General features: G+C 36.1%; 4 protein-coding genes and 1 non-coding gene across 5 annotated transcripts; 2 read left to right on the top strand and 3 right to left on the bottom strand.

Annotated features, from left to right (window-relative positions):
- The first annotated feature begins 41,283 nt into the window (after positions 1-41,283).
- LOC113325648 lies at positions 41,284-41,435 on the top strand. The gene has a single exon (XR_003348101.1). It is a non-coding gene; the product is annotated as a small nucleolar RNA snoR145 (small nucleolar RNA).
- A 1,282-nt stretch (positions 41,436-42,717) lies between these two features.
- Positions 42,718-49,144, bottom strand: LOC113323722. Its single transcript, XM_026572068.1, has 16 exons — positions 48,454-49,144; positions 47,090-47,211; positions 46,908-46,996; positions 46,795-46,830; positions 46,447-46,540; positions 46,282-46,324; positions 46,100-46,194; positions 45,874-45,938; positions 45,262-45,758; positions 45,093-45,180; positions 44,883-45,002; positions 44,078-44,646; positions 43,837-43,975; positions 43,683-43,751; positions 43,468-43,596; positions 42,718-43,242 (listed from the first exon to the last, which is right to left on the bottom strand). Exons 1-16 carry the CDS (start codon positions 48,687-48,689, stop codon positions 43,129-43,131), a joined length of 2,505 nt encoding a protein of 834 aa, XP_026427853.1. The 5' UTR covers positions 48,690-49,144; the 3' UTR covers positions 42,718-43,128.
- An 8,217-nt stretch (positions 49,145-57,361) lies between these two features.
- LOC113323582 (U11/U12 small nuclear ribonucleoprotein 59 kDa protein-like) lies at positions 57,362-61,283 on the top strand. The gene is made up of 9 exons (XM_026571901.1): positions 57,362-57,450; positions 57,615-57,666; positions 58,242-58,341; positions 58,965-59,272; positions 59,541-59,732; positions 59,839-60,181; positions 60,294-60,377; positions 60,639-60,704; positions 60,932-61,283. Exons 5-9 carry the CDS (start codon positions 59,572-59,574, stop codon positions 61,142-61,144), a joined length of 867 nt encoding a protein of 288 aa, XP_026427686.1. The 5' UTR covers positions 57,362-57,450; positions 57,615-57,666; positions 58,242-58,341; positions 58,965-59,272; positions 59,541-59,571; the 3' UTR covers positions 61,145-61,283.
- A 676-nt stretch (positions 61,284-61,959) lies between these two features.
- Positions 61,960-62,962, bottom strand: LOC113325297 (calcium-dependent protein kinase 29-like). The gene is made up of 3 exons (XM_026573495.1): positions 62,572-62,962; positions 62,152-62,405; positions 61,960-62,040 (listed from the first exon to the last, which is right to left on the bottom strand). The coding sequence occupies exons 1-3, from the start codon at positions 62,960-62,962 to the stop codon at positions 61,960-61,962; spliced, it is 726 nt and encodes a 241-aa protein (XP_026429280.1).
- Positions 62,963-70,995: 8,033 nt separating this feature from the next.
- Positions 70,996-71,664, bottom strand: LOC113325296 (calcium-dependent protein kinase 29-like). Its single transcript, XM_026573494.1, has one exon. It carries the CDS (start codon positions 71,662-71,664, stop codon positions 70,996-70,998), a length of 669 nt encoding a protein of 222 aa, XP_026429279.1.
- Positions 71,665-72,089: the final 425 nt, after the last annotated feature.

Raw genomic sequence — 72,089 nt, 5'->3', positions numbered from 1 at the left:
AGGATCAAAATGTGAGGGTAAAATACCCGATGGCCACGTGTCAACATCCTAAGGGGTGGATCCAAAATAATATGATGAGATAAAAGCATCGAATCATACTCTGAAAAGGTGAGTTCGTCTGGATCGAGACGCCTTCTACAACATCGCATGAATGACACGTGTAAGGAGTAGTCTAATCTGCTCAGACAGTCAAGTCTAAAAAGGAGGACCGCATTTAATGAAGAATAAGGTCAAGATCTACATCGTGACGGGAGACTCGGACGATCTACACTGCAACCCAGAAGTGATAGAGCACGAGGTTCTCCAAAGAAAGGCTACACTGTTAGAGCATAGATCGGTCAACGTCGCATGCGTTGCTATCTCAAGCATGTTTGTCAATGTTAGTGATCAAAATTATAAGTCTTGATTTCTATCCTACATAGATAAGTCTCGAACTAGGATAAAAAAGTGTAGTTGAGCTCAAGGACTTCATGGCGATTCATCATACAACGACGAAGATCTATACGAGGAACCGTGGAACTTCATCAACAAAAAGGTATGTGGAGACTTGAACTTATATATCACTCAAAAGTCTATATATTCTATCTCCTAATTCTTATGAGACAAAAGTAGTTTGTGTGCTAAGTCCGCGAACTCAGTCTGCGAACTGGCGGAAGTTCTCTTCCCGAGAATTTCTGGTGAGTTTGGAAAACTCAAACGATTAACTTAAGTCCGCGAACTTGTTTGTGAACTTAAGAGGTTATGATCTAAAGATGTTCTATGAACATGAAACATTAAATTACTAAGGAATACTTTATGAAAACCGTGGCTATAATGTTCATGAGACGATTCAATCGAATCGAATCATCTTTGTTTTAATTGTGTCTTGTGTAGTTACATAAGATCTCATAGCAATTGAACAACTCTTTAACTAGTTCATTTGAGTCAATTGAACTAGTTATGGTGAAGAAGAAGAAGAAGGTTAATATGAAATGCTCATATGGTTAACCTTTTGGGTTACTATGTTGAACCAACATACACGTTTGGGCATGGTTTTCACGAACCCAGTAAACGTCTACCCAAGTGTGTGTGACAAGCTAGGTTTTTCGATCTAACGGTTGAGAAATATTAGCTTGAATCTAAATCAGTTTTTCATCTAACAGTGAAAAAAGATTGCTTTGTAACTAAGGCAAAACCCTGATTTCAAGGCTATATAAAGGAGACATATAGCATTGTGCAAAACTAATCTCCACGTGTCTGTGTGCTACTAGTGCGCCCGCTAGAGCCGATCTCCATTAACCTTTGATTTTCTTCTCTAAAATTAGATTAACAACTTAAAGGCTTCATTGGGTGTAGTTGCAAGAAATCCTACACTACACCCCTCGTATGATTTCATTATTACTCAACTCATTTTTAGATTTACACTCTTAATTTTATTGATCAATCTTTGAATGTTCTTACAAGAAAAGATAAAGGAATCAAGAATGTCCTCTGCTCTAGACTTTCTCTCTCCTATTTACTTGTTTCTTACTCAAAAAAGATCTCTCCCTTTCTTTACAACTTGAACGACTATTTATAGGGAAATACATAGTGGATGACAGCTAATCTGTCCTTTATTTTCGGATATGGTCTGCGACATTATCGCAACCTTACAAATGTTAATCTCGCAAGCTCTCTAATTTTCGCAGGACTGTCACATATTTCTCGTGATTCTAGTTGACGTCGTTTATCGTATCATTTCTGAAATTATTCTGTGACGATGTTGTGTTGTGTTGTTGATGATTTCGCTGAGATATTATCGTTGTGAGATTCTGATCCTACATCTTTCCTCTTCTGCAGCTATTCATCTCTTCATTTTCTGCATTTATCACACGTATTCTTTCTTCCATCTGTTTCTTGACACGTCTTTTGTAACCGTTGCTTTTTAACCGCTTATATCTTTCCGTATTAGTCGTGTTTATCTTCTCGAGGAAAAATTCCCTCTATATATATTCTTTGTCACTCTCTTTTTCTTTATTTTTATTTCTCTGCAACTTCATCATTCTTCTGCAAATTCCGTTATTGCAACTTTTCTTCTTTCTTCTTCAATCTTTTTAAGTTCTTCTTCATCTTCATACTATTTCTTCTGCAGATCTTCATCGTTCGTAATTTTCTTCGAAATAACCTTCCTGCTACTGTTTTCCATGGATTCATCAAGGTTAGTTTTATTTTTTCTTCTTTATGGGTTTTGCTGAAATTGATCTTGTTTATTGCGTTATTTGATGTTGTTTATATGATTCCCATACTCTTGTTATTTCAGCAAAAGCGCCTCCAACACTAAATTTACAGTTCAGAACCCTAATATTCAACATAAGGTTGTTGCGCATAAAAGAAAGTCTTCGAATGAGAAGGTAGTAAGAAATATTATCCTTTTCTAATAACAATATTGTTTCATCTGTTTCTTATCTGGATTGTAATTCGCAGGGTGATAAGGATGTCAATAAACCTCTCAAGAAATATCGCCACCTTAAAACTGTTCAAACTTCTGTTCTATTCCACTTACTCATCTCTTCTAAATCTCCTGCGACATCTTCGAAAGATAAACCTTTATCTCCAATTCGCGAAAAAGCTGCCTCAGACTTCATTTCTTCATCTGACCCTTCAATGATTGAAACCCCCCTTGTTGATCCTTCTGTGAATAAAACTTCTTCTTTTCCTATTGATAATGTTTTCTCAACCTTCTATTACTGCCAGTTCTCTACCTGAGTCTCTTCCTCTTTCGAAAGAAACTGTGGAAGGAATAAATATTTCTTTCAAAGTTTTATCTGAAGTCCTGGATGATGGCAAGAAGTCTTCTATTGATCCTATCAAGTCTAATATTTTGCGAAATTCTGAGAAAGCATTTAGGTTCTGACAGAGCTGCTTCGCAGACAGCTTTGGAAAAAGAATGTAATGCTCTTCGTCTCGAAAATCAAAAGCTTCAGAATGTTTTGTTGGATCTTGACAATCTTCGCAAGAAGAATGATGAATTGAGAGGTATGATTTTCTTAACTGTGTCTTCAATTTGCCTTTTTAATGATTTTATCCTTCCCATGTTTAATTATCCTTGAAATCCCTCTTTCGCATGTTCAGCCTTAAACCAGAAACGAATAATGGAGAGATATCAATTTTAATCTGCTGTTGAAGAAGCCCGTGTTGATAAAGAAATTTTGATGGATCAATATAACCAATAAGATAACCTCTATTCATATTCTCTTGATCATCTAAATAATCTTACCAATGAAAATACCCAATTAGTTCAGAGACAAGATTTATTAAGTAATGAAGTATCTCGCCTTTATTATTCTTTAACTAAAGATAATTTAGGTATGGAAACTTTATCAGATGAAAATAAAACCTTATCTCAAGAGAAGCGAACTTGTTTAAACAAGATGGCGATATCTTCGCAACAACTTAGCATTCTTCAGAAAGTATGTGATGACCAAGAGCAATCTCTTCCCTCTTTGAGAAATGAACTTAAACAAGTAACAGAGTCATCTATCGTTGAAAGAGATACACTCATTCAAGGTAGAATAGCTTTAAGTGTAAAGGAAAATCAACTTAAAGAACAATATTCCAAATTAGAAGAATCTTATTCTTCTCTTGCGAAGAAAAATGCCTTTCTTATTTCTAAAGAGAAAAATCTTCAGTCTCGACTTAAAGGTTTAGTTGGAGATAAATTTGATGACGCAATGGATCGTTGGGAGAATAGTTGTCTATCCTTGATTCAACACCTTATTTCGCAAAAGGAAGGTAGTCATAATAGTTTGACTGCCTTAACTATCTTTTCTTTGTCATATCTTTCCGAGTTCTTCATCTTAATGAAATTTTGTATTCTATCTTTCGCAGAGTCTGAGAAGAATCTTCATTCCTCCATTTATGTTTTGGAGGCTAAATATGCCAAAATTCGCAAAGAAAATGCATTGCTCGTCTCTGCCCTTACCGGTTCTCGCGACCGAGCAGAAAAAAGACTTGATTATCTTACTTATTTTAAGGATATTCAAGATAGGAATCATCAGAGAGCACTTCTTCGTCAAGTTCATCTCAAGGGCTGAAGTCCTTGTAAATGATATTTTATTGTCCAAATATCTTCCTCCTACATCAATTGAACCTTTGGAAGTAGATGATGATGAAGTTCCTCGTCCTGCTGATAGTGATTATGATTACGAAAGCGGTGCAGAGGATTATTTCTTGGAAGATGAAGAATAAATCCCTTCTAAGGAAGCATCTGCTGGTGTTAATCAAAATGAGAAAGAAATCTCTCTTGAAGAAGTAATTGCTGGCGATAATCAAGGTGCTAGTCAAGGCGAAGATCAGAACCGAAATGAAGGAGAGGCTTGCGATAATGAGAATATTGGCGAAGAACTTCTGTTATCTCCTGCCACTGAAATTAATACTGAAGCTTGAGATTCTTATCTAGTTTTGTATTTTTGAATTGTCTTATTTTTATCACTTTTGCGAGTTATATTTTTCAACCAACTTTGGAATCAACTTTTCCTTTTAGTATTTTGCTGATGAGAAAGATAATGCTTCTTGTTTATTGATTCCCATACTTGACTCTCATTATCTTTCTTGCATAAAATAATCTGTTACGAATACTTATAAATAATTTGTTTTATCATGTGGTCTTATTTTGCCTTCCTAATTAAACGTCTTATTATGCCACCTCTTGTCATTGCGACAAAATCGCAGGACATCCTTGTACTTTCATGCAAAAACCCATTGATCTTGCCTTAACTTTTTCTTTTATATTATGGCCTCTTCAGGAATGTTGCGACAATATGACATGCCTAAATATTCTTGCGAAAATAAAGCCCCATGACATTGTCGTCTTGCGATGAAATCGCAGGACGTCTTCGCACTTTCATGCGAAAACCCACTGATCTCGTCTTATCTTTTTCTTTTGTATTATTTCCTCTTCAGGATTGTTGCACAAATATGACAAGCCTTAATACTCTTGCGAATAAAAAGCCTCATGAAATTTGCGTCTTAAGACACTTATCCGCTCCCTAATGGAGGGTGCCGCCCTTATCTTCCCCCTGGTTGCCCCTTCAAGGAGGCGTACTTCTACCATACAAGGTTAGCTCCTCCCATCCAGTCTTAACAAAAACTAGTTGTTTTCGCAGCCTCTTATCCCTTTTACCTATAAGGCTTATGGTTACGAGACTGCACCCTAAGTGGGGTTTTCTTCGGGCCGAGTGCAGTATAAGCCAATACTTGTCAAGAATGGAAAGGTATGCTTCAAACGTCCCTGGCACTCTTGACTCAACCGTGTACCTCGGCGTCTTGATCAGATCTGCACTCCTTGGGAGAGTCCTTATTACCTTAGTCGCCCAACCCAAGTCATATGCTTAAGTTGAGAATCCAAGGTGCCTCTCCCGGATGGGCTTTATTGACCCCAAGTCTCCATGACTCAGGTTCCGGTGGCGGTGTAGCCTTTCCCTGATCCATGCAACAGGTACCCCCTAATATGACGTACTTTAGGTCTTACATTTTCCTCTTGCGAAATTTTATTCGCGAACTAGGGTGTACGCCATAAAGGTTCGCCCCTTTCTTTTATGTCATTGTTATGTGATTATCTCTGCGAAAATTTCGCACATCATGATATTGTTTTGATATGAGTATTCTTGCAATTATTCTTTCAGAATCCATAACTTCTCAAAGCTTCTGACGGATAATATCTTTTTGCATCTTCGTGCATGTATGGCCAGTAATAGCCTTGCATTTTTGCTCTATGTGCCAAATATCTTCCCCCGCTATGATTGCCAGCATCCCCACTATGTAACATTTTTAGCACTTTTTATCCTTCCTCTCGTGTCAAAGATCTGAGTGATGGTCCATTAAAGGATTTTTGGTATAGCAACCCATCTCTTAATTCATAATTCGTTGCACGGATTTTTAACTTGTGTGTTTCCAATCTATTTCTTGGTGTTTCTCCTTTCGCCAAATATGCATGAAGTTCCCTTCTCCAGTCTGCAATATTGTTCGTTTGTTCTTCTTCTTCATTGTCTATTATCATCATATCCACCTCTTCTTCTTCTTTATTGAATGATGGTGACAGAAGTGTTTGTATTTTTATGCATCTCGCAGTTGGATCTGTCATCATGCTTGAGATGAAAGCAAAAGCGTCTGCGAGTCTGTTATCCTTTCTTGAAATGTGCCTCCATTAGCTTCTTGTATTTCTTCAAGGATGGTTCATTTGTAGTATACTCTCCCTTTATTTAGCAAATAACTAGCTGCGAATCACTAGTGATCCTGACATTTTCTAGTTTCATTTCTATTGCGAATTTTAAGGCATGTATCACAGCTTCATATTCCGTTTCATTATTAGTGGATGCGAATTCCAATCTGAATGAAAAAGCCATCTTTATTCCTTCTGGCGAAATTAAAACAATTCCAACTCCATTTCCTTCTCCATTTGATGATCCATCTACCAATATCTCCCATCTATTTGGTTCTGTTAATAAATCTTTTAGATCTCCGTGTTCTTCTTCTATATCCATCATTTCTTCTACTGCTTCATCTTCTTCTAAAGGAAATTATACCAAGAAATCTGCAACAACTTGTGATTTTAGTGAAGACAAAATTTCATATTTAATATCAAAGTGGCCTACTTGTGTATTCCATCTCTCCACTCTTCCTGATCTTTTAGAATTCTTCATCACTGATTCAATTGGTACTTTTGTTAATACCTTTATCTTATGCGCTTGAAAATATATGCGGAGCTTGAATGATGCATAAACTAATGCTATTATTAACTTCTCAATCTTTGAGTAATTCTTCTCGGCAGTATTAAAAGTTTTGCTAATGTAATAAATGGGTTTCTCCACTCCTGCGTCTACTCTCAATAACACAGCACTTAATGCATGCGACGTCGTCACAAGATAGATCAATAATTCTTCTCCTGATTATGATTTTTGTAAAATAGTTGTATTCATAAGATTTTAATTGATCCATTGAAAAGATTTTTCACATTCATCAGTCCATTTAAATTTCGCACCCTTCTTGAGTATATCGAAAAAATATTTGCATTTGTCTGATGATCGCGAAATGAATCTCCCCAGCGAAGCTAGAAGCCCATTCAACTTCTGTACATCTTTTATTGTTGCTGGTGTTGGCATGTCACGAACTGCTTAAACTTTTTCTGGATCAACCTGTATTCCTTCCTTTGGTACAATGTAGCTTAAAAATTTCCCGATGCAACTCCAATAGTACACTTCTCAGGATTAAATTAAATGTTATACTGCCGCATTTGTTCAAAAATATCCCTCAGGTCTTGTACATGGTTTTTAGCTTCTTTACTAACATGTCATCCACGTATACTTCTAATGTTTTGTGTATCCATTTTGCGAACACCTTCTCTACCATCTTTGGTATGTCGCTCCCGCATTTCGCAAACCAAATGGCATTTTCGTGTAACAATATAAACCTCTAGGGGAGAAGAAAGCAGTATGTTCTTGATCTTCTTCAGCGAGAGGCATTTGGTTATACCCTTTGTACCCATCTAAAGACGATACTCTATCATTTCCCGCTGCAGATTCCACCATTTGAGGAATATCTGGTAACGGAAACCTATCTTTGGGGCAAGCTTTGTTTAAATCAGTGAAATCTATGCAAATCCTGATTCCTTTTTTTTTCTTTGGGCCAATGACCATATTCGCTATCAATTCTGGGTATTCAGCTTCTCTTACGATTCCCGCATCAAGCATTTTCTGTAGTTCTTCTTCTATTTGGGAATGGTAAGTTGTTGCAATTTTTCTTATTCTCTGTTTAAATGGTATCACATTTTTGTTAATCTCCAACTTGTGGCATGCAATTAATGGATCTATTCCCGATATCTCATCCATGCTTCCTGCGAAAACATCTTTATATTCTTGCAACAAGTTAACAGTTCTTTCTTCTTCTTCCACATCCATTTTGGTTCCAATTCTCAATATTATAGGTTCTTATATAGTCCTAACGTTTATTTCTTTTGTTGTGTCTACGGCAGTGTAACTTGGTTAGGTTCTCCCATTGGTGTTGGTTCTTTTATTGTTTTCACTGGTCCTTCTCCTTCTTCCGAAATTTCGCTGGGTATTCCTTTGCCTTCTTTTGCCCTTATCATATATACTCTAAATTCTTCTTCTTTCTTTGCTTCCTTTGCCAACTTTCTGCGAAATTGTTTCTTTTTTGCTTGTCCTTCATAATGCTTTACTTCAATTTGATGACATAATTTCGCATTGTCAACATCTCTTCTGATTTCACCTATTCCATTTGGTGTGGGGAATTTAATACATTGATGTAACGTTGATACTACAGCTTTTATCGCATGTATCTATGGTCTTCCTAATAACATATTATATGGCGATTCCATATCCACCACGCACATTGTTACATCTGTTTCGATGTCTCCAAGTGGAATTCGTACCACTATTTCTCCTGTAGGTTTTGTTGTGGATTTTCCAAAGCCGGGAACAAAATATGTTGAACTGGACATTTCTTCATCTTTAAATCCCATTCCCCGGAATGCGTGATAAAATATTATATCCACTGAACTTCCTGTATCGATTAAAGTTTTGTTCAATATCCATTCTCCCGTGGATTTTGTTGTTGTCTCCTTCTCTTTTTGCGTAATAGGCACTGTAATAACCACTGGAGATGTGTGGTTCAAATTTTCTTTTGGTATTTCTGCCGCCATGAATGTAATTTTTTGCTTTTCCCAATCTTTCAAGGGTGATGTCTTTTCTATCGCCATAACCTTCCTTCCTTCAAAATTTCGTTTATGTATTCTTCCTTTGATGTTTTCAAGGAATTCATTAACCATCATTTTTGTTATCATATTACACTCCAATCTTTTGTCATCTTCATTAATTCTAATCATCTTTCTTTTAACTGGTTCACTGATTTATTTGATCACTTTCTTGATTTAAACATTCTCAACAACAATCTTCAACTTTCGATCTTCAATCCCCGTTTCTAGCGCCATTATGTAGTTGCAAGAAATCATACACTACACCCCTCATATGATTTCATTATTACGCAACTCATTTTTAGATTTACACTCTTAATTTTATTTATCAATCTTTGAATGTTCTTACAAGAAAAGATAAAGGAATCAAGAATGTCCTCTTCTCTAGACTTTCTCTCTCCTATTTACTTGTTTCTTACTCAAAAAAGATCTATCCCTTTCTTTACAACTTGAACGACTATTTATAGGAAAATACATAGTGGATGACAGCTAATCTGTCCTTTATTTTCAGATATGGTCTGCGACATTCTCGCAACCTTACAAATGTTAATCTCGCAAGCTCTATAATTTTCGCAGGACTATCATATCTTTCTCGTGATTCTAGCTGACGTCGTTTATCGTATCATTTCTGAAATTATTATGCGACGATGTTGTGTTGTGTTGTTGATAATTTCGCTGAGATATTATCTTTGCGAGATTCTGATCCTACATTGGGATTATGAAGCCAGACCGATACTACTTTATCGTAGTTGTGTGATATGATCTTGCATTTTCTAACGTACGAGTACAATCGATTGATTGGATTGAGATCGTGAGAGTTCTCCGATAGGCAAGATAAGAAAGTCACAAACATCTTCGTCTCACTGTTTGTGATTCCTCGACAATCCGCTTGTGTAGTCAGGAAGGATTGTAGAGAGGTGATTGATTAATCTAGGTTGTTCTTCGGGAATATAAGACCGGATTATCAATTGGTTCCTGTGACCTTGATTTTATATCTAAAGACGGAACAAAACCTAGGGTTTATCTGTGGGAGAAGGATTTATCCTCTTATAGACTTTTCTGTGTGAGACAGATCTGTTTATTATCAAGTCTGTGATTTTGGGTTACTGCAACTCTTGGTTGTGGATGAGATCAGATAAGGGAATCAAGTACGCAGTATCCTGCTAGGATCAGAGGCATAGGAGTATAACATTACCTTGGATCTATAGGAGGATGATTGGGGTTCAACTATAGTCCAGTCTGAAGTTAGTTTGCAGTAGGCTAGTGTCTGTAGCGGCTTAATACAGTGTGTATTCAATCTGGACTAGGTCCCGAGGTTTTTCTGCATTTTCGGTTTCCTCGTTAACAAAATTTCTGGTGTCTGTGTTATTTCTTTTCCGCATTATATTTTATATAATTTAAATAATAGAGGTTGTGCGTTCGTGATCATCAATTGGAAATCCAACCTTTGGTTGTTGATTGATATTGATTGATCCTTGGACATTGGTCTTTGGTACCGTCCAAGTATTCCTTGTATTTCACAAAGACTCGCTATTGTTTTTACCTTGAGTAAAAATCAAATCAAGAGAGAGATATTAACTCCTTGAGATACTTTTATCTAGATTGAGTCTGACTGTCTAGTTGATTCTCTGGTAAAGTATTTCGGAGTTAGTCCATACAGATTGCTAATCGAATTATTGGGCGGTGTTGTTAGACCCCCGCTTTTTTAATTGGTATCAGAGCAGGAAAACACGTTTAAGACCTAGCAAGTCCGTGTTTGTAGCTATCTGACTCTATGGACAGAGGTGTTATCTCTATTAACGTACCACCAGTCTTCTATGGATCCAATTACTTATGATGGAAAATTGCTATGCGAGCTTTTCTTCAATCGCGTGATTTTCAATCATGGGTATATGTGGTGAATGGTTATAATGAGCCCGTTGTTGCAGATGGAAACGAAACTGTTCCCAAGAATATTGGTGAATATAATGTTGTCGAGATTTTTGCTGCAAAGCAGAATTCTGAAGGGTTAAATGCTATCATACATGTCATTTCCCCAAGTCTTCAACACCATGTGTCTAATTGCACTAGGTCTAAAGATGCTTGGGATATCTTAGAAACCGTATTTGAAGGAAACTCCAGTGAAAAGGAAGCTAGGCTTCAAAACCTTAATTCCTATTGGGAGCACCTTCGTATGGCAGATGAAAAAATCATTTGATGAGTTTAATCACAAAGTGTCTGAAATTGTTAATGCATCTTTTGCATTGGGTAAGACTATTCCTGGAAAGGACATTGTGATGAAAATTCTCAGATCGCTGCCATCTAGATACGAGTCTAAGAAGCATGCCATCGTTGAGGGGAATAACCTCAATAATATTTCCAGAAACACCTTGGTTGGGAAGCTAAATATCTTTGACCATGAGCATACATCCAAAGTCGGTAAGGATGTTGCCTTTAAAGCACAGAAGAGCACTAAATTACTTGCCAAAAGTAAAAGTGTTCATGTCTCTGAGGATGAACAGTCTGAGAATGATTTTTCAGATGAAGACCTTGACAAGTCGGTCTCCTTGATCACAAGACAGTTTAGGGATCTTCTGTTGAAGAGAAGTAAACGGTTTTCAAAAGAAAAACCTAAGTCATCGGACAAACCTCACGGTCGCGTACCTCCTAAAAACAGGGATGCTGACGAGGCTGATAACGAAGACATGCCTCAGTGCTTTAAGTGTAAGGGGTTTTTCCATTTCGCTAACGAATACCCAAATCGTAGAAAATACACTGGGAACAAAGGTCTAGCTGTAACACTTGATGAAATGTCTGATACATATGATTCCGATGAACATAGGAAATCAAGTGTAGGTCTCCTTGGTGAAAACATCGATTTTGATACTTGTAGCAATACATATATCAACCTCAATGGGTTCGGAGAACAAGGAAACCCAGTCAAGCTGGAAGATTCTCTAACTAGAAACCCTGTCAATAATGTTTCAGGATCTACTGTATGTCTAGCTGCTTGCACATCTCAGATGCCTGAATACTATTCAAGTTTGACGTGCTCGTTTTGTTCGATGAAGGGACACAAACTATCAAGGTGTTACAAGTACAAGCACCAAATAAGGCACGCCAGCAAACTTCAACGAAGAGCAGATCGATTAGCAAGGAAGCTGAAACTTTCTCAGAAGACCGCCGAGGTATGTAGGATCTTATCTTCGTCTAAGAAGTTGGTTTCCAGGGATAGAGTAAGACCATTTGAAAAGAAAGTATGGTCGAATCCTTTTGATAGACAGAAGTCTGAAGATTCCTCCCTTGAGGAAAAAGATGGACAAATCGTTGTTCATCGCAACACAACTTGATTGTGTTGTTGGAAAAATCTTGTCTCATGTGCCTGACGAAAAGAGACAAGATTGAGTGCTGATTCAGGCTTCAGTAAAGTTTTTCCTTCTTTTCTTAGATTTGTTATTTTTTTTCTATCAAATAAAATAAAGGGTTATTATCGACAATTCTACTCTTTATAGGGTTTTAGAGTTGGGCGTATACGAACCTGTCAATAGGTTTTGAACCCTACATTCCTTTTTCCTTTTTGACATCCTATATAAGATTGCTTGTTGAGTTAAGTGATTCAATCGCACAAATCCAGTTGTTTATAACTGTTCTCAAAGCACCATGCCAGATGGAAAGGATGTCAACATGATTTTTAAATCTTCAATCAAGGAAAAAGAAAAATCTCATGTTTCTAAGTCCCTGAAAAGAAAAAGAAGGAATATAAGAAATTCCAGGGTTGTACCTTCTAACTCTCAGAAGTTTTCCGATGTTCTTGATGAGTTGAAGGAAGTAAGAAAGGAGATTCGTGAAATAAAGGCTTTTGTGTCAAAGTCCTTAGAAATTCAGAGAGCCTTGGTACGACATAATCAGCCAAGACAGTTCGTTGATATAAACTCCTATCTTCGTGAACCTTATGTTCCAATGGCTGTTGACAACAAGGAGTTTGGGAATGATGCTGAATTTCTCAAAGGCATTGTCTCCTAGGTTGTCTTATTTTTGGATTAGTTGGAAGAATAACTAGTGCTTTGAATAGCGATGATTGTGACTACACATAGCTATTTTTGTTTTCATCTTCTTATGTTATTTTTTCGGTTTATTGGTATTAAATTCTAAAAATATTTGGAGGATGATGTTTATTGCAGTATTTTAATGGTTTGTGATATTGCAATATTTTTATGGGATATGTATTGTTTACGTCTGTGAACTTGAAGGTCCCATATTGCAGTCAAAAGTAAAGTCGTTCATAAATCGGTATTCGTATTGATGAAAGGACGAATGGACTTTTGACATATACAAAATAAGCCTATTTAATCATTAATTTGATGGAAAATAGGATAAAAATTTTCGTTCATCAAGGATAAAGTCTATTATGTCGTTATGATGGAAAATAGAATAGATCCTTGTATGTTATCCACGGTATTGATCTTCATTGATCCATTTTATTATGTTTTACCATGAAGGCTCCATTGTGTGTCTTATGTTGAGCACCTTACAACTAAGTCGATTTACCTTGGCTTTGTTGGTTGTTCCATAAGATGCTATATGTCGAGCATTAAGAACTAAATTAATCAACCTGTTTGGTTTTTTAGTTTGTACTCCATAAGCTTTCTTTCTTATGTCGAGCACATGTACGACTAAGGTTGTCATATTCTATGATGAAGTTAGTCGGGGTTCCATAAGTTTTTTTATGTTGAGCCCAAAATAATTAAATTGATTACTTCTGTGATTAGTTTGGTTATTTGTATTCCAATTAGATTAATTATAGGTTTTCTTGTAATTAATCTAGTTGAGTTTTCATATATTCCACAAGTTCTTGTGTTGAGTATATGAAAGGCTACACTATCATGCTCTTTGGTTAATGTAGTCATATATTCCGTAAGGTTTTCCTTATGTCGAGTATTTGAACGGTTAAGTTAGTCATCTCCGTGTGATTGACTTAGTCGTAGCTCCGTGAGTTTACTTATGTTGATCACTTTCAATTAAATTGATCACTTTTGTGGTTTGATTTAGTTGCATATTCCAATTGAATTAATCATGGGTTTTCTTGTGATTAATTTGGTTGAGCTTTGGATATAGAAAATCATTCCTATGGTTTTTGGTGTCCAATAAAAAATCCTTCTTTTCTCTCGAAATTAAGGTCACTCTTGTTGTTCTTTCGGGAATGACATCAAATGGGGGAGAGTTCTTTTGAACTTGTGCTTAATGTTAATATCTTGCGGGGAGTGCGGCTGTGGAATTTTATAGGGGTTATCTTGTATCTTAAAACTCCTTGATGAATGTTGTTAGCTTCGGCTATTAGATTGCATCTAAATTAAGTTGGTATGTATTTTTTCTTTTGGTCATAAAATATTTCTTGTGGAAAATTTCATTATGATCTCATTCTTGTACCTTTGCCAACTTTATTGACAAAAAGGGGGAGAAATATTGTAGTTCACACTACAAATACATATGGTTTTCGGATCATTGTGTAAGGGGGAGTGGTTTCCATGATCGAGATGGAGTATTGACTAAGGGGGAATGATACATATCACCGTAGTATTATTGTTAAAGTCGTGATACAATTGGACTTTGATGTTATATAATAATACTATGACACTGTATAATAATGATAGAGAATCTCGATTTCTCTCATTGTTATGGCTACGAATCTTCAACAACGATGGTGCTAAACTTACAACCTTTGGGATCATTGGAGTACTTGGAAGGACGAAGATTTCAAGGAACGTTGAAGATTAGACTATGGAATAGGAGACGCTAAAGTTTATCTTTTTTGTATTTCATATGTAATAATAGTTTTGTCACTAAAATTGACAAAGGGGGAGATTGTTAGAGCATAGCTCGGTCAACCTCTCATGCGTTGCTATCTCAAGCATGTTTTTCAATGTTAGTGATCAAAACTATAAGTCTTGATTTCTAGCCTACATAGCTAAGTCTCGGACTAGGATAGAAAAGTGTAGTTGAGCTCAAGGACTTCATAGCGATTCATCATACAACGACGAAGATCTATACAAGGAACAGTGGAACTTCATCAACAAAAAGGTATGCGGAGACTTGAACTTATCTATCACTCAAAAGTCTATCTCTTCTGTATCCTACTTCTTATGAGACAAAAGTCGTATGTTATATAGACTAGATCATACATATTTGACATTTCGAAATGAGCATTCATTGCTTATCTTTTATCTCGAAATCGTGTGTTGGTAAAGAGTTTCGGTTTGATCAATTTTACCTTCACCTAGTGACGAAAGTCATGAAAAGTTTCAATCACTTTGAGAATTACTCTGACGTGAATCAGCCTATGAATAACGTCTACATAGCGTCCTCTGAGAATGTCTCAATGATTGTGGAATTGGCTTGCCAAGTCCGCGAACTTTCGGAAGTTCTCGAACGAGAATTTCTGCTAGGATTTTCCAAAACTCGTTTTTGTGCAAAGTCTGCGAACTCAGTCCGCGAACCTAGTCCACGAACTGGCGGAAGTTCTCTTTCCGAGAATTTCTGCTGAGTTTGGAAAACTCAACAGATTAACTTAAGTCCGCGAACTTGTTTGTGAACTTAAGAGGTTATGATCTAAAGATGTGCTCTGAACATGAAACATTAAATTACTAAGGAATGCTTTATGCAAACCGTGGCTATAATGTTCATGAGCCGATTCAATCGAATCGAATCATCTTTTTGTCAACCGTGTCTTGTGTAGTTACATAAGATCTCATAGCAATTAAACAACTCTTTAACTAGTTCATTTGAGTCAATTGAACTAGTTATGGTGAAGAAGAAGAAGAAGGTTAATATGAAATGCTCATATGGTTAACCTTTTGGGTTACTATGTTGAACCAACATACACGTACACGTTTGGGCATGGTTTTCACGAACCCAGTAAACGTCTACCCAAGTGTGTGTGACAAGCTAGGTTTTTCGATCTAACGGTTGAGAAATATTAGCTTGAATCTAAATCAGTTTTTCATCTAACAGTGAAAAAAGATTGCTTTGTAACTAAGGAAAAACCCTGATTTCAAGGCTATATAAAGGAGACATCTAGCATTGTGCAAAACTAATCTCCATGCGTCTGTGTGCTACTAGTGCGCCCGCTAGAGCCGATCTCCATTAACCTTTGATTTTCTTCTCTAAAATTAGATTAACAACTTAAAGACTTCATTGGGATTGTGAAGCCAGACCGATATTACTTTATCGTAGTTGTGTGATCTGATCTTGCATCTTCTATCGTACGAGTACAATCGATTGATTGGCTTGAGATCTTGAGAGTTATCTGATAGGAAAGATAAAGAAGTCACAAACATCTTCGTCCCACTGTTTGTGATTCCTCGACAATCCGCTTGTGTAGTCAGGAAGGATTGTAGGGAGGTGATTGATTAATCTAGGCTGTTCTTCGAGAATATAAGACCGGATTATCAATTGGTTCATGTTATCTTGATTTTATATCTAAAGACGAAACAAAACCTAGGGTTTATCTGTGGGAGACAGATTTATCCTCTTATAGGCTTTTCTGTGTGAGAAAGATCTATTTATTATCAAGTATGTGATTTTGGGTTGCAACAACTCTTGGTTGCGGGTGAGATCAACTAAGGGAATCAAGTGTGCAGTATCCTGCTAGGATCATAAGCGTAGGAGTACAACTGTACCTTGGATCGGTGGGAGACTGATTGGGGTTCAACTATAGTCCAGTCCGAAGTTAGTTTGCGGTAGGATAGTGTCTGTAGCGGCTTAATACAGTGTGTATTCAATCTGGACTAGGTCCCGAGGTTTTTCTGCATTTTCGGTTTCCTCGTTAACAAAATTTCTGGTGTATGTGTTATTTATTTTCCGCATTATGTTTTATATAATTTAAATAATAGAGGTTGTGCGTTCGTGATCATCAATTGGAAATCCAACCTTTGGTTGTTGATTGTATTGATTGATCCTTGGACATTGGTTTTTGGTACCGTCCAAGTATTCCTTGTATTTGATAAAGACTCGCTATTGTTTTTAGCTTGAGTAAAAATCAAATCAAGAGAGAGATATTAACTCCTTGAGATTCTTTTATCTAGATTGAGTCTGACTGTCTAGTTGATTCTCTAGCAAAGTATTTCGGAGTTAGTCCATACAGATTGCTAATCGAATTATTGGGTGGTGTTGTTAGACCCCCGTATTTCATACAAGATCTGGAGGAGGGAGAGATAACTTGGAGGGAGAACCAAGCAAGCCATCACGAGGGATAGTATTGGACCATTCCGAAGCAGCGAAGGCGATGTACGATAGCTTCACCAGCTCGAACGACCAAGCCTCCACGAGTCTAATTTCCCTATAAATACCAGTCCATGTAGAAGGAGATGGACAACTTATGTATTATTATATGGTCTTTCTACAGATAATTTCTGAGAGAGATCTAGACAGAGAGAGAGTAAGAGATCTAAGTGATATTTGTAGCTCTTTCGAGGGTAAGACCTTATAATCAATAAAGAAAACATCTTCTTCCCTGCGGACGTAGGTATTCATGGCCGAACCACGTTATATGCTTGTGTTAATCTTTACTTTTCTTGCTCTTTACATCTTGTTCACCTTGAATCTTGTACTCCCTTCGTTCTTAAATAATAGGCTGGTTTCTATAAATATTAGTTTCAAAAAAATAGGCTGGTTTCCTAATTGGGAAAGTCAGATGTTACTTTAGTTTTTTGGGACCACTTTTCTCTTAACTTCTTTTGATGACAAGTGTCATGTGGGCCATTTCACTTTACTTCTTTTGGTGACAAGTGTCATGGGGACCATTTCACTTCACTTCTTTTATTCACAAGTGTCATGAGGACCACTTCCAATGATTAGTTCTATTAATTTCCTTATTTTTCTCAAAAAACAAAACCATCCTATTGAAAAAGAATGGAGGGAGTATGTTTTAGTAGTTTTTAGTATTTAATCTTACTTGGGTGTAGTCATCAGAAAAGATGCAACTACATTTATTTTACAATTTTGAGCAAACAAGTTGATTAAGATATGGGATACATGCTTAGAGAAACTCATGTGGGTGGTGTCACTCATTCAAAATGAATAAGAGACTACCTTCTCCAATCCCCTTTCATCCCAAAGTTTTCCATACATCCCAAGCCTTACATCTTAAGGTGTATCCAAATATCTTTTAACTAATGCATCTCGACATTATTAGTGAAACTTTGTAACTCTAAATGCTTTTAAAATGATGAGGGCACAAAGTACACCACAATCTCTTTTATATTAACCTATTACAAACACTTTGTATATCCTATAAAGACAAAAGGATGTCAAAAGATTATTTCTACAAGATGTACACTTGGTAAATAGCAAAGTTTGAATCCGAAGTAACTATGTTATCATAGAAAGTGTTTGATTTATACACATGTGTATTTACTTTAATTATAAAGACAAGGCAATATAACACGGAAGTAAAGTAAATCACACGACACACAAGATTTTGTTAACGAGTAGGAAAACTACAAGGTAGAAAAACCCAGGGACCTAGTCCAGTTTTGAATACTGTCATAATTAAACCGCTATATAAATTTATTATCGAATTTTGTATAGTAGAGGCTAAGTAAACTACTCCTAGTTACTAAGTTCCTTCAGTATCCCTGTGCCTAAAACCAATCTGGTCTACGAACGTGAATTCCAAAATAGAGTCCATTATTTCAAGTCACTTCACCTAATGTGAATACTTCAACAACTCAACTCCTTCAGATCGTAATCCGAAAAATTAAAGAACTAACATGTTCCAGTAACCTTTCTATCGATTTCAGGAATTAAATTATAAATAAGTTGAGTACAAAGGATTTTCCACTAAAACAATATAAACTTCTTTGTCGGTCACAGATCTAAGACAAAGCCTATCGAAATAATGGATCTTAATTTACAAATTGTCAAAGTAAATCTCAAAGAAAAATAACTAGATAGATTGTCGATTTATAAAACAAGCCTGGTGTCTATCAAGATAAATTCCTTGTTGGATCCCAGTCAATCAAGTGCGCAAGAAGTATCGCAAAGATCAGAATACAAAAAGGAAAGTCTTCTGGTCTTCAATCATCAAAATATATGTTAACAATTGATGATCACTAGTCTTATCTTCAAATCTAGAATCAATAAAGTATATTTGAAATCGTCAATCCTTGTACCAGTTCGAGTGGCCTAATATCAGAACAGAATGACCACAAAATAAAATAAACTATATCTGTTAAGGTTCAACTTCACCATTAGTCAATCAAATCAATAATCTAAAACTAAGATAAAAATATGATTTTGTTTCCCACCACCAGTACACCAAAAAAAAATTATCACAAAGAAGATTTTAAACGAAGGCCACGTCAAAGATTTCACATAATTAGGATATTCTTATCTCTCAATGAGTATTATGAAAATACTACTAGTGGGTTTCCCACACAAACGGTTAGGCAGTGTGTCATGGGATGAGTTTGTAAGAATACAAGCTCCTTTATTTATAGTGTAAAAACCAAGGTTTGTTGGACAATAAGGAATTACCAAATCCAAACACCAAAGATATTCAATAAATATTTATTTTTCGGTTTTGTCAAAATTCCAATTATTATCTAACTTACATACCAAAATCTCTTTGCGAATGGGAAAACATATAAATTCGAATATCAAAAGGCTATTTAAAATATTTCAGTTTTGGGATCTCGCCTTGAATATCAAGGAAAATCTTGGGACCGTGTCTAGTAAAGATCCTCGGTAAGGGATCGGTCGTACTAGAGATCCTTAGGATCGGGTCCTTGTAAAGATCCTCGTTTAAGGGATCGATCCTGGAATCAACTGAAAGTTTTACACACTAAATAATAACGAATTACCAATTAGTGTTATGTTGAATCTACGAAGTCCAAATTCATAAGCTATACTTCGTGACTCCATATACTGAAGTTGAATCAAACAACTAGTATATCTTTCCTTGACATTTTGACCATATTTAAATGATCAAGTCACCGATAGTAGAGAAAAGTAAACAAACTTCGTATCTTTTGTTTTTAATATACACTTACTTGATAGAAACGTAGATACAAATGGAACAAGTCAAGTCTATGTTACCAACCTCGAACAGATTGATGATGTGTTTGTTAATGTCGATACGTCTTCAAGTTCTTCAGAGTAACAAGAGCAAGTCTCAACATTTCTATGTTCCTATTCTAACCTAACAAAGTTGATTCTACTAATCAAATCAAGCAGCTTCAAATTTTGGAACTAAAATGTGAGAATCAAACTTGACATACCAACGCTTGGTGGGTTCAACCGAGTAATGCTCTAACAGTGTTTTTACTATAATTTTAAAAATTTTGTACTTACAAATTTTAAACAAATAAGTTAGGTTAAGATGTATAGTTTGTCGGTCAAGTGTAACCCATGTCATGAGGATTAATATATTATAAAAACCTCTCAATATCTAGACGTTATTATATCTCAATGTCTCTGTTAATTTAGACCCCAACTATGCATATCCCACAATTTTCATCCATTATATTTCTGTCAGCTGTTCTTGTATTGTTATTCATGATGGTGAAGCATAATAGAATAAGATCGAATTATGTAAGATCAAACTCAAAATTACCTTCAGGTCCATGCTAATTTCCCCTTATTGGCAGTCATCATAACATGTTAGGCGTAGTTCCAGTACCACATCGTTCATTCTAGAATTTAGCCAAGAAATATAGACCCTGATGCAATTACAACTTGTTGAAGTTATTATGCCAGTTGTTTCCTTACCTAGAGTTTCCAAACAGATCATGAAGAACTGCGACTTGATTTTCGAAGATATGCCAGAAACCTATATTAATAAGATAACTTTTTGTAATTCTACTTGGAAAAGCGGGGTTCTAACAACACCACCCAATATTTCAATTAGCAATCTGTATGGACTAACTCCGAAACACTTTCTAGATAATCAACTAGACAGTCAGACTCAATCTAGGTAAAAGTATCTCAAGGAGTTAATATCTCTCTCTTGTTTTGATTCACTCAAGATAATAGAAATCAGCGAGTCTACAATCAAACACAAGGAATAACTTGGACGGTACCAAAGAGCAATATCCAAGGATCAATCAATATCAATCAACAACCAAAGGTCGGATTTCCAATTGAATGATTCAAACGCACAACCTGTATTATTTCAATTATATAAACAAATATAATGCGGAAATAGAAATAACACATACACCAGAATTTTTTTAACGAGGAAACCGCAAATGCAGAAAAACACCGGGACCTAGGCCAGATTGAATACACATTGTATTAAGCCGTTACAGACACTAGCCTACTCCAAGCTAACTTCGGACTGGACTATAGTTGAACCCCAATCAGTCTCCCACTGATCCAAGGTACAATTGTACTCCCTACGCCTCTGATCCCAGCAGGATACTGCGCACTTGATTCCCTTAGATGATCTCACCCACAACTAAGAGTTGCTACGACCCAAAATCGCAGGCTTTAACAATAAACAAATCTGTCTCACACAGACAAGTCTATCAAAGGATTAATCCGTCTCCCACAGAAAAGCCCTAAAAGTTTTTATTTTGTCTTTTGATAATAATCAAGGTGAACAGGAACCAATTAATAATCCGGTCTTATATTCCCGAAGAGAAGCCTAGATTAATCAATCAGCTCACAACAATCTTAATCCTATGGTAGCGAAACAAGATGTCGTGGAATCACAAACGATGAGACGAAGGTGTTTGTGATTACTTTTTATATCTTTCCTATCGGAGAACTCTCACGATCTCAAGCCAATCAATATGATTGTACTTTCACGATAGAAGATGCAAGATCAGATCACACAACTACATTAAAAGTAGTATCGGTCTGCCTTCACAATCCCAATGAAGTCTTTAAGTCGTTAACCTGGTTTTAGAAGAAGAAAACCAAATGTTAAAGGAGAATAGACTCTAGCACGCAAACTAGTATCACACATAAGGTGTGGGGATTATTTTTGCACAATACTAGATGTCTCATTTATATAGATTTTCAAATCAGGGTTTTTCCTTAGTTACAAAGCAATCAATATCCACCGTTAGAAGAAAACCTGATTTAGATTCAAGCTAATATTTCTCAACTGTTAGATCGAAAACTTAGCTTGTCATACACAAATGACTGTACGCTTCTGGGTTTGTTAACCGCACCCAAACATGTACATTGTTGGTTAAATAATAGTCTACCCAAAGAGGTTAACCATATGAGCGTTTCATAACAACCATGTTCTTCTTCACCATAACTAGTTCAATTGACTCAAATGAACTAGTTAAGAGAGTTGTTTCAATTGCAAGGAAATCTTATGTAACTACACAAGACACAATTGAAGCAAATTTATTTGATTCACTCGAATCGGTTCATGAACTTTAATAGCCGGTTTTCAAATGCATTCCTTAGTCTTTTAAGATTAAGTTCAGAAATCATCTTAGATATATAACCTTCTCAAGTTCGCAGACTAGGTTCGCGGACTTAAGACACCGGAGAGAGTTTACAAACTCCAGCAGAAAATCTCGGGTTCGAGAACTACGCCGGTTCGTGGACTGGGTTCACGGACTGGGTTCACGGACTGGGCTCACGCAAGTAGTTTGTCAACTCCAGCAGAAGTTCTCGGTTTTGAGAACTTCGGCAGTTTGCGGACTTGGAACTTGCCATACTTCTGGTTCTCTTGATCAACAAAGTTCAAAAACTTCGGTTCAAGGAATCTATTGGTTATGTAATCTACACTCTCATTCCAATCATTGAAACATTCTTAGAGGAAGTTATACAGTTGTTACACTATTTCTCGTCAAAGCAATTTTCAAAGTGATTGAAACATTCATGACTTTCGTCACTAGGTAAATATAAACTTGGTCGAAGCGAAAAGCTTACCAACACATATTTCGAGATATAGATAGGCGAGGTATAATCGGCACAAAATACCAAATGTGTATGATCTAGTCTATATATATAGCATACGACTTTTGTCTCAAAGAGTAGGAGATAGAATAGATAGATTTTTGAGTGACAGATAAGTTCAAGTCTCCACATACCTTTTTGTCGAGAAGTTCCACCGGTTCCTTGAGTAGATCTTCTACTTGTATGATGAATCGCCATGAAGTCCTTGTGCTCAACTGCACTTACTATCCTAGTCCGAGACTTAGCTGTAAGAGACTAGAAATCAAGACTTATAGTTTTGATCACTAACATTGACAAACATGCTTGAGATAGCATCGCATGCGAGTTTGACCGAGCAGTGCTCTAACAATCTCCCCCTTTGTCAATTTTAGTGACAAAACTATCAATACATATGGAATACAAAAAAAAAATATAATGAAACTTTAGTAGCTCCTATTCCACATGTCTAATCTTCAACATTCCTCGAAATCCTCGTCACTTCCAAGTACTCAAATGATCCAAAAGGTTGTAAGTTTAGCATCACCGTTGTTGAAGATCTGTAGATATAACAATGAGAAAGCATCGGTCTCGATCATTGTTATACAGTGTCATAGTATTATTATACAGTGTCAAAGTCCAATTGTATCAAAACTTCAAAAATAATACTATGGTGATATGTATCACTCCCCCTTAGTCAATACTCCATCTCACATGAAAGCCACTCCCCCTTACACAATGATCCAAAAACCATATGTATTTGTAGTGTGAACTACATATTAATTCTCCCCCTTTTTGTCAATAAAATTGGCAAAGGTACAAGAACGGGATCATAATGAAATTTCCGTAAGAGACATTTCATGACTGAGAGAAACAAACACACATCATCTTATTTAGATGCAATCATATAGCCGAAGCTAACATCATTCATCAAGGAGTTTAAAGATACAAGATAACCTCTCTAAAATTCCACAGCCGCACACCCCTCAAGATATGACCATTAAGCACAAGTTCAAAAGAACTCTCCCCCATTTGATGTAATTCCCAAGGGAACAACAAGAGCGACCTTAATTTCAATAGAAATGAAGGATTTTATTGGACACCAAAACCATGAGAATGATTTTTATATCCAACACTCAATCAAATTATTCATAAGTAAACCCATGAATAATCTAATCGGAATACATAATCAAATTAACCACAAAAGTGATCAATTTAATTTATTGTGCTCAACATACGTAAACTTACGGAGCAACGACTAACATAACCATTAGAAAATGATTAAGATAGCCGTTCATATATTCAACACAAGAAAAACTCATGGAATATATGAAAACTCAACTAGACTAATTACAAGAGATCCCATAATTAATATAATTGGAATACACAATCAAACTAATCACAAACATAATCAATTTAATTGTAATTTGTTTTTCTCGACATAAGAGAACTTACAGAGCAATAACTAAATAACCAAACAAGATGATTAATTTAATTCACAAATGCTCAACATAAAGTATCTTACGGAACAACCAACCAAGATAATCAAAAATTAATCAACTTAGTCGTATCGTGCTCAACATAAGACACATTATGGAGCCTCACAGTATTACATAAAATATAGATCAGTGAAGATCAATATTGTGGAATACACAAGGATTCATTCTATATTGTATCACTATTTGCATAACGATATTGAATAGACATAATCCTTAGATACAAAAGATTTTAACCTATCTTCCGTCAAGGGTTGACAATATAGGCTTAACTTTTGTATATGTCAAAAGTCTATTCATTCTTAAACCAATACATGAATACCGATCATGAACGACTTTACTTACGACAAAATATGGGACAACAAAATTCACGGACGTAAACACAAATATCCCATAACAAGTTGCAATATAACAAAATCAAAAATATTGCAAAACATCATCCTCTAAATAGTTTTTAGAATTTTAAACCAAAAAAACTAAAAACAAGAAGATGAAAATAATAGCTATGTGTAGTCACAATCATCGCTATTCAAAGCACTAGTTATTCTTCCAAACAAAATCAGAAAAATAGAAGATTTACTAGATATACTCCTGAAAACATTTCACTTACTTTCAGTGCTCTTCTCAATTCTTTGTATTCATCAAGATCATCTTCAATTGAATCAATCCTCGATTCCAGATGATCCATCTTTTCTTCAAGTTTCTTGGAAGAAGTTTCAAGTTCACTTTTTAGGGAACGAACTTGTTCTAGGACCAGATTCATTGTTAAAGAGAGCTTATCAAACTAAGAGACAGAGATGTTTCCGTCCAGAGAGGAGCTGTGAATATCAGGGCTCATCACATTATCAGAAGAATCGAATCGTATCTTCTTATATTGAAAGAGAACAGTCCAAACATCACCTTGTTTACTGGAAAGACTTGAAGAAGACATGATGGAGAAGATAAATGAAATGATCAAGGAGAAACTTCATTTTTAAAGGAATGAATATGGAGAAATTCCAAAAAGTACCTTTTACCAAACCCTAACAGAATTCGGTTATCTCCAAAAAAGATCTTTTAAGGAGCCAGAAACTGTACACGGGAAATTAACAGTATCAAAGGAGAATACTACAAGGTAATTAACAAACATGTTCCAACACATACCTCTTGAAAATAATGATTCTTGCCTAAGAGGGATAGGCGAAAGAATCATGAACAACATGATTACTGATCATAACCATTCCAATCCAGTATAGGACTGGGATTTTTCTTGTGAGGGGAAGAATTGTTTGTTAATTCTAGTTTCTGCTTATTCTTTAATAAAGATGAGTTATGCACATCCTTCTTTTCCATTTTAATCAAAGTGTTGAACTTGAATTTAGATTTGTGCAATTCTTGCACCATTCTAGAAAACAATTTTTGAGGGAAGGAGGGTTTCATAGAGAATTTCTTCTTCTTCTTCTTCTGCACACAACGTTTAGCATAAAAGGACTGCTTTGGATTACCCGTGCTATGATGATCCTGATTTTTACACAAGAATCTCGAGAGTTTTGGTAGCATCTTGTGTTTTTCTATATTACCCTTGTTGTCAAGATGACTCGAGAGTGATACATAGTTAGGTGACATTTGCTGACACAGCTTATGAGACATAGGCTGAGTAATTCGGCATGTCGTATAAGAATCACGATTGTGATTTTCAACGAAGAGATTAAGAGAACAATCGCATATTTCATCCTCAGGACAAAAATCAAGAGTATTCATCCATGCTTTAGTTATCTTATTCACCTCAATATTTGGACCATTGGAAGTATGAACACTCATGAGACCAGTTTCGCTAGTACAGTTTTTCTGAACTCTCTTATCCCTCTTTTTGATTGATTGAACTTCTTTTTGAGACTTTCTTTTACTTCTTCTAAGAATTTTCTTAAGTTGTTGTATTAGCAGAGACAACGTAGAAATAAAGCAATTCTCATTTTTCTTGTCAATCGATTGAGGGCGGTGAGATTTTCCATCAGGAGTAGTAACATGACTGCTAGACAAGTGATGTTTATCTTTTGATATAAGTTCGCGATCGAAAATCTTAAGCTTCCCAACAAGCGTATTTCGCGAAAGAGTATCAAGGTTATTTCCCTCAACGATGGCATGTTTTTTAGATTCGTATTTAGATGGCAGCGATCTGAGAATCTTCATCACAATTTCCCTTTCAGGAATAGTCCTACCCAATGCACAGGATACATTAATAATTTCATACATTTTGTGATAAAATTCATCAAATGAATCTTCTTCTGCCATATGAAGGTTTTCCCATTCGGAGTTAAGGTTTTGAAGCCTAGCTTCCTTTTCGCTGGTGTTACCTTCAAATACAGTTTCTAAAGTATCCCAAGCATCTTTAGACGTGGAGCAAGAAGCCACATGGTGTCGAAGATCTGGGGTAATGGCATGCATGATGGCATTCAAACCATCAGAGTTTTTCTTTGCAGCAAGAGACTCAACAGCAGTATATGTACCAATGTTTTTAGGCATGATAGCATCTTCAACTATAACGACGGGAGCCTCATAGCCATTGGCAACATAAACCCATGATTGGAAATCACGCGACTGAATAAAAGTATGCATAGCAATTTTCCACCATAGGTAGTTTGAGCCATCGAAGACTGGAGGTACGTTAACTGAGATAGCACAGCTGTCCATAGAGTCAGATCGCTACAAACACAGACTTTTGAGGTCTTAAACGTGTTTGCCTGCTCTGATACCAATTGAAAAAGCGGGGGTCTAACAACACCACCCAATATTTCGATTAGCAATCTGTATGGACTAACTCCGAAACACTTTCTAGATAATCAACTAGACAGTCAGACTCAATCTAGGTAAAAGTATCTCAAGGAGTTAATATCTCTCTCTTGTTTTGATTCACTCAAGCTAATAGAAATCAGCGAGTCTATAATCAAACACAAGGAATAACTTGGACGATATCAAAGACCAATATCCAAGGATCAATCAATATCAATCAACAACCAAAGGTCGGATGTCCAATTGATTGATTCAAACGCACAACCTGTATTATTTCAATTATATAAACAAATATAATGCGGAAATAGAAATAACACAGACACAGGAATTTTGTTAACGAGGAAACCGCAAATGCAGAAAAACCCCGGGACCTAGTCCAGATTGAATACACATTGTATTAAGCCGATACAGACACAATCCTACTCCAAGCTAACTTCGAACTAGACTATAGTTGAACCCCAATCAGTCTCCCACTGATCCAAGGTACAGTTGTACTCCCTACGCCTCTGATCCCAGCAAGATACTGCGCACTTGATTACCTTAGCTGATCTTACCCACAACTAAGAGTTGTTACGACCCAAAATCGCAGGCTTTAACAATAAACAAATCTGTCCCACACAGACAAGTCTATCAAAGGATCAATCTGTCTCCCACAGAAAAACTCTAAAAGTTTGTATTCCGTCTTTTGATAATAATCAAGGTGAACAGGAACCAATTGATAATCCGGTCTTATATTCCCAAAGAACATCCTAGATTGATCAATCACCTCACAACAATCTTAATCGTATGGTAGCGAAACAAGATGTCGTGGAATCACAAACGATGAGACGAAGGTGTTTGTGATTACTTTTTATATCTTTCTTATCGGATAACTCTCACGATCTCAAGCCAATCAATATGATTGTACTGTTACGATAGAAGATGCAAGATCAGATCACGCAACTACGATAAAAGTAGTATCGGTATGGCTTCACAATCCCAATGAAGTATTTAAATCGTTAACCTGGTTTTAGAAGAAGAAAACCAAAGATTAAAGTAGAATCGACTCTAGCACGCAAACTAGTATCACACGTAAGGTATGGGGATTAGTTTTGCACAATACTAGATGTCTCCTTTATATAGCCTTTCAAATCAGGGTTTCACGTTAGTTATAAAGCAATCAATATCCACCATTAGATGAAAACCTTATTTAGATATAAGCTAATATTTCTCAACTGTTAGATCGAAAACTTAGCTTGTCATACACAAATGACTGTACGCTTCTAGGTTTGTTAACCGCACCCAAACGTGTACGTTGTTGGTTCAACAATAGTCTACCCAAAGAGGTTAACCATATGAGCGATTCATACCAACCATGTTCTTCTTCACCATAACTAGTTCAATTGACTCAAATGAACTAGTTAAGAGAGTTGTTCAATTGCAAGGAAATCTTATGTAACTACACAAGACACAATTGAAGCAAAGATGATTTGATTCGCTCGAATCGGTTTATGAACTTTAATAGCCACGGTTTGCAAATGCATTCCTTAGTCTTTTAAGATTAAGTTCAGAAATCATCTTTAGATATATAACCTTCTCAAGTTCGCAGACTAGGTTCGCGGACTTAAGACACGGATAGAGTTTACAAACTCCAGTAGAAATTCTCGGGTTCGAGAACTACGCCGTTTCGTGGACTGGGTTCGCGGACTTGGCTCATGCAAGTAGTTTGTCAACTCCAGCAGAAATTCTCGGGTTTGAGAACTTCGGCAGTTCGCGGACTGAGTTCGCGGAATTGGCACTTGTCATACTTCCGGTTCTCTTGATCTACAAAGTTCGAAAACTTCGGTTCAAGGAATGGTTACGTAATCTAAACTCTCATTCCAATCATTGAAACATTCTTAGAGGACGTTATATAGTTGTTACACTATTTCTCGTCAAAGCAATTTTCAAAGTGATTGAAACATTCATGACTTTTGTTACTAGGTAAAGATAAACTTGGTCGAAGCGAAAAGATTACCAACACATATTTCGAGATATAGATAGGCGAGGTATACTCGGCTCGAAATACCAAACGTGTATGATCTAGTCTATATATATAGCATACGACTTTTTTCTCAAAGAGTAGGAGATAGAATAGATAGACTTTTGAGTGACAGATAAGTTCAAGTCTCCACATACCTTTTTGTCGAGAAGTTCCACCGGTTCCTTGAGTAAATATTCTACTTGTATGATGAATCGCCATGAAGTCCTTGAGCTCAACTACACTTACTATCCTAGTCCGAGACTTAGCTATAAGAGACTAGAAATCAAGACTTATAGTTTTGATCACTAACATTGACAAACATGCTTGAGATAGCAACGCATGCGAGTTTGACCGAGCAGTGTTTTAACACTACTAACGTCGTATCCTCTCGTTATGGTGATTATTGGAGAGATATGCGTAAGAATTTCGTCAACATATATCAAGTGCTAAACGTATTTAATTCTTCTGACCACTGAGAGAGGAAGAGATATCAAATACCATCGAAAACCTTTCTTTACAAGTCGATGTACCTGTCAATTGTATAAAGTATCGAAACCACTAATCAAAAGTAATATAAATTCATTTTTTTTTATCAAAATGAAAAAAAAAGTTACTTTAAGCGATCGTATTATGATAATCATTAACATATACTTTAGATTGCAAAATAGGAAGGACGACGTTAGTATTTTTTTTTTGTCAATTCAAGATAGCTTTTATATTTATTTATACTAACATAACCAATATGAATATAATTTTGAGTGTTTGGTTTAAAAGTATATATATATATATATATATATTATTTGAAAATATATATTATGGGTGTATAAATAAAACAAAACAATACAAAACAAAGTTACCTCAAATTTAAGACTAATATGAAGTCAAACAATTAAATACACAAAAACAAGAAAAAATCTTATGAAAGATTAACATGAACAAATAACCAAGGAAAATATGATAGAGATGAGGAGAACAAAAATTTAGAAAACTGAAAAGGTTAATAGAATAGAAAATCAAAAACAAAAATAACGAAGGTTTAATAGCAAGTAAAGAAAAGAAATGGTTAAGGTATATTTATCGTGTAGAGGTATAAATGTTTCATACTGCTCTTCGTACTTTCTCAAATATTTTTGTGATTTTAACACATATAACACATTTTAAATAGCAGGTACGTTAAAATAGTATAAATATACCTAAGGGTGGATATAGATATTGTTTATACTTTTACGAATCTGACATATTGAGCGGGAGGGAATAACTTTAATACAAAAAAAATGAAATATTTTGTATTATAATGTTATGACATTTCTACTTGATAAAACATTACTTTAATGTTGTAGAACATACCAAACTTCTTATTTATTTATCTTTGAAAAGTCAAACTATCTGTTATGGAATTAATTCTTGATAACGATCAAAAACATAAAGTATGAAACTACTGAGACATTGTTAACCTCAGTAAAAGAATTGCATCCTTCCTTAGTATTGTCACTTCAAGAGCAACATTCAGTGATAACTGCAAAGTTAGGGCAGAAGTCGTTATGATAATTTGTGAATCACTTATTTTGTTAAGAATAAGCATGAAAGATCTATTCCCTTCGCTAAAATTAATACATGTATAGGGGGAATGACCGAAAAATTGTGGGATTAAATCAAGAAGTCTATAAGTTTGCAGAGGGAGTAATTATCCAAGAACACAAATCGAGCAGGCCTAGGAAGTGTCGGATTATCATTAATAACAGAAAATATTAAAGCAACCATTTGGGTTTTATAGTTCATCTTACTGTTTAAACATTAGAAAAATTTGTGAAGTTCGTAACTAGTTTACATTTTTCTAGTTTGTTCTCTTTTTAACAGGAAATTTTCAGTGCAGGAACATATACGTCAGCTACACCAATACTAGTGAATTCTGTTTTTTGATGTTTTAAAACTACTGCTTACAGGCACGTCTTACAAACATATGCTGATACAACTGGGTTTCAATTGAACGATCATGGGGTACTTTACCCAAATAACACTTCCTTTCGTTTTTTAATTCCCTTCTTTTATAAGAAAAAGAGATAACTACATGTACTTAAACAACAGTATAGTAGGATAACACAATGCCCAATTGAATATTGTAGGTGGCCGCAATTATGCAGAGTAGGATTCGTAGCCTGGAGAAGAGTGTGGAAAGATATCAAGGCAGATGTCTCGAAACTCTATCTTACGACCAATTAAGTATGCTGGAGAGACAGATGCAGGATTCACTAGGAATTATCAGGGAAACTTTCAGTGCATGAACATATACGTCAACCAACAGAATTTGATATTTATGTATTGGTTAAGTTCCGAATTTTGATATTTATGCCAGGTTCAAAATATTAGGTATGATAGCTCGAGCACAATAAATTTTTGGGTTTGGGGTTTTCTCATATATCTTATGAACGTATTATATTACCTATCTAAGCCAACAGAAATACGCGGTCCAATAATATGTATTCGCAGCATGTATGTTTTTGTACAGTAACAAATTGGAAATCATTGGTATAGACATACCTGGACATCTTGTAAGACAATGGATACTCAAACACCTCTGCCTGGTCTCTTCGTTATTCTTTAGATTGTCACAAGAAATCCCTATATCTCTTACGAGCATCTTCCTTTCAGTGACCTTGAAATAATTTTGACTACATTATGTCGATTAATGATTGTACTACTTTTGAACTAAAGTTCGCTCAATGAGTGTGGTACAAAAAAACTTGGAATTAATATTGCATAAAAAATTATTTTTCTTCTCATGATCAACTATTTGCTTGGAAAAGACACTGCACATTGTACATGACAACGCAATGGTAATCGGTGAGGCCAAAAATTGATCTTTGTTATAGAAACTCATGAGTTTGACAACAACTTTGAAAAAAAATCAAATATCGATTGCATCAATTTCTTATAGTGATACAAAACTTTTGTTGTTGTTATTACCTTGACCCAGAACTTAAATTCAAAGATGTTACCATTTTTTACATTTTAAAGGTTAAATATCCTAGGCTTTTCAAGATTTGTTCAATGTATGAAGCTAGGAAGAATCTGTAAGTTAAATTCAGAAATGCTGGAACATTTTACATTTTGTACCCATTTGAATTTATAGATTTGCTGGAACTATATCACGAGCTAAGAGAGATTCATTTGCGGACTGAGCGGACTGATGAAGAACACACGATGATGGAGTACAAATCAGGTGATCAGTTTTCCATAGGTCAGGTATCTCTTTAAACTCTATCATGTCTAGAGTTGCATTCTTTCTTCAAACTCATAAGTCTGTATTAAAAAAAAAAAATCTTAAGTAAGCTCCATCAATGCTGAAAAAGAGAGGTATCTTGGTGGCTTCGTCTTGGTGCTTGCTTTGTGATCCTAAAGATGAAGAAATTGGGAACCTCAAACATGTTGGGAATGAGTCGAGTAAAACTACACAAAGTCAAAGAACTTAAAAGGGTCTTAAGGACTGATGTCAACAGATATTTAATCCAATGCCATTCGACATCATGTGGGAATTGTGCAAAGAGCGGTTCTCACAAGCATATTATGGGATTAATGGAAGTGTCGATGAAATTATTTTGAAAATCAAGTACTTATCTTTGATACTTAGATTTTCATGTGAGGATGTATTTAGCGGCTATTCTACGTGGCAAATTCTTTAGAGGCTATTCTATGTGAGGATGCATTTTGGATTTCTTTATAATAAGTGTTTCGCAGTTATAGCTTCTATAATGTTTTATCAAAGCTTGGTTGTGGGTAGTTTAGTGTATGTACTAGTGGTTAAGTGGATGATTGCAGGTTGATTGGAGGAAACAAGTTTTGTAATGCTCTTAGTTTGTAGTGTTTTGAAACTCCTGCACTGGGAAGAATATATTAAAAAGATATATATATATATATATAACGTATGATACTCATTTTACAACGCTATATCATATGTTTCGACATTGTGAAGCAGAATGTACTTATTTTCGGGTTGGAAATTATTTATCAATAACTAATTTTTCTATGACAGGAATGTTATATTCAATGTTTAATTCCATTTGATAGATTTGTGAAGTTTGCAATCGTTCGTTAAACATCCATGTGACACAAATATATAGTTCCAAACAGATGTAGAAAAGAAGTTGAATTCAACGCATCTCTAAGACTCAAATATAATTCCAAACATGACGAGGACCATTTGATGTACGAAAAGAGTTGAACAAAACATCTTATAACACTACAACACAAAACTAAAGTGGAGTGTAAACTTTATATAAAGATTAGGCGTTATGACATTATTTCTAAATCTAAAGAATCAGATTCTCTATACATTAAAAAGAAAAGAAAAGTGTATTTTAGGTTCATGCAGTAATAATTCACATTTCACGCACGGGTTTATTAAAATTGCGACAGTATTCTGGTATTGTTTCTTTAGAAAAAACAACCATGTAAAAATAAGAAAAAAAAAGAGGACATAATTTCTTTTTTAATTTCTAACTAATATTTAGTCGTTTTTTATATACTAATTAATTTCAGAATGTGGCCTCCCAAGTTGGTAACAATAATTTTAATCTGATGTTACATTTTTTTTTAAACCGACAGTGATAGTTTCATGGAGAGATTCCAAAGCTTATTTTCAACAGACATCAAAGTGGAGCAGCTTCACCTTCTATGAAAGTCATAGTAATTAAAAGATGGAAAACAAGACCATCGAACAAAGAAGAATATCTCCATCTCAGGATGCGGTTATTTCTAAAATAAAGTCACTATGAAAGTCACAATGAAAAGTTGAAGTAGCAAACTATAATGCCATCGCAGATTTTGTGGTTTTAATTTTCAATGGTCAATGTTGGCATGTGAGGAAATTATGATTGCACTTCACTGATCAAACACATATCGCCGTGGTACCGAAGCCAACAAAAATATTCTACTGTATAAATTAAATTTCACTAGATTTAATTTATACTTCAACATTCTATGCAAGTAATTTTTCATGATTATTAGTTTTTCCCTACTTTGTATTAGATTATATTCTTCTCTATGTTTTTTTAATCTGAATTATTCAATGTTTGATGATTTCCATATGTAAATACATTTAGGCTTGTGCAGAGAGACAAAGAAAACCAAAACAAATTCATTATGTTATCGATGAAAAGCACTGCTCAATATTTATTTTACCTTGACAATGTACCAACATGTTTGTATGATAAAATCGAGACATAGGAATTTATAAGATAACAAGATTTATTTTTTTTTAAAATATGGTACATCTTGATCCCGATAACGTTTATGGTAATAAAGTAAAGGCACATAATAATTGAGTACACTACAACAAAAATGTATCGAAATATAAAAACAAAACCTTAAGAAATTTAACGAGCATTATTTAGTCAATTTATGAAGCTACAAATAAGCGTTATCTTTGAAGATATTTGGTTTACAAACCCTTATTTTTTATTATTTTTCTTTACGTTGGTTTTTAGTTTTTATTAGATTGTTGATTTTTATTTTTATTTTAATGTTATGAGTTTATCAAGCTTTGATCAGCTTCTTTAGAATTTTTTTTTATAATGAAATTGTCTGTAAACTATGGATCCAACTTTTCATAAACGGGAGCAGACCCGTGCATCGCACGGCTGAAAACTAGTGCTATTAGAATGAGACTTATTATGGAGTAGTATCAAACGATTTCAATAACTCCTCTTACATTAGGTGATGCGATGAACGATAAAAAACCATTCACTTCTCTTCGACCTCTGATACTTTTTATTTTATGTTTATCTTTACTTCTAGACCATTAAATCAAATGTTTTGTTATTTAATCATTCCATTATCTGTCAAATGAGAGACGAAAAGAGATATAAAGCTCTTTGTTTTCATCAATAATTATCCGTCAAACATGATGATGTGTGTCGTAACCACAACAAATTAATCGAGATATTTATCACTAATTAAATAAATAATATAGCGGTAGTAAGAGATCGTTCCCACAGAGAGCTGTGTAATTGATAGGTTATTTGAAATATCAAGATAAAGTAAATAGAAAAAGGGGGTTTTGGTTGTAAGATAAATATAAAGAAAATAATAAATAAAAGAGATGATTAAGGAATCCTTCGTCGTTACCAAGCGATTACTGGATTAGAATACTTATCTATCTTCCGTTAGAACCATTCATCACCAACCGTAGAATAGCAGGTACGCTTTGCTATCCCCAAAACTCCTTGTATCACCGATAACAGGTACGCTTAGTCACAAGATTCTATCCAACTGAGCCGCCTTGAGGTGCGCTTACAAGGTGTAACTCAACCGAATGCTTTAGGGTTTGTGAATTTAGGTTTGATTCCAGCAGTTAAACTCAGTACGCTCGATTCACTTACTGGTGTTGTTTCCACACACAATTGCTTTACAGAATCCCTCTGTAAGGTCTCATGTTTTCCATTTGTGTAGGAGATGCACGACAATTACGGATTGCTCAACTCGCTACTAGCAATAGAATGATTAACCGACTAATCTAGCGTGCACTCCAAACCAATCTAAGAATCAGTCATGAACCCTAGATATAATGAAAACAAACGATGATGATTAAAACTTCAAATAGACTTATATAATAATAAAGCTTCACGCTAGAACATTGAATTCATCCTTAACCGATAGAAATTAGTTACGCACAGGTTTACTAAAATCCAAAAAAAATATAAGAAGAAAGAATAAGAAAATAGCTTGGTTTCCCCTAAAGGGGTAAACCCTAAAATATGGATTAAGAACCTCTCTCCTCTCTTTTTATTTTTCTCCCTCTCTAAAGTTGTATGAAACTCTTTTGGGCTTGGCTGCTTTATATAGGCAACGGTTAGGTATGTGCGATCCACAAAATTCGCATCCATAAACAATGAAAGTCGGTTGTGGAGAGTTTTGAATCTTTGGGAAACAGGTGCTCTAACTTGGCGTAGCAAGGAGCTTCGTAGTAGACTAGACACGACTTTTTATTGGTTTGAACTTCAGGGGGGACTTGTGTGAGCCAATGGCCTGCTCTAACCTCATCAGTACATGCAGCTTCGATGCTTCTCGTTTCACCAAACTCCAACTTTTCCATTCCGCGTCGAATCTTTCCACTGCTCGGAAATCTTCTGTGTATCTATCCTCAACTAGTCTTTCACAGCAACCAAACTTCATCACCGCCTCCTGACTTCTCTCAAACTCGGTCCCATATCCAAGTTCTTTCCTTATCAAACTCGAGTTCCCTCTTTATCTTAACTCCCGTAAATAACTCAGTTGGTTTCTCGGCCAAATCCCCCAAACGAGACAGTCTCTTTTCTTCTCAGAGCTGCACGGACTCTCCTTCTTCACTTCGGTTCTGTGTCCCTGCTATCACTGATGACCACATACTCGAGCTCCATCTTTTATCGCCACTGCCGATCGATGGCAGTAAACTCATTGTCCATGTATCTCTGTCGAGAACATCCAACGTCCACAACATCAAATCCTACAGACTCAAGCCCACTCGAGCTCGGTACCTCTTCTTCATCACCGAGAATCAATGGCAACAGCAACTAGCTTCATTCTCGCTGTAGACTCCTTAACTTCTTCTCGAGCTTCAACTGCAGTCACCAATCACCATCATAACCCCATCATCTCTGATAACAACTCCCTGAACTTGCTCGAGCCCGTCTTATCTTTACTGCCAAAGCTTCATCAATCGAACACAGCAGCATCATCGTTCAAAGGCTAGCACCGAGTTGTTAAACTCCATTTCAAGCACGACCCATCTCTTCTAACACCATTTACAATCTACTGGTCCTTCTAGAGGTCGAAATAATCTTAAATCAAAACATCAACAAACCCATGATCATCGGCATCAAGAACAGGCGATGTTCATCATCGTCTGAATTAAAGCAGAAGATGATCGGTGCCCCGATCAAAGTATCTGGCGCCTTTATCAGTATTCAAAATGCGGCTACCCCCTAACAGAATGGACACCCCTTAGTAATACAGTGGGTTCCCTTAGCGATAGTGTCTGCCCCTAGTAGTTCCAGCATCCTCCTTTAGTACTTCCCATTTAACTGTCAGTTTTGGAGAACCGACAACTCGACTTCTCGTTTCACTCATAACTTCTTCATACGAACTCATAATGACTACGTTCTTTCGTCGTTGTCTTCATCTTCTCGTTGTCTACAAAATGATGACTAGAAATCCTCCATTTGAACAAGTTCCACTGGGTCTTTGGCCCTTCTCCACTTGTAGATAGCTTCTTTTATTGCACAATTAAGTGTCAATTCACTTCTTTTGGATGATTCCCCTAACAAAACAAAAATAAGAGAAAACAAGCGTAATATACAATAATTTGCAAGAAAACCAACAAATACTAGCATGGAATTAACACCAAATATATGTGAAATATGCACTTATCACATGAGTTGGTTATGAGAATTAGGGATTTAATTATTATTTGTCAAAAAAAAAAGTTGATCATAAGACATTAGTGATTTGATTTACAGTATCCAATATGTAATTGGAGTTAGGGTTTTTGTATTTTCTACGGAGTTGACAGTGGTGGTGGAGTGATCTGGGCCCTTTGGAATGAGTGCCAGATTTGTTTGATTACTAGGTTATTTACCAGGGATCTTTTGGTCCGAGTTAGAAAATTAGGTTAGATAAGTTCTGGCTAGCGAGTTGAGTTCGATTTTTGCTATCCTCGGATCACTTTTTTCTCCGCCTCTAATACAAATCAAAGTATTTCAGTGGTGACATCCAATCACATTTTTTGTAAAAGAAGCATGCATGTCCAGGAGTCGGAACAAAATAATCTTACTAAATAATTTTGAAACAAACTATTTATTGTTGCCATTTAAATATATTTTTTCTTCTAATTACCTCGGATCTAGTTTAATTATTGAATCATGTTTAGTTTTCTTCGATATAGTTTTTACGCATCACTGCAAACAAACGAGAAACACCTTTTCAATTCGTGTTGGGTAAAAAGAATGAATAAAATATATGAGTGGTCATAAACAAACGGGGAAGTTTTTTATTTGCATCTCTCTTTTATGGTATCTGTTAGGCCGATTCCTATGGGGGTGGCTAATCCCCTCATATGCCATGCCAGTTGGTCTGGAAAACTGGTCGCGCCACTCTGGGAAAATAATTAAGCGATCTAGTCTATATCGAGCGATCGGTTCTTGCCCGCTAGCGGCTTCAACTCGACCTCATGCGGTTGGTGCTCCACCGTTTATAAATATCACCATTCTCTTCAATTTTCATTCACAAAAAAGTTTATTCCCTTCTAGAGATCAAACCAGAGCAAATTTTTTTTCCCTTTTCTTGCTTAAAAATGAGTTCCAAAACAAATAGACAAAGAAAAAGAAACAAAAAAGACAAAGGAAAATCTACTGCAGATAGTGATATCGTATGGGTCCAGGATAAAGAAAAAGAGTTCGCAAATGTTATGCAACTAGTTGGAGCTGGTGTATTACCTACGCATTTATCTAACCATCACGAGCGACTTGGTTTACCTAAACTAAGAGGTGGGTGGTCTGAGATAACTGAAGTATTTGGGTTCCACCCCGAAGCTGTTCAATAATCCTTGATAGCATTCATATTTCATGAAAGGAAAAAACCACATGACTCAAGTTGTGTGAGTTATAGTAGAACGATGGTAGAACACCGACTCGGACGAAGCATATACATATCCTAGCAGTCAAATGGGGTCGTCAAATATGTCTCAAATATCTTAGGAAGTCCAGACTTTATCACCCGGTGGAGATATTATTACAGTTTCACTTAATAATGAAGGTATGCGGCAGAGGTATCTATAATACGGTGTGGTGGCATCACCATAAGAGTATCAGAACTAGTTGAACACTTTAACGCTTTTTTTCGACGAATTCTATAGTTTTCACTTGAGATAGATGCAGATACAAGGGGAGTTTCGAAATGCCCGAGACTCCGTTAGGGTTAAGTTCTCAAATAGGTTTAGTCCGTGATGGCATTTCCCCTGGTGATAACAGTGTGAGAAATCGTGGAGGTTGTAGAAGTCGTCATTCTACTCCAACTATGGTGGAAGAGACTCAACTACCAACAACAACAACAGACATGGAGATGACGGATATCGGTTCCAGTCTCCTATTGGTTTCATGCCCCAAGGTCCTGTACTTACTCTTGGTGATGACGTAAATATGGATGCATTTAGGCAATCCGCAATTTATAACCCAACAATTACTTCAGCATTTCGCCGATTTCAAGTACCTGCTCATCCAATTCAACCATCTCCGGTACCATATCAAGGTTATGAATCGCCTGATGCTACTCATCCGCCATTTCAGACTCAAACTAGTGAGTTTTTGGAGGATCAAACATGCATAGGGGAATATATATTTGAAAATCGTTAGTTTGATAGATGTTAATTGTTAGTTTGAATCGACGTTTAATGTAATTACATTTTTGTTTGAAAAATAATAGTCTTCTTTTAAAATTTTCTAGTTAAGTTAAAATTAAGAACTTAAAACATATAAATTAGATTAAATTTGGGAAACACTTTTAAGATTTCATAACAACTTCCATATTGGAACTCCTTTCCTTTATCACAGAGCCACTCTGCACAACACCTTTGATCAATATCTAGCAGGGTTTCACCACTTCTCATGTTTCGAGCCGCTTCCCTTATCATAGCAATATACATGTTAACATTCTTAGGAATTATGGAGAACCGAGCACTAAACAGTATCAAATCACGGTTGAGGTTCGTTGTTTCTTCTCAAATTTATGTAAAACGCGTCCCCAAAACGGAATGACCTGTAATGCGTCATCAATGATTGGATGATTAGTGAAAAAAATATAATTTCTTCAGATGCATTCATCTTCTAACATACTAAATTTGCGCTGATGTGTAGCTATGCTCTTCTTAGTTCATTTTACACATTAGCTCGATGATCAACTCTCTGATTTTCGACCATGTTGCTCTTCTATAAACTGAGCCACGTTCATATTTTGAGAAATTGGAAAATCTAAGAAAATATTAAGAAGGTGTGAGTTGAAATGAAACTAGAATTGGGTATTTATAGACGGATGAATATATGTATGTTGGATTAGATCTAATGGACGGTCTAGTTTTCACCGAGCAGTCGAGTCTCAACCGCTACCAGTTTAAACTAGATCGTTAGGTGTATTCTTGACCGAATGGTCGAGACTCGACTGCCCAATAGAAACTTGACCTGGCGTGGCTAAGTGGAAAGTATGCCACTTAGCCAGGCCTGTTGGCCACTTTTCCAATCCCATAACGGGTGCAAAAGTGGCAAACTCATTACAATGCCCATAGGAACCGGTCATCAGTGGAGGTGAGCTAGGAACAAAATGGAATCATCCCGCCAATTACATCTCTGTTTATGGTATCTTTTATCAGTGGAGGTGGGCTGAGAACAAAAAGGGATCAGCTCGCCAATTTTGGTAACCCTCGGCAATCCTCTTTATAAAGAGTAAGGATCCCCTCACATTTTTATTATCACATTATCTCACACGTTGGGCGTCATTTTGCGAATAAAAAGCAAACCGTAATGGAGTTGAAGCTAATATTTTGGGGATGTGTTTATCTTACCAAGTTCTACATGCCTACCAAAAATGAGCACATTCCGAAATATAAAACCTCACAACCTATTGTTCTTAATTTCGACGACCAGAAATCCGTTGATTTTCAACGACTCATTTTCAAAGTAGTAGATGGTGGTGTTATATGTCTCCCAAAATATTAGCTTCAAATCCGATACGATTTGGTTTTTATTTGCAAAAATGACGCCCACTGTGTGAGATAGTGTGATAATAAAAGTGTGAGGGGATCCCTCCTCCTTTATAAATTCAACTACAAATTCCCCATTTTGGTTGTTATGGGCGCCTCTAACAATATAATGGATGTACATAACAACCTAAAGTCCCGATTCCCTCATCTCCATATGCTATATAAACCAAGCTAGTGATAGAAACTCAAAGCAAACGAAATTAGGGTTTCAGAATCCTAGCAGCCACCAAAATTAGGGCTTTAGAATATCTCTCTTCGCCGTTTTCTGTGTTCAAAAATTAGGGTTTATCACATCAATCTTTAGATTATGATGATGATGCGTTGATGAGAAACACAGGAAATAATTTTCAATCGATTGTATTCGTACAATATGAGATTATTTATCTGGTTCGTATTCCCTGAGCATCATCAAATCAAATCAATCTCGTAGATCTAATTTTTTGTTCTTCTGTTCTTGAATCCGAGGGACCTATGGAGGAAGCGATAAAATCCAATGCGCTTTCGGCCAAGTTTGCCTTCGAAAATTATATTTGACATTTGTAGATCGATGGAAATCGAACTTCGTTTTTATCGATTCGATTTCAATAATTTTGATCTCATTTTCATACATTTTTTTGATTTGATTTTGTTTGTATGGCGAAGGTCCCAGCAGGGAGGGTAAAACAAACTCTATCAGAGACCTCTCTAACACAATATAATACCTTCGTAGATTTTATTGCCGATTCGTAGGACTCGTTAATCTTTCTTTCGATTTTTAACGAGTCTTTTATAATTGGCTACATTTTTTCTTCTTTTTTTTTTGATTTTATAAGATCTAATTAACCACCTGGTTTCTTAGAAAATTTTTGGTATGAGTTCTGTGAATTTTCTACAGCAGCAGGTAAAACTTGTAAGTGATTTTTGGATGAACATTACATGAGGAATGTAGTAGATATTTTAACCATCTGAACTTCTGATAGGCAGGAACTGACTTATTTTCAAACTTCAAATCATCTGAGGATAATAAACTTAAATCCAGATTGGTTTGAAGATTAAAATAAAGTTAATACCATTTAAATCATGAGCAAAGCTCTGGAATATTGGGTATTCTATGTTGCGGACTCAATGAGACTGGCCGAGTTAGCTCTTCAGTTTTCTTACCGATTTAAACCTCCCTGGTCGAGTTAAAATGCCTAATTTGTTTTGTACTTCCGTCTCGGTTTAAATTTTATTATTGTCAACTACATTGATTTGATACTATTCTAAAATATACCGGAGACTTAGGCCAAAAGATGATTATCCCTCCGAGTTAGCTTTTCCATTTCACACCAATTTACCCTGTGTCTTACCTTATATTGGCTTTAAATTTTCCTATAATAAGAAGAGGGTTGCTCATAACAATGAATACCATCTTCAAACATTATTCTGATTTAAGGTCCATATACTGTGCTAAGAGATTAGAATCAAAGGGTAAATTGATATAATTGGAAGAAATAACTTTTCTCTTAATTCATTGTTCTAATGAATTCAAGCAATCTAAATCATCTACTGCGCATGATTTGTTCATCGATGGCCCCTCCAAATGCAGTTCTAGAATGTATCTAGTCTAGAGGAGTAGAAGAGACAACCACAATCCTGTGTTGTAGTTGATACACATTAGTAAAAAGCAACTTAATGTATCTCCAAAATTGACTAGGGCTAAACCTGATAAAAGAGGATTATGCGGCTTTGGACACTGTTTTGGTTAACAGCAACACTGATTAGAAAATGAGAAAATCTAACACTAAAGTAAAAAGCACTATACTGCTAGATTTGTAACAACCCCACAGGCCACAGTTGCCGCTGGTTTTTTCCTTTGGATTCAAGAATGTGCAAAGAACAGCACCTCCATTGCAACATATCCCATTATGTATGTCAATCCATTGCATCATATAATCGAGAATTTCCAAATTTCCTAGGGAGATTTTCCTCTATGAAACTTGAAAAACTCTCTAGGTAGATGTCCAATCGTTTACTGCACATGAGTTGCTCTAAGATGACCCACTTGGAATGCACAAGCTAAAAAGGAAAAGAAGAACATTCAACTGTGTCTTTGGGGAAGTTATACCTTATAGGCTGATAGTACACACATACATTAATGATACAATACAGAATACAACCTCTCTCTGTTTATTATGTTAAGTGTTGGATTAACTAAGTAGTAAAAGCAGCTTACACTCTAAACTACAAAAGCAACATGATACATATATCACACATTTAACATTACAAGTTACAGAAGAAAACATAGCATCTTGGCACAACGATAAGCCTCTTACTGCGACTGATCTCAATCAATTGAAAGAATTTCATCACGAAATTCTACTCTTCCATTGGACAGACCTTAATAAACAAAGGTCCTCCTAACATGGCCAAGGTATTCATGCGAGAAAATTGGTGCTGGTGTGGATATTAAATTATGACTATAAGATGCTTTGGACACTCGCACTCTTCTGTACTGCTCTTACAGGAAGTATGACAGTTGCTGCTTCTTCCTAGATCCTCCTTCACCGTATGATTCGTTCCACTGTGATAGCTCACCCATTATAGATCCCTCTGATGCGAAACTTGGTGCCACCTGCAGTACAGTTACCCAGCATATGATTTATTTTTATTTTAAATTCTATAGTCTATACTCCAAAGAAACAGACAAACAGAAAGAGTTTCACTTGTTTCAAGTTGAGGGTCTTGAGGCATTGAGCTACAACTGGAAGATATATGCCACTCGTATTTCGGGATGAAAATTTTGCAAAACAAGCTTTAGTTAGCAACTTTCAAACAAAACACTCTCAATTCAACTTACCTGATTCTTTGCCTGCTTCATGTCTTCCATGTTCAATGGCCTTAGGTTAATTGTCCTTTCCTCATTCCCTTCAGTTTGATCTGAAGTATCTTCCACGCTTTGTCCTTCCTCGGCCTTCTTCTTTTTCTCCTGTGTTGTCGAAATGGATTTTAGTGAAAACAGAAATTTCAAGTTATGTCAATGACTAATAAATATATCTTAGGGAGAATAGTTACCAGATCCTTTTTCATTTCTTGTTGAATCAGTTCTCTAACAGGCCGATAAGCTGCAGTCATACACAGGTTCTGTCCAAAAGTTGTTGCCCATGTTAGTCACAGTCACAGATGATCAAGGCATCAAATTATGCACGCATCTAAGCAAAATACAAACCTTAAGATCACTTCCTGTGTATCCTTCCGTCATTGTTGCGAGCTCCTTGAAATCTAGTCCTTCTTCAACCTTCTCTTTTGATAGAAGAGTTTTCAATATCATTTCTCTGTTTTCTACTGATGGCAAACCGACCATAATTCTGTATCAATTCAGCAAGAGTTGAGAATCAGTAAGGATGCACACTAACATTCATATATACGAATATGAGCAATGTGAATTTGAAATAAATAGGCTTACATACCTGCGCTCAAACCGTCGAATGATGGCTTCATCAAGGTCAAATGGCCTGTTTGTTGCAGCGAGGACAAGGATCCGTTCACCAGGCTTAGTCATCAGCCCATCCCAATGTGTCATGAACTCGTTTTTAATTTTACGCATAGCCTCATGCTCCCCAACTCTAGTGCGCTGCCCTAGCATACTATCAACCTCATCCACAAAGATAATTGTTGGAGAGACCTTTGCTGCAAGTGTAAACAAAGCTCTAACATTCTTCTCATCCTCTCCAAACCATTTGGACGTAATGGTCGACATAGAGACATTGATGAAGCTTGCTCCTGCTTCATTAGCTATTGCCTTAGCAAGCATTGTTTTACCAGTACCCGGAGGACCAAACAACAATATTCCTCTACAAGGCTTTAAAAGTCCTCCTTTAAATAGGTCTGGTCTTCGTAGAGGAAGCATTACCAATTCCTGTAGTGATTCTTTTATCTCACCTAGTGCACCAATATCAGCAAATGTGACTCCAATCTCATTTGCAGGGATAACTTCTGGCCTGATACGCTTTTCAAACTCATTGTCTGGAACAACTTCCTGCATGGACGAAGATTAACAGATGACATTATTAAGACAAGGAAGCATTTCAGATCAATTTAGAAAATATTGAAAGACACCAGCTATAATATTATGTTCCAACTTTGCAATTCAAACTCTGATAAGAAGATCACTAACATTAAAATAGAACTATTGAGATAGTCAAATGTACTGGCAACAAGAAAATAAATTCTACATAGATTTCTGGGTTTAGGAGTTTAAGAAATTGAACTTACGGGAGCTTTTGCTGGAGATGCAGCTTCACCATCTTTCTTCACAACTGGAACTGATTTATCGTCACTTTTTGTATCAGGTGCAGATGTCTCTGAGGTTGGAATAGGTTTCCCATCCCCTACCTGAAACAATGAGACAACAATGATCCTTAAGTATAATTCTCCTGAGCTCTAAAACTGACTAGAAATGCAAAGACGAGATGTGAAACTAACCTTGCTAGCATCAGCATTTGCTTCCAGCTTCAGTGTATCTTTGCCATCAAACTTACCTTCTTGGAATATACTCAACCCATGGGATAGACTGCAAGGGAACATGGCAAAATCCCTTAGATAAAATGAAATGTAAAATGCAACTGACTTGAGTTTAATGTACCAGACCAACCTCTTAGAAGAAATAACAAGCTTCCCATTTCTGTATTCAGGATCCTTGTTATTCATCAGATGATATGAAATTGCTGACACAACAATCTCCTCAATGTAATTACTGAGAACCACCGTGTCAGAAAAGCAGATTGAACCCAAATCATCACAGTCCAGATCATTTGCTGCAAGTACTTCAGTGATGTGGTTTCTGTTATCACGAACTTTCATCATTTTCATGTCCTCTTCCAGTTGAGTTTTCCAGCTAACAAGGTGAGTCTCATCTTCTGGTGGCTTAATCTCAATGTTGTAAGGGAAAAGATTAGTAAGCCTCTCATCCACTTCTCTGTAGTCATTATCTGGATCCAAAATTCTCGAACCAAGAATCAGAACTGGTCCTGAAAGTTTCTGTAACATTTTCTGAAACATGATTTGAACCCTTTGTGATCTCAAGACTAGTTTCTCGACATCTCTGAGGTAGAGAACGATAGGGCTAGTCTTAGACTCTGACACTAAAACCTGCATTGAAAATCAAAATGTGTGCATGCACACTAAAGACATTAATGGAGAACCCGATAAAATAGAAAAAATTTCTAATCCAGCAACGGACAACTACAAAAACACTTTGGAATACCTTGTAAAGAGATTGTATAAGAAGTTTCTCATCAAACGACCAGCTGCTTGTGCGTCTAAGAGGAGCTGAAAATAAGAAGCAAAATCATTACGTGCAACGAGAAAGAGGTATTCTAGCAAGTATAATCTTGTAAAAGAAATTACATTTAAGGTACTAGAAAATGGTTATGAAAGAAAGTGTCAATGCTAACTGGTAAAAACTAATATTAAAAGGTTGTGGGCAATACCTGGATTCTGAGAAGTGGACTGTGAAGCAAGATTTGCCATATCCGCTGTTGAAGATGCATTTCTGCGAAGCCTTGGAGGATTACCATCCATTCCCCTGAAAAGATAAACAAGGATCAAATTGAAGTTGCGTGCAACACTAAAACCTGATTGGAACTGTGCCTCAATTTAAAAAACAGTATACTTAGATGCGATATCTACTCCACTGCTTTGCCTTCGTAATGTTCCTGTAAGAAATCTCATAATTAGACCAACAGAAGAGGAAGGCAACAAGAAATTTTAAGAAAACTCATAAAAAAGCAGAATTACAAAATCTCCACTCTCATTAAGGTATTCTTGTTTATCATACCTCTGCTTTCCTCCCTCGGAGGCATGATAGAGAAAGACCCAAATAAACTAGACATTCGCTCCAAAGTTGTCTCAGAGATGGACCTCTTGAAAGACTGCACAAGACAAAGGATCCAACGAATAAGTAATAAATAACAAACAAATCCACAGAATGTTTGAGTTAGTGCAATAATGCATTCAACCAGTAGTGCTATAATCTCCAAAGCAACTGTTTTAGATAAAAGATTTTCCTATGGATGCGGTGTTTAAACAAGGAACTGATGTGATCAGCATTGTCTATTCCCAGGTCCGGGCAATAAACTTCAAATATACTTGAACACAATACTCATCACAAGTTTTAGGAGCTTACAGATTCTCTAGTTGAAGTTCCATATTTACTTTGCACCTGTAGAAGAAAGCCCAAGTTTAAGTCCTAGTATAAAGATTGGAAACATATATTCAACATTTGATCAATGTTCTTACCTTTATTGAAAAGTCAGTAACATCTAACAACAACAACTTGGCTTCAAAATAATGTGCCAGAGCCTTGGCAAGCATTTGTTGGTAAAGCTCTTCACAGGGACAGATTTAATCAGCTTCATTTAAGACAAGCCATAACACAAATCAAAAGGAACAAGAGAATAAAGACACTCTGGAAAACCTACCAGCAGGTCCTGAAAGCAAAATTGCTCGACTTCCAGGTGACAGATTACGAGTGTACTTAGAGAACTCAGCCTGTTTCAGATGAACATAAGCAGCACTCGTCAACAGGACACGTGTCTGCTCACTACAAAGCCATCAGGGTAAACATTACAAACCATAAGCAGCTGATTATTATATTAAATCTGACAGGAAAAAGAAGTATAAAGAGTGTTCATGTTCAACAGAATGTCATGTCTACAGGATATTAGATAGGCTAAATTCAACACTCTTTAACTTGTGAACTTATAGATTTCCACTAACATTGATCCAAACACCTTCAACACGGTCGTTTTTTAACCGGATATTTCTCATGTCAGGATATGAGTCATTTGGGCAGCGGGAGCGCAACACTTATGGTATGCCTTAGCCCATATTTTTACTCCTTACATTTTCCTAGTAATGTAAATGAACGCCCGGCAAGAAATCTGTCAGACCACAATCCTCAGATGCCCCTAGTGGTGTATGACTCATTATGTTTTCTACCAAACCAAAAAAGGACTATCACTTCGGATCCATGTTTCCGTTGAATGTGCGGACATACTAATTAAAATCCAGATTAGCAAGATTTGTTAGCACAGTTGTTCATATGACAAAGGTATTAGAATATTTTTACTTGTAGACAACATCTGCCTACCAAACTTAACTTATTAGCAAGATACAGTGTGGATAAATCTGCACATGAAAGCGCACAGAGATCCTCAAATTAACAATTCCAAGCACTACAGAAATCGCTTAAAAAAATCTCCAGCATATTTTAATGAACGGCTACTATAATTAAAATGGACACACTTATAGACAGTTGCACTGAAAAACAAGAAAATCCCATTATCGATATCATTGTATTATCCTCAAAAGCCATAAATGCATCAACCTAGCCCATAATGCCCAAAAAGAAAATCTACCAAAATCTTTTAAACTGCAATGAACAACCTAAAGTCCATGGTAACATTATCCTTTCCAAAACTTTATAAAGGCATAGATAATTCCACAATTGATTCCTCGGAAAATTAATTTGAAATTACCGAAAATACCCTCGTCCCTAAATTTTCCAATCAAACTAAATCTCCATGAGATAACTAATTTCCATACTAATGAAACTAAATCTCCATGAGAGAAAGTATGAAGCAACAACAAATCATGAATCTTATACATATGGGCATGAAGATAAGTATGAATTTCACATGGTCTATAAGGGTAATTTTGTCATATACAAAATAAAAGACCCCATGGGAATCCAATTAAGCATAAGAATCTTAACTGTAAATAAAAATTTTGGAACAAAAAAATTGAGAAAATTGAAGAAGAGAGTGATTAGAAAAGAAAATACCTGAGATAATAAGGGAATTCATCGAAGGTGACATTACTTTGTTTGCCATCAACAATTTGTCTACGAAGATCTTGTTGGATCTGTTCAAACGATATAGTATTGGAAGAAGATGAATTAGATGAACCAATTCCAGTCCATTTATTCATAACACTCTGTCCTGATGATGCTAATCCAAGTCCTACACCTACTCCTAATCCTACCCCTAATGCTGACATTAACATATTTTTGTTCTCCATCTTTCCTTGTCTTCTCTACAGTAATTCCCTTCTTCTTCTTCTTCTTCCTATCCCCGTCTTCTTCTCCTTTGATCCTTGACAGAACCAGAGACTAGAGATTTTTCATTTTTCTTTCTAGAAAATTTTCAAATTAAACTGATCTGATTGAAAAAAAAAAACAGAGAGTAAAAGAAATTGAAAAGAAGAGGACTGATTACGGAAATTGGTGACCAGAGTTTTTGGTTGGTCTTACGTATTTCTCTGGTTGGTTTTGAAAAATCAAAAACAGAGAGACTAAAAATTTGGAGTATGAAATTGGGAAGGGAGGATCTATTTATAACACTAAACCGAAACTAACGGATCAGCACTTATCATTCCCCTTTTATTATTTTACCCCCACCCGAAAAAACCAACGCCGTAAAAACGCTTCTTAATTGAATTGGATTGGATGGTTTATTTTTCTGGTGACTGGAAGAAAAAGTGACCGGAGCAGAGTCGGTGGTTACCAGTTAGGTACGTTCCCGCTTTTTCATGTCACCCTCAAAGGGTTTGGCTTTTGTTGTGTGAGAGTGTACTATTGAAGAAGAAGATGAATCCATTTCATCATTTCTAGTGTAGGGACTAAAATGGTTGAGGGTAGTTTGGTCATTTGACTTGTTTGTTTCGGAGTTTTTATTTATTACTACGGAGGAGCTCGGGGTCGCCTAATTGAGCCGAAATGAGGGTCATTTGACTTCACCTGTTAGACACTGGAATCTAGTGTATGCATGAATGGACTGTTGAATTTGAATCAATGAGTGCTGTCATCATCAGACGCCAAATTGTGCCCGGATGGTCAGTGGATGATAACAAAAAGCCTTTTGTGTTAATTTTTTTTGTTTGTTATTTCTCTATCTATACCTTGATAATTTTTGATTCAAATGTGTAGAGTCAGATCGGATAAATTAGATTCGGTTGAGTCAGGCAAAAGAAAAAACAAATAACCTACAAGCTGCAACTCATGATACACTCGTCAAGAACAAAGTATGGTCGGAAAAAAGCTAAACTGAGACAAGGTAGCGGCAACTAGCCCTGGGTGCTGCCAATGCTTAAACAGCGCCAGCCACCATAAAATTAATCTTATCCATAGAATCAAAGAAGCAGAGAAAAAGATCCAGCATTTCATTATTCTTTTTTACACGGTTACCGTTTTATTGGACAACACGTGTAACAAAGGACTGCAACAGTGGGCTGCCAGTACACGTAGAGATACCACTGGTTTCTTAAAAAGTTTGTGTAAAGAAAAGATCTAGGCTGACTAGGATGTACTACAAAGTAGGGTCCACATCACATGAACCCATCACAACCGCCCACTACCTTTGAGTAAATGGAACTGTCTTTTTAAAGCACGTGTCAATTGTAAGGGGGCTTCCCCAGCCATTTGTACTTCACACTTCACATCATCCGGTGGGTACACTATTTACAAGCGCACGCTTGATCTTGAAATGAGAGGATAAACTGATGGCAGTAAGAAATATGATTTTTACGGTGAGATGAAACTTTTAGCATGTATGTAATTTAAATTACCGACTTCAAATACAAAACTCAGTCCAACCTTTTGGATACTATGCAGTTAAACGTGTTTGATCATGAATATCAAAAGTAGTAGTATTTTTAGTTTTTTCTTGAAGCAAAAATCGATTTCGAAAATTAGAAACATTTTACTTCGTAAAGAAGTTTATTTTCACTTCTATATCATTATGAAATTGTACACCCTGATTACCCCAAGACACTAATAATATGGCCGGTGAGTTTTACTGATTCTTTTCCAGAAAATTTTATCAACCGAAGGTGGCTTGGCACTTTGCATTTTTATAACAATGGTTAAAACTTGACGGTAAGTAAAAAAAATTTGAGAACATAGAAGTGATCATGAAATTATCCTCCTAAACTAACTTTTGGTATTTTTGTATCTGGAACTTAAAAAGTAACTTCTTATAACTTCTCAAATGACATCTAACCATTCTATTAGGCTCTAACCACTCTGTTAGAATCTGATGTCTAACTTCCTACATCATCTCCAAATGTTACCAATACTCCAACGCCGATTCAGGCCGATTTATTCCGTCCCAAACATTTCAAGACCGACTTAGAAGACCTTTATTACTCTAGACACTGTTACTATTTGCTATGTTACTTTTTTTCCTGTAGTTACTGTCATTTGAAAATGAAAAACCTTAGATCATATAATCTAAATTTACATGTTCTAGAAATCACTAGGTTGGATCTGATCCAATCAATGCTTTGTGCAGTGATAGAAATTAGTTCAAAACTAATTAGTCCACTTCATGTGATTTGGTCCTATGGGAATTCTAGAATGATTTTTATGTCTGTAAAATTGGGATGATTAGTCAAGAATCGGTGGAATTACTATGAATTCAGTAATTATATGATGATCTTGAAAAATCTTGCAGTCGTTTCCGACTTCCAAAACCGACTATATCAATGGACTGTTTGGAGGTTTTCCTCTTTTTATGAAAAAAAAGAAAGAGTTTGATATTTTGACTTACAAAGCACAAAAAATATGGCTGGCCAGTTTTACTGTCTTTTTTGAGAAAATATTGTCGACAGAGGTGGCTTGGCACTTTGCAGTTTGCACTCTTCCAACAATGGTTGAGACCTGAGAGAGCTCATTTACGGTAAGTCATGTAAAAGCTCCATGTTTAGTTTGTATATTCGGATTTAACAACCAACTAAAAGTCGAAATAAAAAACTCTTAGTTAGAAAACAAGATTCTCATGGGTTTCATGAATCTACATATATCCTATCCGGAAAATGGGTCATTTGTCCAAATATTTTTAAAACATGATTTTAATGGACGAGTAAAAATTAATATGGGTAAAATAAACATAAAAAAATAGCAAGGATGAAACTGGATTCATCCTGGTTTAAACTTCAAAAATAGCAAGGATAAAATTAAAAAAAGTACTTGAAAATGGGTAGGATGAAACTGTTTACATCCCGGCTATTTCTACATTTTTGTCCATTTAAACAGTATCAAAATCTAGATATCTTTATCACCAGTTTTGATCTTTTTAACCAGTTTTGTGTATCCTAATAGCCAGCTAAATGTACACAACGAAAGACAAGACTTGTGTTGTTTCGTGAATATTGAACCACTCGATTTTAATACTATTATTACTTATATCCAGTATGACCAAACTTTGTCAGATCAACTTGAACATGTACTTTGGATTGGATCTACGAAAATTTGGAGTTGGGGGTTGGGACTACCAGCTAAATGATAAGCAATCAAACAAATCAAAAAGGTAGCTGATTGTATGCTTGGTGGCATTGGACCCTGCACACATGCTTTATGTTTAGTTTATTCATTAGAGGAGAAATAATTAGCACACAATCATGATAATCAATTATCTCCTCCGCCCACTGGAACAGTAGTGGCATGAAAGTTTTTGAGATACAAATATGGATTCGAAAAACTACAAATCAATAATATTCACAGTTTAGATTCAAAAATGTTTTAAAGAGTTTTTCGAAGAAAATATATGTAATAATACAGGCTGAGCCAGCTCGAAACTGTCCACCCAGCCCCCCGCCGCTGACTCTCAAACCTAATTATGTTTAACTTCCCGTCCATATCAAGAATTTGTCTGCCCATAGTAAGATTTCTAGCTTTGCCCTTGGTGTGGCACTGCCAATATCTGAATGAAATGTCACATAAACACGTTAAGATATTGGCGAACAAAGTATGGCTCTCAAAAGGAAACTTAACGATCAGGAAATTTGCGTTCACTATGCAAATCTCATCAATACATAGTGCGCAGTGTGAGACTTTTCTTTTACAACAGGGCAACTTTTGTTTACGAGACTTTCATGTTGACAACCCAAAAAAGTAAAAGCTTAGGTGAAAGGGGGAAAAAGAGATTGTTTGCAGTCTTGAAAGTGAACGTAAAATTAAGATAGGCCATCTACCAATTACTTGCACTCGAAGGGATGACAAGCATGCATGTAGTCAATAAAGCTATTTTCATGGTTTCTTTTCGATTGTCTTTTCGTTTCCTACACTTTTTACCAGCAATAGCATGTGTGCCTCCCTTGGGGTTTACCCTGTATGTTAAGATATTAGACGTTCGCAAACACACTTCAAAAGAGTAAGTCAGAGCAAAGACAAAAAATACTGGCCTTAATTCAGCAGCTGGCAAACCAAAACGAAAATATAATTCATTTAGCCATTCAAGACTTGGCCAAAAAAAATTGATCTAGAGTTATATCCGTCACACACTCGTTTATGCTCACTCCGTTCTTAGCAAGCTTGTCAGCAGAGAAGTTGATCTTTCAGAGGCCATGTTTTAACTGGATACGTTGCATTTGGTACAAATGAAGTTCCATCTGTCTAGGATTATCATCAGGGGCTGAGCTAGGTTTCTTCCATGTCGACCTAATGTTATATTGCAAAACTACAAAATCGCAATGCAGATTTTTGGTGGGTCCAAAAATGGATTCGGATTCCACTATCTTAAAATGGTCTTTCAGCCTCTTTCTTTCTTTGGTGGTGCTTTTGCGGTGCGCAATGCTATGCTTTCCACAGTTCAAAAAAGAAAAGAAAAACTGTGCTTTCCATGCAATCAAAGTCATGCAAATCAGATTTTTTAATATACTTTGGTCGATTGGACTATACATACCTAAAGCATAGACAATGGAAATGCCTATTGAGTATTTGAGTCAGCTGGGACATGTCTTTTTTGGTTAAAATTTTCTCTTTAGATGTTAAAAGAAGTATGAGACATGGACAGAAACCAAAATACCCCGTTTACCTACCAAATGCCTTTTGCACACCCATTGTACAAACAAGCTCATGTAAAGGAGATTTGTAAGTTGATTCCTTCCACTAGCTAATTAGTCATTAGAGGTACATTAACTAAGATCACTTTAAAGTGTCACCTAGGTGTAGGTTTGAATTTTACATCTAATAAATCCACTAGAGTTAGTGTTTAGCAATAAAAACATGAAAAGCACACACTTTATTTGGTATTGTGTTGCCACATGTTTGCTTCTATATTAGTAAGTGTTCAAGAGGTCCAATGATAATCTCAGTCTGAAATAATAACCAATAAAACTTGTGTTCCAAAGAAGCATTGATCAGGTCATTACTGCTGTCAAATGCGCTATCTTCAACCAACAGGGTAATAAACTTGACAAATTGTTGTCTTTTCTTGGTACGAATAATTCCAATCTAACAACAACATAACCAACTATTGGATTATTGTTCTAACTTAATGTTATTGTTAACCAAGCATCTTAATAAGAAGCTCATCCCAATTAGGTTAATTGAAACATCTTAATAAGAAGCTCATCCCAATTAGGTCAATTTTTCAATTGGGTTCCAGCTTTTCTTACTCAACCCAACCACCAAAATCAAGAAAAAAGCTATGATCTTGAGATTGAGGATGACACATAGTGTGCTAACCACTCAAAATCTTTAATTTCGTAAAGTTTGCATGGGGCACATGCGATTTGATGTTAATCTTCTTTTCAACATTTAAATGAATAATTTAGTAACTACTAAACCAATAATTATTGCCGAGACATTCACTTAATAATTATTTCTGAAACCACAGTTCTAAATGCTGTGCATGGAACACTATACATGCCAAATTTGTCATATTTGTTGTGCATATTAACCTAACAAACTTTAAAAGTACCATTAAACTAATCAGTTAATCAAAATTTAAATTGCCATTGTCACAACTTTGCTCTGGATCTTCTTTTACGTTGTGCATTCACAAACCTCTTACCCATGTAAAAGTGATCTTTTAAAATTATTTTCACTAGCATTTTCCAAGATTTTGTCATGTTCTTTTCCGCTCTTCTTTTTTACTCGAATATATTTATATAATGACCTAGGATGAATGCACTTGGTCACCGTCGACAGGTAATGCGGCCTTTCAAGTAGCTTTGTCTTTTGATATTTCTCACTAAACCATATACAAGCAGGTTTTGTCAGTTGCAGAAAAAAAAATTAAATTTAATTGCGTCCCATCTTTATTTGTGTGTTTTATTTGGCTAGGCACTAGGAGTTGGAGCAATGCAGCGGAGATGTTTTTCTTAGAAGGCTATTATTGGGGCGTCACCATCTAATAGAGGGGCTTCGTTTGGATATTTACTGACCAAAAATCTGGTTATGGGGTACTTTTGATTCGATAGCAACTGTCCAAACTATCCTTCAATTAAAATTAAAACAGAAACAAAACCTAATTTCTATTCTTCATTCTTCACATTTCAATTGCTCTTTTTCTTCCTCTCCTCTTTCTCTTCATCCTTTTCATCGTAAATCCATTTGAATTCATTTCATCGAACAAACCCATGGTGTATGTAAGGTAATAATCGAACATACCCATTTTTATTTACTTGTTTTTGTGCTTAAAATAGGTTAGATTGAATGAAATCGAAGTAAAATTAGGGTTCTAGTTACTTTTTGCTAGTGTTACGTTTGGGTACGTTACTAGATTTTTCAACCGTAATTTAGTTTTTGAAGAACTTACGTCTATGTTTAGTTCAATTCAACCGTAAACTTTGATTTGCATGTTGTATTACGTCTAGGTTTAGTTGAATTCCAACCGTAATTTTTAATTTTACGTCTAGGTTTAGTTTACTGAATTTTCCTTTCGTCAACCTAGCCGTAAATTTCAATTTTACGTCCAGGTTCCTTTTAATTCCAACCGTAGAAATTGATTTTACGTCCAGGTTTGGATTGATTCCAACCGTAAAATTAATTATTATCTAATAAAATTAAAATTAACTAAAAGGTTGTTCGGTCATTACAAAATTATTTGAGATAAGGGGTTTTTGATATTACTTCTGGGTGACCCGTTTTTGTTCTATTAGATAACGCCCCTCTAATCAAATGTGACGTCCTAATAATAGCCTTCTTTTCTTATATGAAACGAAGAACAATGTTGCCCTTAAATAAGATAGTTTTATGAGCCATGTTCTCTCATGCATCCCATCAGCAATGTTGATTTTTCTAGCCATGAATTGTGGTAATGGTTAATGATCAAAGGTTGGACCGTCCAATTGAGTCACATCTCTTAGGTGTTGTCTAGGAATCAGCGCCCATATCTCAGTTGAGACCTAATAACAACAATTGAAATTAACGAACAAACAAGGCCCGGTTAAATGCATTTTTGGGAAGTAAATGGTTGGGCCGGAGGTTTTTATAACAAGGCAAACCTGTTTTGAGTAGTACTGAAATGTTTTGAGGCATATTAAATGAGATGATATCATCTAGGGTATGCCATATAGTCATAAAGGGTGTCCTAGCCATGATAATATTAGTAGGTTACCCTTTAATAAGATTAAATTATTTAAATACCCTTCAATTTCATTAAGAAACTAATCCAAAACTAATTAAATTACTTAAATATCATTAACTATATAACGAGCCACCTAGCTCAGCTGGTCATCCCCGTTGAACAGAGGTTTCATGCGTTCAAGGAGGTCGCAGGTTCGAGTCCCCGATGACGTAACATTACACAGTTGGACATGGAAGGTAGAGTTACCTTGCCCCCCTTGCGACATAATCACAACCCCCTATCCGCTTCGGCTTCCTTGGCATGGTTCCTCATGAGGCTCGCTAGTAGGCTAGTATGACATGGCTGCAAGTGTCGCACAATGATTGCGCATTACAGTGTTGCAGGCCAAGTCAGGACTCTGCCGTAATGGCGCAATGCGAAGCCATAATAGCGCAACGCAAGCCATAATAGCGGTATACGGTATAGACTGTCAAGCACTAAGATAGTGGAACCCTGCAGGGCCAGTGAAGCGCAAAGGTGGCGCTACACTGTAAAGTACATTAGCTAAGTAATGAAGCTTATTGGCCGACACAATGAAGCTTCATTGAAGGAAAGGCAAGACGAGGCCAAAGTTGACAGATGCAACATGTGATGTTGGCATCGATGCATATCCGTGGAATTCAGTTGGCCCAAACTCGAGGATGATGCAAGAGTGAAGAATAGGCCAGGAGTTGGTCTATGGCATTAGTTCAAGGATGGCCAAAGCTTGAACAATGCAAACAAGCTAGTAATACAAGAGTGGCATTACTATTGTCAAGCAAATTGGCTAAGTGAAGCATATGACGCATAAGCAACCAGAGTGAGCTTAAGGAGTCAGCCTCGATAATTGAAGCACAAGGATTGTTCGTGCATCAGCTTATAGTGATAAGCATGCAGGGCCAAGGTGGCTGAGCATTGGAGCGAGGTAGAATTTCAGTAAAGCACAACAGTGGTGCGATACGGCTCAAGTGACAGTTATAAGTTGGTTATTGGCTTTGCGAACATGCCAATAAAGCAAGACAAGTTGGAACGGTTATAAAGTCTGGTTATAACCATATTAGAGTGTTCATAACCACCAAGAACAGATGTGGCATCATTTGGCTTGACAACACAGAAGGTGACAGTTGAAAAGCAAGCTGGCGGTTATGGAAACTACCCGATGGGACACTTGGCTGTTCCATGCGTGTGCAAGTGTTGTGCACGGTTTTGGCTAATGAGTTTGCCGTATAAATAGTCCCAAAGAGTGGGAAAATCAGTAGGCTTACATAGGAGAGTTTTGTAGACATGTAGTCTCATAAATTACTAGGATTAACTCCTTCGGACCCGGCGGTACATGGCATGCCGCGAGCTTCCGGACATTCAGCTTGCATGTAAATAAATTTTCCATCAAAATTTGGTTTCTCACAGCCTAATTTACATGCTAATTGGATATTGGTTCCTCTAAAGTTTTGGTATGAAAAATGTTGCATGTAATTTTATCTTCTCATCTCACAGCTATTACTAAGTTTATGAGCTTTTGCTGTTTGTGGAAATGTCAAACAGATTATTATTCTTTTTAATAGGTTTATTTCCTTGAACACTTGAATTTAATTAGCTTACTTCTGTCTATTTACAGAGCCTGATGTACTTGGGAAGCGAAGCTGGAACTTGGAACTGCCAGGTTTGAGGTAAGGATTGTGTTGGTCGTCTTTGATTTGCTATCTTAATTCTTCCCCAATCCACTAGATAGAGGGAGGTATACTATATGTAGGGCTCAATTCAATTTTTCCCTGTAAGTGGAAACATGCTGAACTTTTGAGATTTGAGGGATCATTTAGTTTGAAACAACTTTAGAATGTCCGGCTGAAACTACCTATATAATGAGATTTTGACTGTACGTTTTTAGCAGAAATTTTAACTTATAACTATTAGACAGTATACCGCTTTGTAAATGGCCTGTAGTACCAGTGCCACTAAATTTATGTTCTTAGCTAATAAGTGTGGAATAACAGAGGCTTTTAAAGCTAAGTTTCAAGAGTTCTTAACTTTGTTATTTCCACTGTTCTTTGAACTGTTAATGCAATAAAAACTTTTGACAAGTAAGGATGCTAACATAGAAATATAAAAAGCCTAAACCTTAATAAATCAGGAGGAAACCAAAATAAACCTTTGTTGAAAATGTGGACACGTTTCAGTTCACAGCTCAACCGTGATTTAAGAATTTTACTGTTATAATCTTCACCAAGCTAAAATAAGTTGTCAGAGGTGAATCAGGTGACGGATACATAGCTGTTGGCTCAACATAGATAATGACATAAGGTAACTACAGGGAATTCAGACCGAGTCTTTCAGAACTTTCAAAGGTATGTAACAATGAAATATTTTGATTCTAATCCCGTGTCGTCTCCTTGATGGCTCTTTTGGAAGTCGTTAACTCATTCATACCCTTGCCTTAGAAGATATAAATTCTCTGAAAAATGTCAGCTGGTAGGGATAACTTGTCTTTAACTTATTTTGTCTGAATGAGAGAAGTTACCACACCAATCAGATGGAAGCTACGAAGTTAAAAAGCCAGATTCAGTTTCTTAGACTCGCCGACTCGATCACTAAATGTTAATAGCAGAATGAATGCACAGGGATCCTGAACTTCTTCGATCACTATGAATTTACCTTTTTCTGTTGGTGGAGGATGAATAAAACACTGCACCTATACTGACTGTCACATGTTATAGTAATCTTATTTTTGATAAGAGTAGAAAACCCAAAGATTGACGGATGCATTTTCTGTTACGTCCTGAAATGTAGATGTTAATTTTTAAGCAGAATATTATTTTGAATAAAAGTTGTGCTAAGTTTGTCTTGATTTGAAGTTGTATTTAAACATTATAGCTGCTTGAGTAATTAACAGGTTCACACTAATTTGAATCCTCACCAATCATGTCATTGGTCCCTTGGATATATGTAAGCTTACAAAAATATTTTGCAGGTCAAACGGAACGACACTCGCATCGCGCATACAAACACTTTATTTGTGTTCAATTGAAGATTTATTGAATAAAAGATTCGATGAACGGAAAGGCAGGCGCATCGCACGTGCGTCTAGACTAGTGTAAATAATCTTAACAGTCAAGACACAAACAAAAATCAGACTCACCCGAAAGGGCAAAACTAGTTTAGGCGCCCAACACAAACAAAAGTCAGACTCAGATCTAGCTGCAAACCTGCAACGCCCTCTGAATAGTAGTGTCTATGAATTGCAGTCACTGAAACACCTCCTCTACTGAATTCAATCAGGTAACTCCGTTAGATTCCTGAATTTTCGTTATTTGATTTATAGGTTATAACTTTTAAGTATTTTTCGGACCTTATCGAATTTGTGGAAAGTAAAAAGCGGGGTATAATGATTGCTCTTTATATGTTTGAGGAAATGCGTAAGAGAAGAAAATATTCTTTTCATGATCAAGTATTAAAGCTATTTTAATTGTGAATAAAACCGTGTCTTAGAACTCGATTTTGCAAGTATAAATCTGTTGTTTAATCTTTGCTAATGTGAATGATACAGGTTGTTTTATACTGTTAGTGAAGTGCAGCCTATGCGGATGAATTCAATGCGATTTCCACCACCTAGGGAACCTCCACCTTGGTTCCCAGTCGTAACACCTGATCCGTTACTAAATAGTTCGTTTTGGAAGGCGGAGAATGTAAAAAATCATATGAAGAAATTAGAAGAAACTGTTGATTTAGCTAAAGCAATGTATGTATATTTGGTTATGCTTTTTTAACAAATGTTTCTTTGTAACAAAATGTTCGGTGATGCCTTTTCTTATCCTGCTAATGAATTTATTTGCAATATCCAACGGGCAAAAAAAATTGGAGGCCATACTTTTGTGTAAAGGAAGGAGCGAGTCTGCTGGGGAGATAGATGATGCAAACCTTGATTCGTCCATTATTAAGATTTCTGAAGTAATCAAAGAGAAAGCAACAAATTTGGAGGTGCAAGAATTGTTGTCTGTTGAAGCTGCAAACTCTTTGCTCTTGAATTTGAAAAGTCAAATTGAACCTTTGGGGATTTGTAGTAGTCAAACTAGTCAGTGGGAAGAGAAATCTGCGGCAGTTCGATTGGCTAATAAGATACAGAAATACGATAGGAATAAACGTTGGAGGAAGAAAAAGAGGAAACGAGTCGCTGAAAAGCTAACTAAGGTGAAATTGTGAATAACGTCTTAGTTATGAACCAGATTACTTTTCTTCTGAACTTTCGCTCGCTTGTCAAACAATGAGGGAAGTGTTTAATATGCTGTATTTTTTCTGTTAGGAGCGTGAAAGGTTCGACCAGGCTGATCAAGAAGCTGATGAGTGGAGGGCTAGAGAAATTGCCAAGGATATTGCTAGACGCAAGGTAGTAAAATTCTGTCAACTTTTTAATATGTTTAAAACCTATCTTTTTGTTAGTCACGATCTTTTTTTTTTTTTTTTTTTTTTTTTTTTGAGAAAGAATGTGATGTAAATTATGCAGAATAACACTAAATGACATACAATACAACATACTCATGGTAGTTTGGACTGTAACAGGTCCGAGTAAGGCCTATATTCTTAAAAGTATAACTCTTTTTTCTAAATCATGTCAACTATGTCAGTGATATTGAAGCATTATGTGCAGGTTGAAAATATGAAGGAAATAGCAAAAGTTAAAGCTAACGAGGAAAGAAAGAAACTAGAATCTGAGGTGAGTGGTATTGGATTGTTTCTATATATTAAAGTATGCTCTGAGAACTATCTTGTGCAAATAAAAGATTTCATATGCTTTTGCCGTGTTAGAACTTAGAAGGAACTATGGTCATTGGTCACTTCATCTGGCTAATTCCAATTTGCGCTTTTCTCGTCATGATAGGGATAGTGTTATTTTGCTGCTAAGTATTAGCCATTACTGACAAGGTTCTTTTAAATTTTCAGCTTGAGATGGTTTTAATCGTGGAGAAGTTGCAAGAATTACGTTCCATCAGAATTCAAAAGCTGAAGAAGCAAGGCAACTTCTCATCAAGGTTATTGTACTGTTACAGTGACGACGAGAAATCAAATCTTAATATTATTGATTCATTTTTGTTCATTTCGTATGATAAATTTTTTGAACATAGTGTTGCATTATTTGAGAGAACTGATCACTGATAAGGTGATTACCAAGAACCCCACAACTTAATCACTTTATCGATAGCTATAACTGATGTTAAGATTATGCATTACGATCATGTAGCAAGCGAGATTTTGAGGAACCTCCTTCTTCTAGCTAATAGAGAAATATTTCGTGTTATTCAAGTATAAATGAAAGTAAAGATTCTTCAAATAAAATGATCTTGCATCATCAGCTCTCAGGATTTGATCTCAATGGCGCGTTAAAAATGGCGTAATCTTTGTCCGGATCGTAAAAAAAGAAGCGCAAGCGATTAACTGTTCATGACTAACACATAATTAAACTCTCCACATCTGTTTTATGCCACCAATTATCGATAACAGTATCTATTGATATACGAGTTCTTGGTTTAACCATGCAAATTTTGCTAAATCAGGCAAACTTGTTTCTGAACTCATTTTCTGTCCATGTCTCTTCTCTATTCTCTTCTGATATTTATGCAACCATACAATCTATACATAATTCCTATCCAAAAAAAAATAAGAAATATTTATTATGTTTCGTGCCGTTATAGATGTCCTAGCTACTCAAAACAGATGAGAGTTGAGCGTAAGTGATCAAACTAAAAAATTGGTATAATTTGTCTTTATAGCTGCAATGTTGGAGTAGAATCTTGTGACTTACTACTAAATCTTCAAATTTCGAACTCAAAAGAAACAAAATCTGCAAACATTCTTAATTAGCTCCTCAAGTTTAAACCACAATGGAGATTAATTATTTTGACGAAACATCAGAGTAAACAAACTATATCCTTGCAAAAAAACTGGAATTGTAATATAGACATTATTTCTGATCATACAGTACGTAAGGTTCTGTCTAGTACCGTAATTTTTATGTCAGTAACGAAAACATAATAAAGAGACCCATATTCCCACTGAAAAAATTGATGAGAACATGGATATAAAAACTATTGGACTTGTTGCATTACATTGTTGGGGATCTGTTCCTTGTGGGCTGATTACTTCATCCAAGGATGATTCAATACCTCAGTTGCAGTGAGCCGCTTTGCAGGATCTTTACATAACATTCCACTGACCAGATCTTTAGCTAACTCAGATATATTGATCCAAAGACAACGATCATAATAGAAACCACCGTCTTTAATATTCTCTATTATATCCGCATTGGTCTCTCCATAAAACGGCGGACTTCCACTAAGAAGACAAAAAAGAACAACACCTGGACTCCACACGTCCACTGCCTGGTCGTAAACAGGATCCTGATCCGGCATCTCAAGAGCTACGTAATATAAACTCCCACAAGCCTTATGCAACTTTTCTCCAGGTTTAATATATGTTGCCAAACCGAAATCCCCTAACCTAGCTAATATCTAGACATTGATCATCTTCTTCTTCCGTGGTGGCCAAGAAAATATTTTCGAGTTTGATATCTCGATGCACAATACCTCTCTCGTGACATGACTCGACTACTCCCATCAACTGCTTGAAAAAAAACTTCGCGTTACTCTCCGTAAACCTCGTAATTTCCGTTAATCGATTATGAAGATCGGAACCAGAACAATTCTCCATTATTAAATCAACATGGTCGTCATCGACATAAACACTTTTTAAACTCACAACGTTTGGATGTGTTAACTCATTCATAATCATAATCTCACGCTTGATGAAATCAGGGTTATATGTATAACTCATTCTATTAATTGACTTGCATGCTACATACTCATTGGTAACTTTATCCTTGCACGGATAAACAGCGCCCGTGTCTCTACCACACTTGGCTAGTTCTTTTTCAGTTTCATACCGAGACTTTAAACCACCACCAACAGAAGCATTCATTGTTAACCAAACAACCTCGATGTCTTCTCTTCTTTATTCCTCCCTCTTTGTATGTGTCTCTCACGCCTCACAAGCTTATACAGAATTATTATTTTTTAACTTAGCTCTCTCATCCTATTTATATAATAGACTTATTAGTAGTTTTCCTAGTCAAATTATAGTTTCACACTAGACAAAGTATTTGAAACTTCGGAAAGTAGATACTTGTTCATTAAGTATCTGTGTAGTGTGTAGCCTATATATAAATACTAGACAGGCCAACCCACACACCCCTATTATTTGTTTTCTACGGGTAGAAGGAAAAGAAGAGGTTTACAGACTCGGAAGAGGTTTTGAACTACGGAAAAAAGGTATGCTAATTATAATCTTAATCTTTTTATTATGGTTATAAGTTTCCTCTTGTTAGATTTGTTTTCGAGAACTAGCTACTACTAGAACACCGCTGCCACGATGGGGAGGGCCGACGGAGAAAAAAAACGAAACGACGCATAACGCGTGATACATCCTCGGAATGTTATTTCTGAGGCATAATCAAATTAGTGGATGCATGAATCAAAATACAACGAGAAAAAATATTATACTTTCGCTCCGTTTCAGAAAAAGTGATATTTTCGTCCCGTTTCAGAAAAAGTGATATTTTTTTTCTGTTTCAGAAAAGTGATACTTTCGCCCCGTTTCAGAAAAGTGATACTTTCCCCTGTTTCAGAAAAAGTGATACTTTCATTTCGTTTCATAAAAAGTGATACTTTCGCCCGTTTCAGAAAAAGTGATACTTCCCCCCGTTTCAGAAAAAGTGATACTTTCGCTCCGTTTCAGAAAAAGTGATACTTTCGCGTCCGTTTCAGAAAAAGTGATACTTTCGTCCCGTTTCAGAAAAAATGATACTTTCTCCCCGTTTCAGAAAAGTGATACTTTCGCCCAGTTTTTGAAAAGTGATACTTCCCCCGTTTCATAAAAAATGATACTTTCGCTCTGTTTCAGAAAAAGTGATACTTTCGCCCTGATGATATTTTCAATGATGTTGTAGTAAAGAGTTTGTTGAGGCTTGTGAAGGCAATGAATTCTAGACTTAATAGAACTTAAAAATATAGAAAACCTAACTCAAAATTGATTTCAAATGATTGGAAAATAACCAAGACACTAGAATCCACTATTACACATGAATGATTTCAAATATTTCATAACTCTAATTATCCTTTTAATCCTTTATTTCTTAATCCACAAATAATCAGACATATTCTCAAAAATTAATTGTATCCCCTAAGCATAGATTATCTAACCAAAGCATAACCTATCTAATTGAATCACAACTAATGAAGAAAATTATGTAAACTTTTAAAGCTCCGCAAAAGCAGTGATTGAGTGAATTATAATTAAATATTAGAGAAAATGAAATAGTTACCCATTGTTCATGTGTTAATAGCTTCATCCATTCCCTTGGTTACGAGAGAATTAACCGCTCATCATGTTGGAAACACGCTCAAAAGTTGATTTCATTTATGCTCAAAGGGTTACAAATGATGAATAAGGGAGAATTATAATAAAAATCGGGTTTGCAACGCTTATAACTGTTGCAAAAACCGTTACAAAGAGCCCTACTGTTGTTGTTGCGTTTTTAAGTCTGCCTGTAAACTGTGACCCACAGAATGAGTTGTTGTCACTGTTCAAAAACGACTACTGGTGCAGGTCCGTTCTTCGTGTTCTTCAGTTTTACAGCAGCAGAAATGGCAGCTCTGCAAATTTGATTTTCGCTCTGTGGTGCTCTTTTTCTCTCCCAATCTCTCCGTCTCCCTTCTCTATGATCCCCTCACCCTATATATACTCAACAGCAGCAAAATATCACGCCATAACTCTCATAAATTTTCATTAAACTCGGCAGTGAAGAAAAATATTCTAGGAATATTTTCTTCCCTGTTTTAGCTTCTCACGTGTTTCTACAGCTTCAAAATCTCCTCATTTATCTTCTTCACGGTCCAGAGTGTTTCTAGAGTCATCATACACGAGCAGAACACACATAAATCCTCCAAAACCCGTGAACTATTCTTCTCATGCACGGGCTGCCCTGATTCCTGGTCACGGATTTTCCAGCCAAATTTGATCGAAACAAACACTCATACCAACTCTTTTATGACATATCACAACTACCCATGAAGTTTCAGCCCTTTAGTCCACCTAGAACATCTTCAAATTTCGATCGAAACATTCTCAGAGAGCTGCCACATTTTTCCCGCCAATTTTTAAGTTTCAAATGAAGAAGATGGTGTCCCCCTAACCAGCTGTGGGGTGCGAATAGAAGCTGCCTTTTTGGGGTTCCCCTTAGTAATTGAGGTGCCCCTTAACCAAATCTGGGCTCCATATAGCAAGTGTCCTCCGGGGGTGTTCCGAGTGATTTTTCGAGTCGATTTTTCCAACAATATTTATTTTCCAAAACTACCTAAAAATACACAAAACACCATAATAAGGACGAAAACAAGTACCAACAATACGAAACATTGAGGATAAATTAGACACATAAATGCGTCTATCACTCCCCGTTTCAGAAAAAGTGATACTTTCGTCCCGTTTCAGAAAAGTGATACTTTTGCCCCGTTTCAGAAAAGTGATACTTTACTCCGTCTCAGAAAAAGTGATACTTTCGTTCTGTTTCATAAAAAGTGATACTTTCTCCCCGTTTCAGAAAAGTGATACTTTCGCCCCGTTTCCGAAAAGTGATACTTCCCCCGTTTTATAAAAAAGGCTCTATCTTCGTTCGGGTTTAGTGATTGCTGGGTTAACTTAATCTCACAATGCATATCCACAACTTCCTACTCCGTTCTTCTTAACGGTTCTCCGGGGCCAAATTTCTCCACCTCTCGGGGTCTACGACAAGGAGACCCCTATCTCCTTATCTATTCCTAATCTGCATGGAAGTCCTCTCTAGGCTTCTTGAAAAAGCGACAATTGAGAAAAGAATTTCAGGAATTAAAATAAACAAACACGCCCCTGCTATATCCCATCTTTTTTCGCTGATGACTGTTTTCTCTTCACCAAAGCAGATTTAGGGGAAGCAAAAAATATCTTAGACATTCTAAATCATTTTGGGGAAATTACGGGTCAAATGGTGAATCTAAAAAAATCCGGGATTTATTTTAGCCCAAAAATCCACCCAAAACACGCTAAGATAATTGCGAAAATCCTTAAAGTCCCTTTGTTGACTAAACAAGATAAGTATCTTGGCACTCCTCTTTTTTTCGACAAAAATAGAAAAGAGAATTTTGAACCTCTTCTTAAGCGTTACTATAATACTCTGCAAGGGTGGAAATCTAAGTTGCTCTCACAAGCGGGTAGGACTGTTTTAATACAATCGATTCTTCGGTCCTACCCAGCGTATCAAATGCAGATGCTTTCCCTCCCGAAAGATACTTTAGACAAACTGGATAAAATTCAGAGAGACTTCTGGTGGAATAAAGATAAGTCAAAAGCAAAAGGGGATTATATAAAAGCGTGGAAAGGCATGTGCAAACCAAAATCGCAAGGTGGATTAGGAATAAATAATCCACATAATTTCAATATTGCTCTTTTAACGAAGTTAGCAAGCAGAGTCATGGCAGAAAAGGATAAACTATGTGTTAAATTACTTGAAGCGAAGTACTTTCATGGATCGAATCCATTTCAATCGACGAGAAATTACGAACTCTCATGGATTTGGACCAGCATTCAAAAGGGCCTCAATATAATAAAAGGAAACTACATTTGGCAAGTCAAAGATGGGACAAATACAAAAATATGGGAGGACAAATGGATCCCAGGTACAAACTCGATAGTTCAACCAAGTAATATGGAGGATTCGTTACCTCAAAAAGTCCATGACTGCTAAATTCTGAAGGTGACTGGGACATTGGAAAATTAAATAATTATTTTTTACCAGAGATAAAAGAAAAAAATATTAGTGATCACTCCGAATAAAGACTATAAGGACAGAATCCGATGGGAACACCATAGCTCAGGAGCATTCTCGGTGAAAAATATATACAACTATATTATCAGTCAGAACAATTCAGATGAAGAAAAAATTGTTTTACCTTGGAAAAATCTTTGGAATTTAAAGTCAATCCCTAGGATACGACTATTTATATGGAAACTAATCCAAAAGGCACTACCTACAAATAATAGACTAGCAGCCCACAATCCAGAGATCTCCTCAGAGTGCCCCATGTGCAAAAATCAAAAAGCAGAAACAGAAGACCATTTAATCAGAAAATGCCCCTTTGCAAGAGCAATCTGGTTTGGGTGCGACCTGAATATAGTAAATTCTCAAATCATTACATACTCTATTGTTAGTTGGGTTGAAAACTGGATTACATATGCTAAATTCTCAAGAATTTGTGATCAGATAGCAACGACTACTTGGTTTCTGTGGAAGTATAGATGCGAGGTAACTTTCAGGAATACGAACCCAGATCCATACATACTGATACAACAAATCAAGAATTTTATACAAGCCCATCCGATCAATAAAGAAAGCATACAGATGACTAGTAAAAACAGGAAACTTCTTTCTGCTAGATGGAACAACTTCAACTCAGATTGGATAATCTTTACTGATGCTTCTTTCAACAAGGACAATATATCCATGAGCTATGCTTTCATTCTTTTCTCAGTAGAACATGAAGCCTTTAAGCATATCTCTGCAGGATCAGACTGGGCTTCGTCGGCGTTACATGCAGAAGAAAAATCAGTTCTGAAGGCTCTAGAGTGGTTAGAAGACTATATTCTCTCTTCTGTAGTTATCACCACGGATTGTAAAATTCTATCAGATTGTCACAATAAAAAAGTTACAGCAGCGGACTGGGTGGCAGAAAATACTATAGAAGAAACTAAATCCATTCTGGACAAACTACCACAAGTCAGGGTTGAATTTATCAACAGAGTCCATAAAGCAGCAGCGGATACAATAGCAAAGGAAGCAAGAATCAGAAGACTACATCATATGTCGGAACATATGCAACAACAAGTCCATAAAAAAAGTATCCTTTCAAATGTTTTTGGAAAAAATGAAATTATAAAACTTCTATATTATATTGCTTAATTAATATATATTCAACCTTCCTATCAAAGAAAAAAAATGGCTGTGGGATTTCTTGGCGACACCAAAAATTACCTTGAGATCGAAAAGCTACGTTGAAATTGTGCTGGAGTCAAAACTTCAACTTCCCTGACAAAAAGTCGTTAAAAAAATATTGTGCTGGAGTCAAAACTTCAACGTCCCTGACAAAAAGTCGTTAAGAAAATATAATTGCGTCTGCAGGGAGTCGAATCCGGGTCTAAAGGAAACTATCCTAACCGTTGGACTGCAAACGCTTCTGTGTTAGCTATTAGGTGTTTTGTTTGTATTATCCCCCTCCTCAATAGGCATGCCCACGCCAATTGGTCTGTTGACCAAATGAATCCGCGGGAAGATCTTCCCCGACCGCCCACGGCTCTATTTTATCTCATTTTATTCTTTTTTATATCACATAAATATAATATTTTACTCCTAAAAAATATTTCATATTAAAAATAAATAATAAGGGATTCTAGAAAACTCAAATCTGTTCATTTTACTCTGGTTTCCCATAGTTCAAAAACGTGTTTGTTCATCCACGTGAACAATTTTTTTTTTTTTTCATCTCCATAGGAATTTCCCTTAGAAAGAGTACCTGGCTCTGTACAACTGATTTAACTCGGGGAGACAGATTTTGTTAACCGTAGATTTTTCCTAACTGAGTTAATCCGGTGAGACCGATTTTGTTGTTAACTGTGGTTAACTAGAGCGCATAACGAATCCATCGTCGTCTTCAATATTTGTATACAACCGATTTAACAAGGAGATACCGATTTTGTAAGTCTCGTTGAAGTATACAAATTTAATTCAATAAATCATAATGGATTTGTATACAACCGCATCTATTCTTCGAATGCTCTTATGTCACAGCGTTGTGGAACTGGTTAGGGAGCATCTTTAACATCTGCTTAACTGCTACCTCTATTCAAGAGTTATTTGGTATCATTTATGGTATCTCGCAGATTAAGAATCTTTTATGAATGGCAACCTGCGTTTGGTTGATTTGGTCGATAAAGAATCTTTTATGAATGGCAATCTTTTAAGGAATAGAATTCGTTTCGATAGAGAATCTGCCCCTATCCAGCAAGCAACGACTAAACTCAAATTACACATCAGCGAGTTTGGGAGGTTAGGCAGTGGACACATGTACAATGCAATGTCTGACCTTGGTATTTTGGGATTTTTTAAGATCGAAGGAAGAATGGCTAGAGCTCCGAAGATCACTGAGGTAACATGGCAACCTCCGTTATATGGGTGGTTTAAGATCAATGCCGATGGTTGTTCTTTAGAAAACCCGGGACAAGCTGGTTGCGGGGTTGTCTTTAGAAATAGTAATATCTTGGTTGTTGGTTGCTTGGTGCAAGCCATTGGTGTTGATAATTCAGTTTCTGCTGAATTTTGAGGAGCCATATACGCTTTTAGGATTGTTCCAACTAGAAGGATGACTCGTATGTGGTTCAAATATGATTCGATGCACGTCATTAGAGCATTATTTGATCCGTCTTTGGTGTCTTGGATATTAGCGGTGCACTGAGAAAATTGCTTGAGATTTTTGTCGTCTATTCAGTTCAGATATTCTCATATATATAGGGAAGGCAACCCTGTGGCTGATCTTTTGGCTAAATGGGGAGCTTCAACCGGTTCTCAATGGTGGAATGATCCACCTCAATTTATTAGAGCTACTTTGGGTAAAAAAAATCGAGTCTGTCTGCTTATCATTTTAGATAATTGTAACGTGTCTTTTATGCCCTTTTATTCTTCTTTTTTCTTGCTTATATTTGTTTCGAGGTTTCGTCCTAGTCCTTCTCTTCTTTTTTTTTTATCAATAAAAACCTCCTGGGGAGATTTGCGGGGATAAAAAAGGGTTATAGTTTTGCAAAAAAAACTTTAACCATTAAAAGAAAAAAAAACTGTATACAACCGAGTTAACTCAGTTTATGGAGCATTCTACTGACCATATCTTTAGCTAACTCAGATATATTGACCCAACCAAAAAAATCGAAACAGAAAGAACCATCCTTGATATTCTTTATTATATGCGAATTGGTTCGTCCATTAAAATGCGGATTCCTACTAAGAAGAGTAAAAAGAACAACACATGCACTCCACACGTCCACTGTCTGGTCGTAAACATGATTCTGATCCAGCAACTCACGAGCTAAGTAATATAAACTCCCACAAGGCTTATGCAGCTTTTCTCCTCTTTTAATATATGTCGCCAAACCCAAGTACCCTAACCTAATATTTGGACATTGGTCATCTTACGTGGCTAAGAAAATGTTTTCCAGTTTGATATCTCGATACACAATACCTTTTTCGTGACATGACTTGACTACTTTCATCAGCTTCTTGAAAAGAATCTTAACGCTACTCTATGTGAACTTTTAAATATTCATCAATTGATCGAAAAGGTCGAGACCATGAAAATATACTTCATTATTATATCAACATGTTCTTTATCGGCATAAAATTCTTTCAAACCCACAACATTAGGATGTGTTAACTCATTCATAATCTTAATATCACGCTTGATTTAATCGGCGTCATATCTGGAACTTGTTTCATTAATTATTTTGACGAAACATCAGAGTAAACTGAAATTTTAATATAAACTTTATTTCTGATCATACTGTACATAGGGTTCTAATACCATAATTTTTATGTCAGTGCCGAAACCTTAATGAAAAAACCTATATTCCCACTGAAAAAATTGATGAGAACATAATATAAAAACTATTAGACTTGCCTTAATTGCATTAAATTGTTGGGGACTTTGTTTGTTGCTTGTGTGCTGACTACTTCATCCAAGGGTGATTCAATACCTTAGTTGCAGTGAGTCACTTTGCAGGATCTTTATAGAGCATTCCATTGATCAGATCTTTAGATAACTCAGATATATTGACCCATTCAAAAACATCGAAACAAAAAGCACCATCCTTGATATTATTTATTATATATGAATCGGTCTCTCCATCAAACGGCGGACTTCCACTAAGAAAATAAAAAGAACAACACCTGCACTCCACACGTCCACTGCCTGGTTGTAAACAGGATTCCGATCTAGCATCTCAGGAGCTATGCAATATAAACTCCCACAAGCCTTATGCAGCTTTTCTCCCGGTTTAATATATGTCGCAAGACCAAAGTCCCCTAACCTAATATCTGGACATTGATCATTTTCTTCCGTGACCAAAAAAATATTTTCCAGTTTGATATCTCGATGCACAACACCTATATCATGACATGACTCGACTACTCCCATCAGCTGCTTGAAAATAATCTTAGCGTTACTCTCCATGAACCATGTAATTTCCATTAATCGGTTGTAAAGATCGGAACCAGGACAATACTCCATTATTAAATCAACATGCTCGTCATCGACATAAAATCTTTCAAACCCACAACATTCAGTTAACTCAATCATAATCTGAATCCCACGCTTGATGGAATCAGGGTTATATGCAGAACTCATTCTATTAATGAACTTGCATTCTACGTACTTATGGGTAACTTTATCCTTGCAAAGATAAACAACACCGACGCATGTACCACACTTAGATAATTCTTTGTGGAATTCATAATGAAATGTTACGCCACCACCGCCACCAGCGGCAGTCATTGTTAACAACATAACTAAACCAGACAACCTCGAACTCTCCTCTTGCCTTCTTTGTTTCTCTCTCACATAGTGATCTCTCATGTATCTCTCTAATTTTATCTCACGCCTCATAAGATTTTACTGAATTATTATAACTAAAACACTTTTTAACCTCCCTAGTTCATCCTATTTATAAACGCTTGTTGTCATAGTCGGTCAATAAGATACCAAAGTCAAAGTAGGAAACGTTTGTCATAGTTAGTCAATAAGATACGAAAGTCAAACTAGGAAACGTAGTATTAGAAAGTGTACTTGGCTTAAAATAGCTGATAATATATATGCTTACACCAATGGAAACAATTCTATGTTGTCTGGGAGGACTTTCTAGGAGACGCCGCAGAAGCTTAGCTTTTTTTAAGCTTCCAAATTCAAAAGATAAAAATATA

The sequence above is a fragment of the Papaver somniferum genome, chromosome 11 (assembly GCF_003573695.1).
Source record: "Papaver somniferum cultivar HN1 chromosome 11, ASM357369v1, whole genome shotgun sequence".
In the NCBI taxonomy this organism is placed as follows: Eukaryota; Viridiplantae; Streptophyta; class Magnoliopsida; order Ranunculales; family Papaveraceae; genus Papaver; species Papaver somniferum.
Note: the sequence above shows the minus strand (reverse complement) of the source record. Positions and strands in the feature narration are given on the sequence as shown.

What these genes read in the sequence shown, in the direction of transcription:
- LOC113323722 (XM_026572068.1), bottom strand. Translation starts at nt 48,689, where the DNA reads ATGGAGAACAAAAATATGTTAATGTCAGCATTAGGGGTAGGATTAGGA. An exon ending in GTCCACTTCTCAGAATCCAG is followed by an intron (nt 45,939 to 46,099) that starts GTATTGCCCACA and finishes TCTTATTTTCAG; the next exon opens with CTCCTCTTAGACGCACAAGC. An exon ending in CAAATGCTGATGCTAGCAAG is followed by an intron (nt 45,003 to 45,092) that starts GTTAGTTTCACA and finishes TCATTGTTTCAG; the next exon opens with GTAGGGGATGGGAAACCTAT.
- LOC113323582 (XM_026571901.1), top strand. Translation starts at nt 59,572, where the DNA reads ATGCGGATGAATTCAATGCGATTTCCACCACCTAGGGAACCTCCACCT. An exon ending in GTTGATTTAGCTAAAGCAAT is followed by an intron (nt 59,733 to 59,838) that starts GTATGTATATTT and finishes AATATCCAACGG; the next exon opens with GCAAAAAAAATTGGAGGCCA. An exon ending in TCGCTGAAAAGCTAACTAAG is followed by an intron (nt 60,182 to 60,293) that starts GTGAAATTGTGA and finishes TTTTTCTGTTAG; the next exon opens with GAGCGTGAAAGGTTCGACCA.
- LOC113325297 (XM_026573495.1), bottom strand. Translation starts at nt 62,962, where the DNA reads ATGAATGCTTCTGTTGGTGGTGGTTTAAAGTCTCGGTATGAAACTGAA. An exon ending in CGAGTCATGTCACGAGAGAG is followed by an intron (nt 62,406 to 62,571) that starts GTATTGTGCATC and finishes TATATTACGTAG; the next exon opens with CTCTTGAGATGCCGGATCAG. An exon ending in AGCGGCTCACTGCAACTGAG is followed by an intron (nt 62,041 to 62,151) that starts GTATTGAATCAT and finishes CAATTTTTTCAG; the next exon opens with TGGGAATATGGGTCTCTTTA.
- LOC113325296 (XM_026573494.1), bottom strand. Translation starts at nt 71,664, where the DNA reads ATGACTGCCGCTGGTGGCGGTGGTGGCGTAACATTTCATTATGAATTC.